Raw genomic sequence first — 69,000 nt, forward strand, 5'->3', positions numbered from 1 at the left:
TTCGGATAACCCATTTACATTATTTTTAAAATTTTAATATTCATCATATGCTTAAAAAATTTCAAAATCTATAAATCAAAATAATATATTACATATAAATTTGTATAATATATGTCAAAATACCTAAAATTAACATATAAATTGGTTTGATTTAAATATTTTGGATAGAAAATCAATAGATATTTCGAGCATTTTGGTGTTTTGAATATATTTTAGTCATTTTAGACATTTACTTTCGGCTATTTATGTATATTTTCAAGTATTTTAGACAACTTTAAAGTATCTTATATATTTTGGATGTTTTTAATATATATTAAATCTAAAAATAAGTAATATATTTAGGTATATAAATCTATTTCGGTTACATTCGGGTATCTGAGATATTTCGGTTTGGGTCGAGTTCGGTTTCGGTTCCTTAGATACCAAAATTTTGAACCCGTTCGGATATTTAATCAATTTCGGTTCGGGATTGGTATTACTTTTTCGGATCGGATTCTGTTCGGTTCTTCGGATCCGGGTTTTTTGCCCAGCCCTAAACTCAGGTATCATTGATTAAGCCCAATGGACATTGATACATTTGGTATCAGAATTTACAACACAGAGAAGAAACCCGCTAGATTTTCAATTAATCAGCCCAATTAAAGAAACATACAGGAAACTTTCAACGTAATAACAAGTGGATCTCCAGAAGCTTTGTCGCTTGGACACGCGTCACACATGCCTTGAGCGGCAATCTCGGCCGCGTATCTGAGTAGCACCACCGAAAGCTTCCGCAAAATGCCTCTCTATCTATGTGCCTCCATCGCAAAATTCAACTCCGATATCAAACTCGAAACCTTTCCACTTTAAAGCCGCGAATACTTAGAGCAAGTAACCTTGATTCACCGCAGTTATGCCCAAGGAAACTTAAACCAAGCAGAAGAAAGACTTTTGCCAGACCACTTCAAAGCGCCGGCTCATCTAAATCCTCTTCAAAACATGATTCAAGACATCCATAAAAACTCTTTATTCTACCTTTCAGTTCTACTAAATTATACTGAGTTAAACTAGTTATACTTGTAATAGTGCGTACTACTAGTGAGTTAGATATACCGAGTTATACTAGTTATATTAAGTTTTACTAGTTATACTGAGTCATATTTGTAATACTGCTACTACTAATGTGTTAGGTATACATCATATACTTTGTTATACTAGTTATACTAAGTACTACTAAAATCAGATCTGAAGATGAAATAAATAAAAACACGAAAATGCCTTAAAGAGAGAGAGAACAAGAATAAGAAGAACCCTAAATCACAAAAATTCTAGAATCTTCTTTAACAACCCTAAATTGGAAACATACATAACAAAAAGAAATAGAATCCAATCACTATACATCCAATCATTGTAGATAAAAATCATAGACCTATTGATGTCGCATCTTTCTCCTTTTCCGCCATTATCGAAGGCTCAACCGCTGTGATTTCTTCTTCGGTTTTGGTAGTCAGTGACCTTACGATGTATATCAGGGTTAGCCGCCACATGTTCTAGAGAAAAAGGAATCGTTGGATCTGTTTAAGATTTGGTGGTTAAAGTTTACAGAGGAAAAAAAAATCGCAGAGAAAAATAAAATGATACAGAACCGTCGGTGTCACATTACTAGAGATTAGGTTTAGGGATAAATCGGTAATTAGCTTAATTTTTTATTTAAAAATTAATCAAAATAATATTAAAAATAGACCGAGTCTTCGAGAGATTGTTCTTTCACGTTTGGGGGCACAACAGGAGATGTTTCTCATGCTTGACACTATTAGATTCAAACATTATACCCAATTTTTAGGATAAGTAGATAAATACTCATGTCTCTGCGCAGGTTTAACTTCAGTATGTTAATTCACTTGGCTAATATGATCTATGAAATATGTTTAAAATTCTTTAATTAGGCCATGTTCATTTTTGTATTTGGTTACATTATCTACATTTCAATACTATATTTGGACGTTACATTTAAATGTGTTCGTTTTTGTAGTTTATATTGTAAATACAACATCTAAATTCTAATTATTCGTTTTCCAAATTTATAACAGCATTTGTGAATCACGTTGTTCCTTTGGAGCCAAGTGTTGTGGAGAACTGACTGAAAGACCACCTTGCGTTAAACTATTATATTGTTTTTTTTATATTGTTTCTTAAACTATTTAAAATATATTTTTTGAGAAGAAATTTATAATAGCAGTTGTCTTGTTCCTTTGGAGCCAAGTGTTGTGGAGAACTGACTGAAAGACCACCTTGCGTTAAACTATTATATTGTTTTTTTTTAAACTGGTTTATATTGTTTCTTAAACTATTTAAAATATATTTTTTTAGAAGAATTTTACAGATATGATAGGTAAATTATTCAAACTCTTACACAGTGTTCATAGGTTTTTCTGTTTTAACTATTTATAATTTAAAGCTAAATTATATTTAAGACTATATAAAAAGTCACATTCCTATAAAAAAATCAAGCCCCTAAAAACCTACTTACACCACTGATCCTCATCTACTCCTAAATACTTGTAACTCAAGTCTCCAACACGAACCTCAGTTAGTTTTTAAAAAGCAGGCTTTTCTCCATTACATGTAAACCGAAAGAACGGTAGGTGTTTTTTCTTATCTAAATTAAAAACAGTAAATTTATAACACATTGTCCATGATAGATTTCATGAACAGACAACATCTGATTTTTATTTTATTTTTTAGCATTTAACTTTGTCATTTTATCATGGAAACTTCGAAAACTTTATTTTGATTTCTTATCCCAAAAGTAATAAAACAGAGTAAATCGCATGAGATATCCTACAAAATTTAGCAATCAAATATAAAACTTTCTTTTGCTTTCATCTCACACACATTATTTTGGTGATTGCGACGTTCTTCTCTATAAGTTAGTCTCTAACAGTAGATTGTTCAGCCATCTAATCACGCCAAGACCTTCTACAACGCAAGTAGATCACTTATTACAAACCATAAAAGTATAATTTAAATTGAAGGGCTAGATATTTTTTGTGTGTGCAATCTTTCCAAAAGGGAATAGAAAAAAAAAACGTGGAAGTAGAAAATTTTAAAAGCTTGTAAATATTCTTGAATAATTTTTTGTATTTTCTATAGATGGCAAAAATAGAAACAGCATTCTGTAGAAAAACCTAGAAACAAAAGATAAGGTCATGAGAGAAAGAAAACACATGAACTTGTCAGTGATATGTTCTTGAAACTTGTATTTTACGCAAATCCCAAATCTGCTAGTTCAGAACTAGAGGACAAACGTGGGATGGGTCGCTCGATAGGGCCAAACGGATTGAAAGGTCTTCCGATAGGATCAAAGGGCTTGCGGGGGATCATGTAAGCAGATCCTTCAATAGTATTAACAATTTGATCTTCTTGATTGTTGTTTCCTTGAGGACCATTCCATATCTCGCATTGCTTGAAGTTCTTACTCAATGCCTCGAATCCTCCATCAGTCTAATAAAAAAAAAACAAGTAAAATTGGTTTTGCGTGGTGCGTAAGGTATACAAAAACAAACAACTACGATGTTTTTTTTAACCTAAAGTGACATTATATGTTATTAAGAGAGAAAGATGATATATTAATTACCTGCTGAGGCGGAAAAGTGGAAGATAAACTTTGAATTTGTTCACCACAAGGGATAGATTGGTAAACATGGTTAGACTCTGTAGTAGCTTGTGCTTTGCTCAGCTCTTCGTTGGCTTCTCTTGCTATATTATCGGGTTCGTATAGGTTAAAGCAGCTGAGTAGTATTTTCTGCAAAAAACAATTGTACATAAGAAAAACAGAGCGGGAAGCATCAATTATGATGAAATTGATACGTACTGACAAACAGACATACCTTAAGTTTAGTTATGTTGAAAACAACGCAACTGTAAAAGTCATCAGAAAGCGAAATCTGAAATCCTTTATCATTCATTCCCTCTGTAATATTCAACCGAAAGAGAAAGATTAGGTTTATAGAAATTTGTAAATTCTATTCTACTTGAAAATTCAAGGAAACTTGTAAAGCAAGAAAATAACAAAAAAAAAGGAAAATTCATAAACGAGGTAAACTAGGGACCATGTAGGTTTTGAATAGAATCCATTCCGTTTTGAAGACCTTGTGTTGATGAATCGTTGGATTTCAGATGATCGACTGGATTTTGAGGTTTCGGAGGAGGTAAAGATGATGATGATGATGATGACGACGACGACGACGACTGTGTCAAGTGCGAACTCTCAGTCTCCGTTGTCATTCGGACGAGAGAAAATTTTGGAAAGAAATTAAGAGAGTTTCTTAGTTTGATTATTTAGGGTTTTTGCTCAATATCCTCTACTTCTCTTGTTTGCTATATTGTCAATATTGCTAAAGTTTTCGTTCTAAGCTGGTATTTATTTTTATAGTAAAAATAGACCAAACCTTGTTCTTGTTGGTTCAGGAAAAAAAAAAGCAGTCAACCCGACGTTGGGCCTTGGATAAGCATCATCGAAAGGATTTTATATGATTATGTTTGTCCATATATTCGTTTGTCGGGATTCTCGTCTAACCACACTTTTTTCCTTAACTGTATAGCCTAAGATGACAACATTGTTGTTGGTTAATACGATATGAATATACTCACATCAATCGTTGGAAAACTATAAAATAATAAAAGATGATAAATGTAAATACTCTATTATCTAAATAAAATGTAAATAATCTATTATCTAAATTGAAAATCCAAAATATACAAAAATTTAAACAATATGATAAATGTTAAGCCATTACATGGATGTTGTTCCTACAAATTAATTAGTATTGTAGGCATTTATTTAAATTTTTGGGCCTATTCTCACGCACATTATTTTAGTAACTGCAACTTTGTTCTCTAAGTTAATCTCTAACAGTAGATTGTTCAGCCTACTAATCACGCCCAGCCTTCTACAGCGCAAGTAGATCACTTATTACAAACCATAAAAGTATAATTTAAATTGAAGGGCTTGATTTTTTTTTGTGCGCAACCATTCCAAAAGGGAATAGAAAAAAAAAACGTGGAAGTAGAAATTTTTAAAAGCTTGTAAATATTCTTGAATAATTTTAGGTATTTAATTTTCTATAGATGGCAAAAATAGAAACAACATTCTGTAGAAAACCCTAGAAACAAAAGATAAGGTCATGAGAGAAAGAAAACACATGAACTTCAGTGATATGTTCTTGAAACTTGTATTTTACGCGAATCCCAAATATGCTAGTTCAGAACTAGAGGGCAAACGTGGGATGGGTCGCTCGATAGGGCCAAACGGATTGAAAGGTCTTCCGATAGGATCAAAGGGCTTGCGGGGGATCATGTAAGCAGATCCTTCGATAGTATTAACAATTTGATCTTCTTGATTGTTGTTTCCTTGAGGACCATTCCATATCTCGCACTGCTTGAAGTTCTTACTCAATGCCTCGAATCCTCCATCAGTCTAATAAAAAAAAGACAAGTAAAGTTGGTTTTGCGTGGTGCGTAAGGTAAACAGAAACAAACAACTACGATATTTTTTAAACGTAAAGTGACATTATGTTATTAAGAGAGAAAGATGATATATTACCTGTCGAGGTGGAAAAGCGGAAGATAAACTTTGAGTACCAAACACCAGCTCGGAGGCAACGTCTTTTTGAATGTGTTCACCACAAGGGATAGATTGGTAAACATGGCTAGACTCTGCAGTAGCTTGTGCTTTGCTGAGCTCTTCGTTGGCTTCTCTTGCTATATTGTCGGGCTCGTGTGGGTTAAAGCAGCTAAGTAGTATATTCTGCAAAAATCAATGGTCTATATAAAAATAGAGACCGAGAAAGTATCAATTATGATGAAACTGATACGTATTAACAAACAGGCATACCTTAAGTTGAGTTATGTTGAAAACAATGCAACTGTAAAAGTCATCAGAAGGCAGAATCTGCAATCCTTGATTATTCATTCCTTCTGTACGTAACATTCAACCAAAAAAAGATTAGGTTTATAGAAATTTGTATTTCTATTTTACTTGAAAATTTAAGGAAACTTGTAAAGCAAGAAAATAATAAAAAAAGGAAAAATCACAAGCAGGGTAAACTATGGATCATGGAGGTTTTGAATAGAATCCATACCGTGTTGAAGACCTTGTGTTGATGAATCGTTGCATCTCAGATGATCGACTGGATTTTGAGGTTGCGGAGGTAAAGATGATGATGACTGTGTCAAGTGCGAACTCTCTGTCTCCGTTGTCATTCCGATGAGAGAAAACTTTGGAAAGAAAGAGAGTTTCTTAGTTTGATTATTTAGGGTTCTTGCTCTATCTTCTTTTGTTTGCTATATATATATATTATTTGATAAGTAAATTTGTTTAATTGTCGTATTCTCCATGATTTTAGGATAAGTTATTAGTTTAATTAATTTTATTATTTAAGATTTTATTTTAATATAGATTGACTGATTTAATTATATAGTATTATTATTATTATTAATATTATTATTTATCAAATTACTTACCATGTGTTTTTTATCTTATAGACAAAATAAACAGAAAATATCCCATAGTTTTAAGTTATTTACTAGAAAAATAGATTTAAAAAGGGATGTTTGGAAAAAAAAAACTCTATTTATGTTTTCGGATTTGAAAAATACATTGATTTAATGTTTTTTGAAAATACACTTGTCCAATATGTAAAAAGACATTTTGATCAAGTCTAAGTTAAATATTTATACTATAATAATTTAACTTTTAAAACTGAAAAATTGATATTAACATATATTGATGATTTAATTTAAAATATATAATTGGTTACATCTCTTAATATATTTCAATGTTTGTCTTTTTATGAAAATTATAAACTTTAGATAAATAAAAATTACTTAACATAGTTATCACTTTCTCAAACATATAATATAAGATTTTGCATGTTGAAACTCATCATCTCACCAAACTTATAACTATGGAATTTTTCTCTTTCCATTGCATGATTATAAAGGATTAGAAACACTAATCTGAGTGGATGGATGTTACAGATAAATAGAGTCTAGTGTACGTGCAGTAGCAGATAGGATGAAAATAATGATTGGTAAAACAGCCACGTGTCTGTGCGATTGGAAGAAGAAGTTTGTTAGAGGATAAAAGACGATCGTCTTCTTCATTCATCAAAAGAAAAATATTGACAGTGTTAGATCATCTTCTTCCTCTAGATTCTGTGTACGTTTTTTCCATTGAAATTGCTTGGAGATTTGTTTTAGAATCTTTCTTCAGTAACAGATTCTTTATATTTGAGCTACGTTTCATTGTTTTCTGAACGGTGAAACAATTATCGTAGAGGTGAACTCGTTTATCTCTATCAGTGGTATCAGAGCCATTCGTGTCCTCGGATCAGTGGCAGGCTGTTTGAACCGAGTTTGGTCAGAAACAAGTGAGAGAGACGAAACTTGTCAGTGAGTTAATTTCGAAAGGTGTTTTATTAGATCGAAAACATGTTTGTCGGTTACAAGTAAGGAAACGAACGGTGAAACAACCGGTGCTCAAGGAGCTCGCCGGGAAAGTACAAGTCGGCAAGAATATAAAGCAAGTAAAATCCTAATTCTAGCCATCAGGTGTGTGTAGATGTTCGGATCCCCTTCTTGATGTCTCCTCGTCTCCTTATATAGCCGTTCGTCCCCTCTCCTTACCCATATGAATTTTGTTCCTACAAATATTGTCTTCATTTGTTTCATCTTGGACCTATATGGCATATTTTTCGTCTATTTAATTCATAAAAGTTCTATATGCTAGTAGAGTGAAATCGAATTCCATACAAAGGTATTACTCCCTAATCATGAGTATTATATTCACTTTAGAGGTAAAGGATGTCAACTTTCAAGTCATCTTTGTTAGATTTTAAAAAATTCCACCACTAACTTTTTGTTCTTTTTTAAGAAAGCTGACTATTTAGAAAATGTGAAAACAAAAAAAAAAAGTTTAACCGCCTTTGTCATTATTCTTTTGCAAAGCAAACTTTGTGCACTAAAATTTGTCTCGGTTAAGTGGAGCGGCCTCAATATGGCGTGCATGGCTATGTCACAGTGGTATTTAGCGACCGATGTGTTAAAATAAGCTAACCCAATAGCTACAACTATCTATAAATGAGCTTAAGTATTAATTAGAGATTGAGAACGTGAGACCTAAACTAAGTTATGACATTAAACATAATGAGGACAGAGAGCAAAATCTGTTTTCAAATTCTATGAAATTTTTTTTTTATCTATCTACAGATAAGACCTTGATTGTCTATATGTAAATACACTTATTAAGGAACTTAGGTATATAAGTTCCTATCACATATAAGGTTTTATCTACTTACTCTCATGAATTAGCTATTAATCCATGGAAATACTAATTTCCTATATTTTATTGAACAAAACTTGGGTTCACCCCCTGTGGTGAACTCTTAAATTCACCTCGACTCTCTACACCAATTAAAGTGTCATGTAAGATTAGTTAAAAAAGAAATAAAATTAAAGAAAAAAACAAGGAAAATATGTGAAAAAAATACAAAAGACGTTGTCAAAGAAGAAAACGTGATCTCTATTGCCTCTGCCTCTTTCTTCTTCATCGTCACAGAGAAGATATGAAGTTTTATTTGTCAAGTTTAAGTCTCCAATTCTGTGCTTTCAAATTTAGTTTCGACTTTATCTTCTCGAAATCCAATCAAATCATGTTCTCTTATGAGATAGATAAACAATAATCTGCATCGATTTCTAAACCCTAAATCCTAAACCCAAATCGTAAACTCTAAACTTTATTTAGATGTATTAGGTTTGGGTTTAGAGTTTACAATTGAGTTTAGGTTTAGGGTTTACGGTTTGGGTTTGGGTTTAGGGTTTACAGTTTGGGTTTAGGGTATAGAATTGTATTTGAAAGCACATAATAAGAGACTCAAAGCTTCACAAATGAAGCTCCATATCTTTTATGTGGGGATGAAAAAGAAGAAGCCGACGTCTTTTATTTTTCAACTATTTTTCTTTTTTTCTAATTTTTTTTTACTTAATCCTACATGACATTTTAATTGGTTTAGGAGGTTGAGGTGAATTAGAGAATTCACCACAGGGGGTGAACCCAAGTCTTGTCCTATTTTATTGGCACTAGAAGTTCCTAATGAACAATTAAATTAACACATAAACGGTGTTCATAAAGGAATTTACTATCATACTTAGATCTCTTGGTTGGCTTAATTAGACCCTCTACTCAATAACTAGACTCAAGCGCGCATTTTCATCTATATCCGATAATCCAACACTTGACAAATCATGCATGATCAGAAAGTTAGTCTTAATTGTAAACATTATGTACAAATCATTAAATCACACCAACATACATCACAAACATGAAAATTATTAAGAACCGTATTAAATCCAAAAAATGTAGTAGATGGCTAATCAATGACAAATCGAATGGGACATCAAGGTTTTATTTGATTAATTTTTTTTTTTTTGGGGGGGGGGGGGGGGGGGGGGGGGGATTAGTGGATTTTGTACTTCTTCTACAATGGGTTTAAAATTCTTGTGAGAAAGAGTAGTCCAGAAAATATAAACACTAACTAAGATTAAAAAATAGTCGAGCAAAAGTGGTAAAATAAAATTCTGAAACAAATAATTTGATTCAATTCATCATGATGGCAGATTTGATTTGAAAAGATAGACTAACTAAAATAAAAAGATAGTTAAAAAATAAGCAAAACGCCTCGATCGTGTTAGTTAAATCGATTTTATCCACATCACTTCTAAATTTCTCATTTACGATTCATTCTTATATTTAAAAAAAAAACCCCCAGTGATTTAGGCCCAATGAAAGACCTAGTTGAAAATCACAGTGTCTAATGTCTATAGTCAGAAGGTCTAAGATGTCAGTTATCACAACCTAACTGGTGAAACCATTTACCGATCATCGGGTTTGCGTTGTTGACATGCTTGGCCAGACAGGGAAGCTAAGAGAAGCTCATGAGTTCATCAAAGGGATCGGAGAATCACAAAAAGCAGGTTTATGGGGGTACTTTGCTAAGTGCTTGTAACTATCATGGAGACACAAAGTTGAAGAAAGAAGTTGCATAAGTTTTGTTTGAAATGAAACCGCCAATGCATCTTACTACATCTCATTGTCAACTACATATGTTGGTTTAAGAGGTTTGGAAGGAGCTCCCTGGTTGGTATTATTGACATTAGTGGGTTTAAAGTTCTTGTGAGAAAGAGTAGTCCAGAAAATATAAACACTAACTAAGATTAAAAAAAAATATAGTCGAGCAAAAGTGGTAAAATAAAATTCTGAAACAAATAATTTTATTCAATTCATCATGATGGCAGATTTGATTTGAAAAGATAAAGACTAACTAAAATAAAAAGATAGTTAAAAAATAAGCAAAAGATAGTTAAAAAATAAGCAAAACGCCTCGATCGTGTTAGTTAAATCGATTTTATCCACATCACTTCTAAATTTCTCATTTACGATTCATTCTTATATTTTAAAAAAAAAAGCCTAGTGAATTAGGCCAAATGAAAGACCCAGTTGAAAATCACAGTGTCTAATGTCTATAGTCGGAAGGTCTAAGATGTCAGTTATTACAACCTAACGGGTGAAACCATTTACCGATCATCGGGTTTGCGTTGTTGACATGCTTGGCCAGGCAGGGAAGCTAAGAGAAGCTCATGAGTTCATCAGAGGGATCGGAAAATCACAGAAAGCAGGTGTATGGGGGTACTTTGCTAAGTGCTTGTAACTATCATGGAGACAAAAGGTTGAAGAAAGAAGTTGCATAAGTTTTGTTTGAAACGAAACCGCCAATGCATCTTACTACATCTCATTGTCAACTACATATGTTGGTTTAAGAGGTTTGGAAGGAGCTCCCTGGTTGGTATTATTGACATTAGTGTTGGATAGTGTTTTTTGAAATTTTAACTATACGAGTGAATACTTTAGGCTGTGGTGACTGGTGAGAAGCAGTAATAACAATAGGCAGTACCTTCCTTGCAAAATCCAAAATATCATTACAACAGTAAATAAACAACTCAGAAAGTACAAAAGCCCATAAAGGTTAAGAAAATTTAGGAACTACTATTACTCAGTTAATGAAAAACCTGAGAAGCAAAACTGATGAACAAACAATCAAAAGCTTGAGAAGAGAAACAGGCAAGGAACACAGAGCATCCCGAACTCATAGATCAACTTCCTCAGAGCAAAAGACCTTCATGGAATTCAGACAATGTTTTTATCCAGACCATGCCTCTTATGTTCTGTGAATCGATCAACGAGACAAAAAACAAACATTTCAGAAATTGGCTCTCCATAAAATGCTGTGTGATAAGACAAAGATTGGATTTTAGAGATTAAGAACCTCATGATAGACGTCTTAATCATCCAAGTAATAGTACGAGCCAGCAGACTTTTGCTCCCTGTCTTTAGTCGACTCTAATTTGTTGATCCTTGGTCTGAAATTGGTGGGATCTCTTCTGAATGTGATGTTCAGATGCTGCAGACATAAATGTAAAATCATTAGCACCAAACATCCTTTTTTCTTGCCCCCACAGTGCAGCTAAGAGATGAATATGAGACTTACAGATAGAAACAGATTCATTCCACTGAGCAGTGATTGAGGACAGTTTGCAATACAGTCAATGGATGGCTGTCCTTCATAGACAATGACTCGGTCTGCGAGATATGTTGCCATTATAAAGTCATGCTCGACTATAAATGCAGTTTTCTTTGCGTGGAGAATGAACCGCTTAATGACTTTAGAAGCCACAATACGTTGCTCTGAATCCAGATACGCACTCGGCTCATCGATCAGGTAGATATCCGCAGGCTGTAGAAATTCAATTCCAAGTTTGTGTATGCATGAGATCACTGAGACCAAGACAAAACTGCTATGTTAACAAAATGCTGACCTTTCCGAGGCACAGAGCTAATGCAACCCTTTGCAATTCTCCTCCAGAGAGATTGACAACTTCTTGATCCATCAACTGCTCAATCTGAAGTGGTTTCATCACGTCCGACACGAATTGAGGATGCATGTATGAATCTCGAATCTTTTGGTGTAGCAAGTGTCTAACTGAATTCTGAAACTTGGGGCTGATCTTTTGTGGCTTGTAAGAAACATTGAATTCTGGTATCTCTATGTCTGACTCTTCTGTCTCGTCAGGTTTCAACAAACCCGCCTGCATAAATTACCAAGTTTAGGAGTCCAGCACTTACAGAAACTTAACCAAGACAGGATATAACGAAGCAAGAGAATACCAGCATTCGGATAAATGTTGTCTTCCCTGTACCATTCTCCCCAAGCATTACAATAATCTGAGAGTCGGTGAATTCACCTTCCGTCACTTTCAACCTGAAGTTTCCTTGAGTTTTGGTCATCGTAGGGTATTTGTACCTAGCGTACGACTGTATTTCTTCAGCACTTTCTTGTGGAGTCTCAGCAACCTTCGAACAAATGAAGAACTCATTAAGGAAACAATGTTCGTTACCACTAAGAACAATCAAAAAAGTTTACCTTGAAGGTCAGCGATTCATCTCTAAAACGTAAATTTTCAGTGGGGACAAACCCAGCCAAGAAAATGTTGATTCCTTCTCTGACAGAGAAAGGGAGAGTCACGACACCATAGGCTCCTGGTTTCCCATACAGACAGCAAATAAAATCCGACAAGTAGTCAAGAACACTGAGATCATGCTCCACCACAATGACGTAGCTGAGGAGAAAGGAAAACATTGTCAGCATCTTATTCTAAAACAATCAGGAGATGAAAATATCAAACCTGTTAGGCCTCAGGAGAGAACGAACAACTTGAGCAGCTTTAAGTCTTTGCTTAACATCAAGGTAACTAGACGGCTCATCAAACATGTAAATCTCAGCGTTTTGTATGGCAACAACAGCGATGGCAAACCTCTGCAGCTCACCACCAGACAAATTCTCAACAGCACGATCAATGACCTGGTTCAGCTCCAGATCAGCACAGAGCTCTGCCTTCTTGTCTCTCTCGTCCTTCTGGTCAAGGACCTCTCCAACATTGCCTCGAACAGCTTTTGGGATGTGGTCCACATACTGAGGCTTTATAATGGCCTATCATGAACACCCAGTGTGTCATTAAATGAACACTTTCTGGAAACAAATTATAAGGTCAATTTGCATTATACCTTTAGATTATCTTCTAGAATACGGGTGAAGTAGTTTTGAAGTTCTGACCCACGGAAGTGAGTCAAGATTTCTTGCCAGTCTGGAGGATTCTGCAAAATGAGGAAAATACATAATAAGAAAAATCAGCAAGTCAAGAGATATGCAATCTTCAGATAAAACTCAGGAAAGACTATTACAGTAAAACGGCCCAAATTTGGTTTGAGCTTCCCTGCCAAAATTTTCAGAGCGGTTGATTTTCCAATACCATTGGTGCCAACCAACCCAAGGACTTGCCCTGGCCTTGGAACTGGCAGCCTGGAAATAAAGACAGAGATTACATTGTCATAATACTAGCAGAGGAATCAATTTTCTAAAAGGAAACTGGAGTAGATAAGCAAACCTGTGCAACTTGAAAGTGTTGGCCCCATAGCGATGGGTCGTATCTTTCTCCAAGTCTCTGGGAAGATTGATAATCTGAATAGCTTCAAAAGGGCATTTCTGCAAAGACAACAGAAAGTGTTTAGTTTCCCAGCTTTGGTTATTTGTGCAGAGATAGCATGTATGCAGAGATACCTTGACACAAATACCGCAACCGATGCACAACTCCTCAGAGATAAAAGCAAGCTTGGAACCAACAGTCACCTCAATACAAAGTTTTCCTGTGATGTACATTAGTTAAATGTATAAGAGTGGCACTGACATATTAAGAGTCATATAACAAAAACAGCAAGTCAGTAAAAGGCTTCACTAAACGAGGCATATGCAGTGATTAATGACAACCAACCAATCAATCACAGAACAGTAACAATTCAGTATCGGAGTAAGAGAAAGAGGAACCTGTCTTGACGACGGGACAGCTCTTCTTGCACTCTTGGCGACATTTCTTAGGCTTGCAACGGTCCGAACTCACAATTGCAATTCGTGTCAATCGATCTGCCATCTCTCAAAAATATCTACATAACAGATAAACTCCATAGTTTAACTGCCTGACAAAGATTCAACATATTTCTACACAATCGGAATAATGGTTTTAATGGGACAATTTGCGGAAACTATTACTGTGGCATCAAAATGAAGACTAATCGCTTAAGAACAAGCACCAAATGAATCTACAACTATAGACAAGCACCAACAATGATTTGGTTACTCACTAAGACACTCCAAATTATTCATTACCCAAAGTGTCGAACTACATTCCAAATTCACCTAATCAGCTACAAAGGGACAAATCTGATTTACAGCTATCGAAAATCATTTGAACATGGAATGAAACTATCCCACGACGAGAAAACGGAGGATAATTCGAGATAAGAACCTGAGATGATTGAGAGATTTCGATTGAGCTTCGAGGAACCAGTGAAGAGCACACGCACCTGAGAGTTACGCTTTGCCCAATTGACGAAGAAAGGCCAAGTAAGGGTTTTCAGAATTAATCCCCACAGGTTTGACCCGATTCGCTTTACACTGGGCTTGGGTTGGTGCGACCAGCCTCGCAATAATACTCCCTGCCTGTTTCTAAATAAGTGTCGCACTTTGTGAATGAAATATAATTAAATTTTTTTTAATTACACGTATTTGATCGGTAGCATTTGAAATAAATAAAATTATTTATAAAATCAATACATTTTTCAATTAATTTTAACTTAAAAGTAAATAAATTTTGCATTAGAATTCTAAAGTGACACTTTTTATTTAACAAGTAAAAAATGCTAGAAAGATACTTAATATGAAACAGAGCGATTACTATTTATCTATCTAAATTTTATACTATTTAATATTTTGTGATTATTTGTATTTTTCTACTTATATATTGTAATTAATTAGTTTCTTCGGTTTGATCGATTTATATACTAAAACCATATGTACTGCAGTTTCTTAGAATTAATATACATTTGGTTTATTCGATATTTACCAAATCTAAACCATTTTCTCTATTTCAGTTTAGATCGGTTTTAATTGATTTGGTCTCACTGGATTGGACACTCCTGTGATAATTAGTAGATTATTTTAGAAAATCTTAAAAATAAAATCATTTTAAATTTTATTATTTCTAAATTCTATTTTAAATATTATACTATATATGTTTAATGTATGTTATAATTTATAAATGTTTAGGTCTCTTTAAAAAAAGGTTAAATCAAGAATACAAAATATGTGTGGTGCTGAAATGGAAGAATCTGTTCCAAGAACTAAGCAGCTCAAGTAGAAGTTTTTTTTTTTTTGTTATTCCACATAAATCAATATATATGTTGTGCAAGAAAAGCTTAGTCTTTTACAAAAAAAAAAAAAAAAAAAAAAAAAGCTTAGTAGAACCCTAACAACTAACAAGGAACAAGTTAGCATGTTGTCAAGTTTTCCCTGCATCCTATTTCATTGTGGTTATAGTTTGATCTCTTAAAACATACATATTGTTAGGTTGAGGTTGCCCTTGGTGACAGAAAAGAAAATGTCAAATTGGAAGGTGGAGATTCTAGTATGAAACAGCTGCCTCCATGGATGAGAATGAATCTGACTTGAGGAACAAAAGGGAGAGATGAGACAGGAGTGGAAGCAAAAGCTGATGCTGTCTCAAAAGGAGCAGTAAAACTTTCTGATGAAAAGCAAGACACAGCCGTCGGAAATGACTATAATAAAGATTTGAAGGTATAGCTTTTGCGTAAAACTTCTTTGTATTTATTTAGATTCACACAGTAGCATCTTGTGGATTGTGTTTCAGTGTTTGGAGAAATATATTGACATTCAGTTGGCTACTACATCCTTCAGATCGTCAGCTTGGTCCCGAAGTGCATACGTGATGTGGAAGATGAAGATGACGATGATGATGAATGCTAAGGGGATCCTGGTGCAGGTCCGGTTTGAGTTTACTATTACATCATTTTCAATTGGCTAACTAATCGATCTTATTACATTAATTTAGTTAGAAGGGACTTAAACCGAGCGTTTTAATCTTCTCAAAATACAGAAAAGGAGAGTTTTCTTTGAATATGCAGATCTTCTACAAGAAGACACTTGTTAAGACATGCTTATTTTTGAAGACTTTTGGACTTCATAGGAGCATAGGACGACCAAAACTTTAGAAAAAGGCCAAGTAAAAAGATCAACACAATATCAGTATCTACAGTAGGCATATAGTATAGTTTGAGAACTTCATCAACATATCAAGTCATCAAACATTAAAAGCCTTGGAATAAAAGAAAGAACCAAACAAAACACAAAATGTCAATTATAAAACCAAATTATAGATAAGTTTCAGGGCATCTGCTATTAAGAGATTGAAGAAACCTCTTCTGCAGATACCATAAGGTTTACATTATATTACCACTCTCCATTTATTTCCTCTGAACCAGTAATCTCTAAACCGATATAGTTAAAATATAATGTGTTTGGAGGGGATTATTAGAAAACATCGGTCAGGTAAATGAGACTACCGGAGGAGAGAATGAAAGGGTGGTTTCTTTAGATTACTTCCACTTCTTGAATTTGCCTCCTCCTCCTCCAAACATACCATGTTTCCCATGCTTTCCATGCTTTCCATGCTTGAACTTGCCTCCATGCTTGCCTCCATGCTTTCCGTGCTTGAATTTACCATGACCATGACCACCATACCCATGAGAGGCATGGCCAACGTGGCCAAATCCTCCGTGGCCAAATCCTCCGTGGCCTGCATGACCGTAAGGGTTGTGTGATGCATGACCAACGTGGTGAGTTCCATAGGCTGCTGCGGCTGCACCAGCTGCACCAGCGATCATACCTCCGAGTCCACCACTAGAGTGTCCTGATGAAACAAAACAAAAATAAAGGTTGTTACATGTTACAAACTTACAATGGAGAACATGCAAAGTAGCAAAATGCAAAGAGAAGAAGACCATAAACTTTGTTCATATGACAATCACAGTCAATATAAACTAAACCTGTTTAGAATTTGCATGAAAAAAACTAGCAACATATAAGAAACTACTATACTTTTACCATTATTGCAACATCTAGCAGGTTGAAACACACAACAAATTACAAGGTTTGCATAGAAAACAGCAACATATACTAGCTATAAGCTATGGTTCCTGATACCATCCAAACGTAACAGGTCGATGATCTAGCAAACTACAAGGACAACCCTTTGCTGTAGCCAATTCAAACATCAACATTTTATAAACTATCTCACCAATTATTAAACCTTCCAAACTTGACACAACATTTGGAAAGCGTGATACAAACAATAAAGGAGAGCACTTCAACAGGGATACTGTTTGTTTTTTTACCTGAGTGGTGAGGAGCAGGATAGCCTGCAGGAGGATAGCCACCGTGACCCGGAGCAGGAGGATAGCCACCAGGTCCAGGAGGGTAAGCACCGGGTGGGTAACCAGCAGGTGGATATCCCCCAGCTGGAGGATACCCTTGTTGTGGAGGGTATCCAGCGGGTGGGTAATGATGTCCACCTCCTGGAAACCCATGAAACCCTTTGTCTTGCTCGTCATGATGCTTGTCTTTACCTCCTCCCATTTTCTTTTTAACTCAGATTATAATAACCTACAAAGAGTTTGAAACCCATCAGGGTCAAAGATCATATAACTTTGGTTCTCTATGGATCACATGTTATCTTGTTATGAACGATATAGATCCAAATACAAAAAGCAGAGATCATTTCAGCGACGAAGAAACTCGATTCGATCATACATAAACGAACAAAAAATACAGTATGTCATCCGATTCGATTGAGCACTTTAAAATACGAACGATCATGTATAAAGAGTACGATTGATTGAGAAAATATTTACCGAGAGGAATTGAGAAGATTGTTTCGGAACGAATTGGAACAGAAGAAGGTGATCGCTTATGTCCGTATATATGGATGGGCGTGCCGCGTCTGCGTCAAGATATTAATTTAATGCGTTACCATTTTTGAATAAGTGTATTTCTTCTATATAGTATTTTTATTGTCTTCTTAGTCCCTAATCATAAAATTGAAACACTTTTAGTCTTCAGATTCAATCGTGTCTAAACTCAAAATCCATAAGTTAATCTTCAATACAATCATTTTATCAAAGTATGAGTGTTGTGATGCGTAGAAAGATCTTTCTTGTTTGGTTTATTTTGGGTTAATTGTGGCTGTAATTGGGTGTTAAATTAACTTTCAAAAGTAAACGGGCTAAAATGAGAATATGTAAAACTAAAAGGAGAAGTGTGATAAATTAATATGTCTACGTCGTGGCAACGCGCAATTGACACGGAGTCCTACGAACATGCTTAAGGAAAGGAAAATATCTTTTCCTGTGATATAGTTTTATTAAAGTGGCGAAAAAGTCTTTATCCTCTAATTCGACAAACTTCCAAAACTATTGGTGGAGAATAAATAAAATGAAGAAAATACCAAACAGTCCTCCACTAATCAGAATTATCTTCTAATTTAGAGCATCCGCAACCGTGTACCCCATTAAAATCCTTAAAAAAATGATTTTTTTATTTTTTTTAACTATTTTTGTTTTCTAGGATTTAAAAAAAAAAATATGTATATATATAACCAATCGCGGACCGTCACATGTCAGTGGGACCCGCGAATAGTTAACAGATTCCACCGAATTGAATCTTTAGCGAAAGAATTTAAGAGCATCAACTTGCACAAAAACCTAAAAATTGTGGACCCCATATAATTTTATAATAATTTTTTTTCAAAGACTCCAACTAAGGATCATTGTTGGATTTGCTCTTATAACTTGTTTATTTTTTTTGGAATCACCGTAGCCTACTGGTTAAGGTTTAAAGTTTTCTACACCCAGGTCTGGATTTCGAACCCCAGACTATGCAATTTTTTGCAGATTACAGGAAATCCAGGTTTCAATCCTGGAGAGAGCGATTTATTAATGCAGAGTACAGAAGAAAAGTTTAGAAGGAATCTTCAACATGGTGCAAGTAAATCTGGTCAGGAATGGATCTTCATATGACGGCTCAGATGATGCAGTTAGAGGTAAATCTTCATAAGACAGGTAGTATTGTCGTTTGTCGAATCGTCTATGTAATTTTTCTCATAAAAGTAATGTAATAAAAATTAGCGTTATAAAAAAAACTTGTTTATTTAACAGATTTGGTTATTCTCCATTTAAAATTGATGATGTAGCATTAAATTTGTATTCTTTTAATAATTTGTAACGACCAGAAATATTGGTCAAGTGGTAAGGGGAAGGGCTTGGGATGTCACCACATTTCAAGTTCGATCCACCTGCCATGCGAAACTAAGTCACATTTTCCTGGTCACCTACACGGATATGGGCTATTGCATTTCGGTCCATTTGAATACCCGGGAGAGGGTCTATCCGTGGACTGCACCTCCCACCCGGGGGTTAGGTCTGTGTCTTTAATAGACCCGGGTTTAACCCTTTTTCGTCAAAAAAAAAAAAAACATTGGTGGTGAATAAAAACGAAGTCATTGCCACGAGAATCGTTGACAAAAAATGCCAAGAGAATCTGGTCCTCCACTATCAGAATTATCTTTTACTTCAAATCTTGTTTATTAACAAATATTGATAATCAGATTATTATTAATGTCTCCTGGATACTAAATTCACGTATAATCTCTATTGTCAGCTTATGTATAGTAGGCCACTAATAGAATCTCATGTCCACTCACTTATAACTCAGCTAGTCAGAGGTAAGTTCAAAGAATCAAACTTCCAATGCATTTCATTTGTCTCCATGTAATGTGTTTGTGGTTATACATGTTACTAATGGTGTAACGTACGTTTCTTTATGCAATGTATGCTTCTCTCTCGCAAACAGGCACAAACCATCCAAAACATGGTATATGGTTTCATGCTCTGCATGGTCACGTTCTCCCACAGTGAATGTATGACTCTTCCCGTCCACCTGAATCACACTTTCACCTGGATACTTCTTTACATTCCTGACTTTCATCATCGATCTAATCCTAGCAAAGCCATCCCACATACCAGCAGCTGCATATATATTCGCCATTTCTACATACGGCGCAGCCGTTTCCGGTTCCAAGTTAAAAAGACAATCAGCCGCTTGCTCAGCCACCTTCACGTTACGGTGGATCTTGCAAGCACTAAGCAGTGCACCCCATATGCCTGCATCGGGTTTACACGACATGCTACGGATGAGTTCTAATGCTTCTTCAAGCTTTCCCTTTCTTCCGAGAAGATCTACCATACAAGAGTAATGCTCTAGTCGAGGGTTGATGTTGTATACTTCTTTCATGGTGAGGAAACACGCCCACCCTTTCTCCAGGGAACCTGAATGAGCACAAGCTTGGAGAACGGCAATGAACGTTATGTGGTTTGGTTTATAATCCAAATCTATCATAGTTTTGAAAAGTTCTAAAGCTTTGAGGAAGACTCCGTTCAATGCATATCCAGCTATCATTGTAGTCCATGTGACGACAGTTTTTTCAGACATGTTATCGAAGATGTCACGAGCTTCGGTTACACTTCCACATTTTGAGTACATATCAATAAGAGCATTGCAAACCATGACGTTGTCTCTCTTGAACCCGTAAGTATCTGCTCTAGCATCTACCCATCTTCCAATCTCTAGCGAACCGAATTTTCCACAACCTGAAATGAGGGAGAGTAAAGTAACTAGATCTGGACTCACTTCTGTTTTTTTCATGGCACGAAACAAGGCCAAAGCTTTATCCATGTCGCCTTTCTCGGTATACCCACTTATCATCACAGTCCAAGAAACACATGTTCTGAAAGGCATGACGTCAAACAAAAGCCTCGCTGAGCTGATATCTCCCGATTTCGAATACATTGAAATTAAGGTATTGATCACTTCTGTATCGTGATCTGTACCAATGCGGATTGCCTGAGAATGAATCAATCTTCCTTGTATTAGTGTCTCCGGGCTCTGACACGATGCTGCTAAATTAATAAATGTGCTCAAATCCGGTTTAAATTCTTCACGCAGCATCAACCGGTAAAGACCAAACGCATGAAACGCTTCACCAAAAACAGCACACGCCTTGAACATTGAGTTCCAAGACACGACAGTTCTGTCACTTCTGTCAATACCTTGGAACACTAACTTTGCTGACTCCAAATCATTACATTTGGCGTAACTAGAAACCCAAGTATTAGCAACTGTAACTTGTACATCTACGCCTAAACGTATCCCAAACCCATGCACAGCCTTCAAAAGCTTCAAGCTTTTCTCAAACGAAGCGGATTGAATCAAGGTCATGACGGTCACTGAATCAGGTGAGATCTCGCCGAGTCTCATCTCACGAAACAGAGAAAACGCCTTATCTGTATAACCTGGTTGACAAAAACCAGAGAGCATCGCGTTCCAAGTGGTGGCGTCTCTCTCAGGCATTTCGTCGAACACCTTGCATGCATAATCCAAACGATTACATTTGACGAACATATCGACCGTCGCGGTCCCAACGAACACGTCAGACCAAAACGTAGACTTTATAACATGGGTATGAACCATCTTAGAGTAGGCGATGTCAGCGAGCTTAGCGCACGCTTTGGCCACAAATGGGAAGGTCAAGTTGTTGGGTTCGAACCCTTGGCGCTTCATTTCTCGGAATAGAAGAAGTGATTCCGCCGGATCATTTCGATTGACTGCTTCTCGTATCTGAACATTCCAAGCGCTAACAGAGGATAATCCAAAACGATTCAACCGGCGGTGAATCAAGGACATGGACTGGACTCTCTCTCTACTCTCCGGTCTCACTCAAACGCCGTCGTATTTGTTAATGCCACATTGCCACTGAGTTGAACCCCAACAATATCCACGTTCCGTCGGATTACTCGGTCTATGATACTATCTATTTATGAATTGAACCAAAATCGGTTCGTATATTGGTTTCTATGGTTAATTTGGTTAGTCTATTTTGGAGGTATTTGGTTCATTTGATTGTAAACTGATCCGAGTTTAAAAAGAATTGTCAATCGGTTCTTAGCTTCAACTGGAAATCAAACCAATAACCAGAAATTTCGGTTTGGTCGGTTAGGTTGCAGCCTTGGCTGTTTTTTTTTAATAATAGACCCACGCGCTTGACACGTGACAGCTTTAATACTTGGATAGTCAACGGAGATTTATTTATTTTAGTCTTGGCTTCATCTGTAAAAAGACAAAGAGAGAGTGGCCGAGTTAATCGGAGAGATGACGGCGGGGATGAAACTGGACGGAGGCGGATCGGTGGCGGAGAGAGACGCCCGGATGGCTCATTGTGCGATGGCGTTCGTACAGCTGTTTAATGGAGGATACCATGTGATTACAAAAGTAGCACTAAACGTTGGAGTAAACCAGCTAGTCTTCTGCGTATGCCGTGATCTTATTGCTCTCTCTATCCTCGCCCCTCTCGCTTACCTCCGCGAAAGGTTTCATCCTTTGTTTTGTCTGATCCGTTGGTATGGATCTGTGTTGACTTAAGCTGATTCTGGGCCGGGGAGGGTTTTTTGTAATGTAAATATTTTTTTGCTATCATCAGACAAGTGAGAGTTTTGTTCTGTTTACCGTCCGTTGTTAGTTGATAAGCTTTGGATACTTTGCGAGTTTTAGATCACTGATCGTTGCGGTTCTATGTTGATCATGTTCTAATACTGTTTAGTATATTTTGTTGGACTCCTTTTGATAACTACATTTGAAATTAGGATCTGGTTTGTCAATCTAAACGCTAGTCTAATTCTGTACATTTCCCCTGATAATCTATCAGGAAATGAATTAATAGAGTGGGAGGGTTTAACTCGTCATCGTTATGCTAGCTCACTCTCTTTAATCAATGATCATTGTTTCTTCTTTTGTGTCTGTAGAAAGATCAGAACTCCAATGAATAGAAGCCTTCTTTTGTCATTCTTCTTTCTGGGCTTAGCGGGGTAAGAGATCATCTCTCACCGGTCCTAATATCTTGTGATCATGTTTACGTCAGACCAAAACATATTACTAATTCCACCTTTGTGATACTCTCACTTTATTAGGATATTTGGAAACCAATTGCTGTTTCTTATCGGTCTTACATACACAAACCCTACTTATGCTGCTGCCATTCAACCATCAATCCCCGTCTTCACCTTTCTCTTGGCTGTAATGATGGGGTCAGTATGATTTTGTTTTCAAAAAGTTGTCTTCTTACATGTGCTTTCACATTTGATTTTTTTTATGTCTCCTACTTTCTGCGCAGTACAGAAAGAGTGAATTTGTTGAGAATAGAAGGTCAAGCTAAGGTCGGAGGAACACTTGTGTGTGTTATGGGTGCCATATCTATGGTTTTATTTCGAGGTCCAGCTTTGCTAGGAGATAAAGATGCAGACTCTGCAATGAACCATGAAATCAACGCTAAAGGTCAACCTGAGACTACTGGGTGGATAGTCTCTATCTTTATCGGTCTTGGGTTTGAGCTATGGCACATTGGTGTTTTGTGCTTGATTGGTAACTGCATGTGTATGGCTGCTTTTCTTGCCATTCAGGTGATTGTTTCAGTTTCTTTGGTTAAGTTTTGACAAACCCGTATGTCGCCCACTAAACTCTGTGCATGTAATGGAAACTCTCCAGGCGCCAGTTTTGAAGAAGTATCCGGCAAATCTTTCAGTTACTGCATTATCATACTTCTTCGGTACAGTACTAATGGTCACAACAGCTTTCTTTATGGTGAATGAACCATTAGATTGGAGACTAACACAATCTGAAGTCCTTGCAGTTATATATGCCGTAAGCTGCATCCAATAATTTTTTTCTTTTTCTTTTGATCTTCTCCTCTTGTGATCAATGACACAACTCATTTGGTTTATCTTCTCTTTAGGGAGTTATCGCGTCAGCACTGAACTATGGACTCTTGACTTGGTCCAACAAGATCATTGGTCCCGCCTTGGTTGCTCTCTACAATCCTCTCCAGCCTGCTGCATCAGCTTTCCTGTCAAGAATCTTTCTCGGTAGCCCTATTTATCTCGGAAGGTGAGACACGTCTCTGGAATCTTCACTTCCAAGATTGATGTTTTAGCTTTTCAACATCTTCTTGATTCACATTGTTTTCACTTTCCAAGATTTTCTAACTCGGTTGCTTTTACTCTGCGCAGCATTGTGGGTGGATTCTTCATCATCTTAGGACTCTATATGGTCACTTGGGCATCATTCAGAGAGCGAAAAACAGCAGTTTCGGAGATTGGGATGGTGTCTCATGGTGCAAGAACCTCAGAGCCTCTGATATATAATGGAACAGTTAGCAGAATAGGACAGTTGTTATCTGGGTTACCCAGTTCCTCTGTGAAATCTACAGACTAAAAAGAATCCATATAAAGTTAAGAATCAGAGAGCAGAACCCATTTCACATAAAGCTTTTAACTTTCTGTTACTTTCATATGTTACTAATATTTTTTTTTCTTATTAATCACAGATTCACTGTTTACTCCAATGCCAAAATCTTTTGTTCTCTGATTGTGAACTAAGTCACACCTAGACCAAGAAAGTAATTAACTCTTATTGAGTTTAGGTCTAACCATATAAATTTAGGTATGAAAATGATATTTTATCTTAACTTTTGAATGATTTTAGCAATGAATAATAATATTCAGTGTGAGATAAACAGACTAGACTATATAATATCGGCTTAAAGTTATAACTTATAATTAGCTTCTGTGTCAAGTAACTTATAAAGTTGACACAGAAACTATCACCTAAACGTGACTTCTTTTTTTAATGTCTAGAGATCGTACATCTTCTAGGGTTAAATTGAAACTATTTTAAATTTATTTTCTTTACGAGAGAAGATCCCTCCCAACGAAAGTTGAACTCATGATTATGGGAAAAAGGTCATTTTACTCCCCAACTTACAAAATGAAGCCAAATAAATCTCAAAATCTTAAGTGATCCATTTAAATCATGAACTTTAAAAAATAAGCCCTTAAATTTTAGTTGACCAGGCTAATTTAAATCCATAGAAAGTCAACAGTTAAATTGCTTAACTTCCGTTAAGTCTTATTACGTATTGTTTAGTAGACACTTTATAACTTAAAAGCCCCCGCAATCTATCACAAGAACCCTAAATCCCTAAACACTTGAAACTTCAAATCGATAATAGTTTTTACCGTCTTAATCCCTAAACAGTTTGAACTTCATGTTTATGTATTCAAGTTGTGCTTTATGTTTGGGAATTTCGGCTTTGCTTATATGTCAGAGACCATCTTCAACTGTGACCGTTTGAACTCATGTTTAAGAATTAAGATACTCGACCATGGTTTTTAACACCTTCATGTTTCTGTGACTGTTATGATTACACATTCATGTTTTTGTCTCTCTAGTGTCTCATCCTTTATGATTCACTTTTTGCAACTCATTTACAATACCAACTCAAGTAGACTTCTTAAAAACGATTACAAACCCATTCCAAATAAAAACATCGAACGAACACAAATATGGTATTTGATTCAAAGTCATTACAAACTTAGTAGATAAGAGAGAACAAAGTACAACATTCCAATACAGAAAAAAAAACTACAACATACCAACAATGTAAGAGAGTGCCACACGGCCCACACCCATGAGCAAATTATACACCAAAAGCCATTGATAATGGCTTTGGAACTTTGAAATTCGACTTTTGCTGACTTTATATTTCCCTCTACTCTTTGACAACACATTTTAACACTTTGATCTCTTTGTTGATATTGCAAATTTCCAATTCATGGAAGAAACCACACATTCACGACATACACCAATAATTCTTACAACATCAAGACAAAGCCAAGATGGCAACATAATTCTCTGAAATTCTAGCTTTCTCCCTCTGGAGAGTTAATGGAGTCACAAGCCTCTGGATTATATTTCGTAATCACGACGAGGAGAAGTTTCAAGTTTTTAGGAATTTAGGGTTCTTATGATAAAACCTGGGGGTTTAATTTCTAAATGTCTACTAAACGATGGGTAATAAAACTTGACAGAAGTTAAATGCATTTAACTGTTGACTTTCTATGGGTTCAAATTAGTCCGGTCAACGAGAATTCAAGTTTTAAATGGCTAATTTTGAAATATTGGAGATTTAAATGGCTCATTTAACAGTTCGGGATTTATTTGGCTTCGTTTTGTAAGTTCGGGATTAAAATGACCTTTTTCCCCATGATTATCCCTTTCTTATCAAAGGAGGAACATTCATATAAATAAATCTTGGCCTGTTTATTACATGAGTGTCATTTCCTATGTGTCATCACCTCATGCACTCTCACTAACTTTTTAAAAAAACCCTTTATGAACTAGAATAATTACAACTAAATGTTATTGGTCATATACATTATACTATATGACTACAATCCGATTTGAAAAAAAAACGGGAATTTATGACAGGTAGAATATTAACTCTTTTGTAAAAGGCAACAAAATAAGTTCGACATCTATCAAATCGTTTTATGAACATTTTTGTTTACGTTAATTATAATGCAATATTTTATGAACATTTTTAAACTAATATCAAATCGTATTATAATGCAACGTTTTATGAACCTTTTTGAAACCGAGTCAACATTTTATGAATATTTTTATGCAACATTTTATGAACATTTTTAAACTAATATCAAATTTCTTTATAATGCAACTAAAGAAACGAGAATAATTTTATGAACAATTTTATGCTTATTTTAGGAACACGTATTATAATCGAACGTTTTATGAACATTTTTGTCAACGTTAATTATAATGCAATATCAACTCTTTTGTAAAAGGCAACATTTTTGTCAACGTTGAAAAAAAAATTATATGTTGCAGATATCAGATATATTTTGATTATTTGGTCAAAATAAAAAGGAAACACAATTGACTTTCAATATACTCGATGCAAACTCGATATTCCAAATTATAACCTACGCTTAATTGGTCAAAATATTAAGGAAACACAATAATATTGTTAACGTATAAAAGGAAACAAAATTCAAAGAATCGAAATACTTACCTTAATCGATAGGGGAATATTTCTGATATATTTTTGGCGTGACCATCACGGATCTTATAATACCTATTTCACGAAAACGCATCACGCAATAACAAAATTAGGTAAGTGGTATATACGGTATTAAAGGAGGAGCATTAATATTGGTTTCTTCGATTGAATTTGGCGTGGAGAGTAAAAACCTATGCTCTGTGTTGATATAAATAGTAGATCTTAACATAATGTTTTAATCATACTAATTGGTAATTAGCGATCTAAACGAAGATGATGTTTAAAACCGGTTCGAACAAGAACGTTTTATGAGAATACGTAAAGAACATTTATTTTAATGTTACTTTCGTGAATACTTTTTATTACACTATATCAAAACCGGTTACTATATATTATATCATATAATCACATAAGATATACTCACGCATGATACATGTATATCAAAACGAGATCCAACGGATGAATATATTAATAAATATATATTAAAAAAAGATGCGAGTAATTGACATAAATATTGATTGACAATAACTCATTAATATAAATATTGTCCGAACATGAAACTGCAAAACATCCGCCAGCCATAGGCATATATTTACTTTGACAATCACTCATCACAATAATTACTATCATAACAGCATAATCATGCCATTAATATTAGCCACAATATACGTCTTTGTATATAATTCATTCTGGTTATAGAACTCCAATCTAGGAATCAAATTCGCAGAATTGCCATATAGGCTTAATACCGTCCTATTTCATATTTTTAAAGTGGTAGCAATATATATACAAGCTTTCCTAAAATAAAAGATATAAAAATACGTATTTTTGATCAAAATTGATTGATTTAAAATTTAATTTAGTTGACCATATTAACTTTTTGTTTCCTTTAATATTCCATGTGATTCGACGAGCAGGGAATAAGGTAAGTTCTCAAAATTTAATATTAATTTGAATTTCGAAAATTATGAGGACGATTAGTTATGTAAACATACCCTAGACCAGCGCATTGCATATATAAATACTAGGCCGTCTCTTTCTCAAAACAAAGTCCTCATCACCGTCTCCTTCTCAAAATTATGAATTTAATTTCTTTTTTATAATTTGTTTCTTTAGTATTTTATTGTTTTATTGTCTATGTTTTTCTTATTTTATATTCATAATTTATATTATGAAGACAATAATTCTATTGCTTATGTTTTGTTTTATCTTAAACTCATAATAAATTTATATAAGTCTTTGCTTACTTTCACAGTTTTTTTAATTCAAATATATTTAAATTACACCGATAAATTAAGAAGTGTAGTTTTAAAGTTATAATCTCTTTAATCCATAATTCCGCGCAGGGCGCGGATTATCATCTAGTTGATTAGATAATCTAAAAGTTTTGCTATGGATCACATTTTAAAATATAGTAGATTTTGACACGCGCTTTGAAAGCGCGGGATTTATTTCTTTTTAAATAAAGATCTTATATAATAAATATGGTCAGTTATAAATATAGTGCAGGATTGATTATACATATTTTGGTTACAAATATTATTAGTTATAAATATGGCAAGCGAATTAATTATGGATCAATAACTTTTTAAAAATGATAGGTTATAAATATAGCAAATGAATTAATTTAAAAAAATCCAAATTAGATAATGGCACTCTCTTGTAAATAGCTACAAAAGGTAAGGGCAGAATCCTATTAGGGATTTTGCTTTAATAGTATAGACTAGATTTTGACCCGCGATTTCAAATCGCGGGATTATTTTCTAAAAAAACTTTAATTTTTGATATTTTAATTTTTGTTGTGTTAATATTTTTATTTTTGGCACATATATACTATAAATTATATTAAATTTTAACTCATTCTAAAGATATACTATGTAAAAAATATATTAATTATTCTCATATTTTTTTTAATTTTGGTATATATATGTTTTCGATGCCATGAATATTATAATAATTTATTTTATATAATATTATGTAATTTATATAATGAAAATAAATTTTTCTAACCCAATAAATTTTCATGTTTATCAATTATTCCAATTACTTCATTTTTATCGAACTGTATTTCAAAATACTAAACAACTGATTTTTTTTTGAAATATCAATACTATGAAAATAGTAATCATTTTATTTAAATAAAATTTATATGGTTTAATTTCCAACTAATTTTATATTATAACCTGAAAAGAAAAATTCATGCTGTAAAATGAGATATGTTAGTGTAAATAAATCCATAAATGATTTAATGTTAAAAACACCTACCTAATAGCAATAATTAATTGCTTATTTATAAACGAACTAAACACTTATTATTTACAAATAATCTAAACAAACTTGTATATTATGTAAACAAAATTATTTTCAAAAGATTTGTTTCCTTATTAAATGAGTGAAATTAATTGAAAAGATCTTTAAAATAAGCAATGGCATGACAATGTAAATAAATTGAAAACTAATGGCAGAATCCTATTAGGGATTTTGCTTTAATAGTATAGATGACTTATATTTTTTGCATATACTAGTTTGAATTCCATTCAATGCATCCTTAACCAACCCTATTGGTTAACTTGCGCGGTTTCGGTTTTGAAAATCTGATTAACTAAATAAGAAAATTGTTATCGTAATGATCTCTGTTTACAGAGTGATTATTGTGGGGTGTATCATTCTCCACTTCTAGCTTGACTCTATTGTAAAACGGATTAAGTTTATACTATTGATTCAATTATATGACGAAACAAGCCTGTCTCGATAATTTTTCATAGCCATAAATGTCTAAGATTCTTTTTGCCGAAATTGTTCACTCACCACGTGAACTTGATTCTCATTTTTAGGACAGACAGAAACTTTATTTAAATCAGTATCAACCGCTGGTTGTAATTTGTAAATAATTGAAACCGTTGGTCTCAAACGAAATGTACATATCAGTGTCACTCTCCTTCGTTTAATGCTTTTGGCCCCTTGATTGCTTTGATTCGACGACTCCCAACTAAATCAATCACACTAATTCAAAAACAAAAGGGGGGGAGGTTTCAAGTTTTTCATAATTCGAAATTATGTTATTTTAAATAAAATAAATAAATATGAAAAACAATTAAAATCGATCAAAAAAATAATTAACATATTTTTAAGATTGTTTTACGATGTTGATTTGAATTGACGTTGGGCCTTATCCGTATCCAGACCTACCACTCAAAACAAAACCTTTTTTGCACTTTTATCTAACAGAATCTGATCTATATGGGAAAAAATATTTATGATCTTAGCCTTCTTCGCTAATGTGTTCGTCCTGCCTTTCCTGCACCAGGAAATGTGAAGTAGGCATACCCTCTCAAAATCATCATGTAGACTCTAAAATGCATCAATTTCCAAAGCAAATAGTGGCTAGTCCATCAGATTCATAATCATATTCATTTTAGACTTGAGTAGTGTCTCAAAAAGAACCGAAAAAATCATGCAAAAAGTTGCCAAAATGATTTTTCCATCTCAATGTGTAAGACTGAAAGATTTACGTCGAACGCATGTAGTCTGAATGAATAATTAGTACCATTTGATCTTTCAGACTCCACCTTAGGTCACTAACATTGCCATTATCGATCCATGAAACACTAATTTAACACGTTGGGAATGTTGTCTCAATAATTGTAGTGGAAATCCTGCGTCCACCTTTTTAATTAGATCTATTACTAACATTCTGCCTCAAAAAAATGTTGAAGAATATCAACTCGAAATATGATTTTCCTATTAAAGAATTTGTCATTGCCTTCCAAATGTACTAACAAATTCATGGAAAAATATCGAATTGTGATTCAAATAGAATTACATTTTTTTCTCTTCCAACTTATTCTATATTGGAAGAGAATAGAGTTTTATGTTTTTACTTATCACGAGTAAACAAATTTATTTTCTCATATATATTTTTGTAATGCTGAATTTCTTCTGTTTTTATTATTTGACATTTTTTTTTATTTTTAGGTAAAATCATTTTAATATAAATTTTCTTAAAATTTTGTGTTTTATGATCATTTATATCATATAGTTTTTTTATCATTAACTGAAATGTATAAAATAATTTTTTTGTTGAGGATTTTTCTAAAAAGTTTATGTTCAAGTTTTAAAACATCAAATAACAAAAAAAGTCACTTAATATCTTCTAATATTATCGTCTTAATATAACATTTGAAACATTTTTGTTGGATTCAGTTTCAAAAAAGAAAAAAAAAACATTTGTGTTAGATTTTACATGAAAAAAGAACTGTTTTGCGAAATTCATCTTTGATGCCTAGAGAACATAAAAGTTTGATAATTCTATATACAAACTACCACCGCCAAATTATGTATACTATAATGTTTCAAATATAACAACACTATATGTGCTTTGTCTCCATTAAACGGAGCGTGATTAAACACTTAATCCTTTGTTTTAGTTAAAGCTTATTAATGTCGCTCTCCTTTACAAATAGTCCGTGGAATCCGTACGGAACCCTTCGCGGCAACCTCACGGCCGCGACGATTTCAAGCTCCGGCGACTTCGCGTCCATCACCAAAAACTTCGACTCTCCAGCCACCTCATCGTGAACGTATGTGACCACGTAACCGTCATCCTCCTCTGCCTCCTGATCACCAGGATCCCTCGCTACGAAAAACGGTTCGCCGCCGTAACAGCCTGGATCGTACATTCAACGCGCCACAGTGCAATCATCCCGATCTCCTTTACTCACGTCGAGATTCACCACTCCGGAGATCTTCGGCATCGGATCTCCGATTGCCGCGTACACGTAACGGCTCCGTCTCCCGAGAAACGCCGGATTGATCACCGCGAAATCGAGGTTCCTCGCGGAGATCGGATGAAGTGTCACGATACCGGTGACGAGATCGATCTTCACCTTCTCCACCAAGGCGTGAACGAGATCCATCCTCTCTAACGTATGCTCGATGGACATAACGTTCGGAGCGATCAAAACGACGGTGTTTCCATCGTTTTCATCCCAAGCATTGATAGCGTGAATGATGTTGAATCCAGGAACTTCAAACCATTTCATCTCCGAATCATCGCCGGCGTAACGAGGAATCACTCCGAGACGCGGCGTTTTCCGGTTGTCAGCACCAACCGGAGATCCCCCCTCGAGCACCAGATCCATTATATTCATCCTCATCACGATCTGAATCTCCGCGAATATTGCGGGCCTCTTCGTGATCGCGAAGTCGTGAACAAACGATGGAGACGTCAAGGAGTAAACCGGAACGTCTCTTTGTTTCTTTCCGGTTGAATCAAACCGGAAAAACGTTAAAAACGGTGGAACCGGACTGTACCGGAAAGCGAACGTGTCTCCGGTTTGAGGATCGGTTTTCGGGTGAGCTGTCATGCTCATCTCTAACTTCCCGTCGAAATCGAACCGCCCGATCGTTTCAATATCTCCAGTGTCCGTTAATCGTACGGCGTACGGTAAATCAGATTCTCCTAAAGCGAAGAGACGGTTACAGAAGAAAGCTAGACTCGTATTAGCCAAACCAATGCCGTTAACCGGATTATACTGTCCCGCTAAAACCCTAAACGCCGTTAAAGCTCCACGTGCAACCGAAGCCGTCACGCCGTTAAATCCGGAAAACACGTTAGGGATCACCTGAGCTCCGGCTTGTTTCTCGACGTTGTACTTATAAGTCTTGACGTATCTACTACAGAGCGTGGCTTTACCATTACTGTTACGAATCGCGTGAAGCATGCCGTCACCGTCGAATAGGTGGTAAGGGCCACGAGGGAGAAACTGTGGGTTCGGGCCGTTACGGATGTAAGCGCCGTCAAGAGACGGAGGAAGAGAGCCGTGGATGATCTCACATTCCGTTGGAGGAAGCTCGTCGAGAACAGGAGCGAAGTTACCTGAGAGAACGTGTTTTGGATCTACGGAAGGGACGTGACGGTGGATCGATGAATGTGTTGATTACGTCTTCGACGGTGGTGAAGAGAGCTGTTACGAGAGTCGTTTCTGGTCGGAGTTTCGCCGGAGATACAACTGAGTTGCGGTTAGTCTGAGAGTAGAGTTTCTTATGTTTGCTCGGTGGAGGAACATAGTTTTCGCTTGGTTTACTGATCGGAGATCGTTCTTCTACGAAGGTGGAGTTGATACGGGGAAGAAGACGAGAGGAAGATGAGTGGCGAAGATGAAGAGAAGGTTTAGGAGAGAATGTAGAGATGAAGGAAGAGGAAGAAACAGAGTACATTGCACTGCTTTGTTTTTTTTTTTGTTTTTGCTTTCTTCACCTACACGTTGAAGCCTGTGAGGACTGAGGAAGATGAGTGCCAGTGTGGGGCTATATAATAATAATTATGAAATGGAAAAGTCAATACATATTTTTGTGAAATTTTTATTTGATGTGAAGCTAGGATTATTCTTTGATTCGCTGGTAGTTATGTACTTATGTGAATGTAATCGTTTCTATTTTTCTGAGGAAGTGTGAACTTGTAAATTGTAATCTACACTCTGGTTTCTAGGCCTACTAGTTTTATATGTACGATGATATTATTATTTGATGGTTCTCTCGAAGTGTTTGAATTTGTTGTGTATTTGTAAGCTTTATAAATTAGGTAAATGACTAAAAGTAGTGATAGTAATACCATTTCAGATTAAAATAAAGAAATTCCTTGCGGTGGTATTTTTTAAGTTTTTGTCACAAAAATAATTTTCAACGAAGAAAATGACCAAAATAAGTTTTATTAAAGGGTAAAAATGTATTTTTACCTTGGGGTTAACTAATCTAGACTTAGGGTTTAGAGTTAAGGGGTGGAGTTTTAGGGATATAATTTCAAATTTTTAAAAATACAAAATAAATATTAAAATTTTCAAAATAAAAATGGACTATTTTTGTTATTTTCTTTTTTTTAGGGCTATTTTCGTAACAAAAACTTAAAAAATGTTATTCGAGAGAATTGCCAATTAAAATAAGTATATACTATTTGGCTAATTTGGATTTTGAGCTTCGGTATGAACAATTTACATAGTAATTCAGAGACAAAAGTTTTTTGGTAATCCTCATATAAAAATAAAAGGTTAATATTGCAAAAGTGCAGCTATGCAGCACATACACCACAATTATCTTCTGTAGTGCAGAACTCGACCAATCCTCACCTAAAAGTTCCGAGTTGGACAAGACCCGCCAAACTAGCAATGAAGTTCTCAGTTTACATCAGTTATGTATTAGAGATCATCAATAGAAATAATCATTCAATTGCATGTATGTATCTAGTGAAGCAAACTAGTTGATGTTACAATATAAACTACTAGTCCAACCCCCTCTTCGAAAACGCAGACGCCTAGACCCCTACCCGCCTAGGCGTCGACTATTCGCTATCTAGACATCATCCGCGGTGATTTTAGCCCACAAAATCGGAAACTAATTACTCGGGCCATTTAACCGATTAATCGGTCCATTGACAAACTAACCAGTCCAGTTAAGGATGGAATAGGCCTAAATGTTAAACTAGGAAAGTATTTATTGGGCTTTCTATAAAGTCTGAAACCCAAATACATTACCATTTTCTTTACATGTATACTTTATATATGGAGGGGGTGATTGGTAGTTGTTGTAGGTGCTGTCCACAGCCATATTTATTTCTAAAGCACCAAATTCAGAGCAATCAAGCTTTAAATTTTTTTTTGAAACCACAGCTCTAGAAATAACCTACAGCTGTACAAGTGCTCTGCTGAGCCAAATATCCAAAGCAATTTTTTAGTGCTTTCATAAAATTCTACAGCAATAAAATTTAAAGCCACAGCAAAAAATCTACAGATTTTTTTCTACAACAAAAATTTTAAAGCTACAGCCATTACCAAGCCATTACCAATCGGACCCAGAGTAAGATCAGAGTCGGACCCATTTGAGAGGATGTGGGGTCAATTGACACCACAAAAATCCTATACATTTCCGTTTGTAGATCATCGTTATTAAGTAACTGTGGTCCAGTGGTAGAATAGTTCAACATTGATCCCACAGATACCGGGTTCAATTCCTCCCATCGTCCCTTTCTATTACTTTTTAAAAAAATTCACAACTTATGACCCCATATAATTTCCCTGTTGGGTCCGCCACTGAGTAAGATTTGACCTTTCTTTTCGTGTGTAAGTGATGTGGGACTTTTGTCTATCTTACTATTTATAATGCGAAATAAATAAAATCTAGATAGGAGGCGTGTCAAACACGGGTTATTCAGCGCAAGAGCGAATGCCTTGGCCACTAGAAAACAATTAATTCTTTGTACTATTACACATATGTTAATATATTAATATATATATATATATATATATATATATATATATTATATGCATATAATAAAAATTCAAAAACTAGTCTAGATTAATTTGTGTTTCAATTGTATTGCTAACAATTCACTTTTCTAAAACCAATAAATGAATTTCAATAATAACATACAAAAACTATTAAATTCTAATATCTTTATATTTTATATTTAATTTGAATATTATAATAAAATAAAATAATAATTAAACTAGTCATCGCGTATACTCCGCTTAATACCTATTTTTTTCGTAATTCGCTAGGCCCAGGATTACAGCTCGACTAGTGCCTAGCGTAGTTCCGATCGAACAAGGATCCAAACTTAAAAGATATTTACTCCATTTCACAAATAGTGTCGATTTGACATTTTCCACACATATTTAAAAATGATTGAAATTCATTTAATTATTAGTTACATTTATTTAACCAATATTATTTTAGATAAATAAAATTATTTATAAAATCATTGAAATTTGCAATTAACATCAAAATAAAAATAACTATAAGTTATATTGAAATTCTATAACATTCATTTTGTTATAAGAAAAAAATATTAAAATGACCTTTTTTATGGAATTGAGAAAGTATTATATTTTGCTCATGTAATATTTGCGTAAGTTAATATGACATAATACGACAAAATAGTTAGTAATCTAGTCACAATAGTATCTTGTTAGATTTGGTTTTCTATTTTTGGGTAACCAACGCATTTGATAGTTTGTTGATGTGACAATTAGAGCCAAATCTTGACATTTTTCTCATTCCACTCTCGTGCGCGTGAGTATATGCACATCACATTATGTTACAAACATGGCTGAAATATACTATACTATAAACCATATAATATATTCGAACCACTAATACAAATATACACAGTGAAAAAAGAAACATGTTACAAACGTTAACAAAAACACCACACCAGCAATAATATTCTAGACTATATAATGTACATGTTAGTCGAAGCAGAAAAACACCAGAGCTTCTACCAAATTTCTTATGCTACCAAGCATAATAGAATGAAACAAAAAAAAATACAATTTAGTTTATCTTCTTAGATCATTTTGTAACTGATAGCAGTAAAAGTGAAGGTATAAATAAGAGCGGCAGATGAAGAGATGTTGTTGTTGCTACGTAACGTAAAAAAGAAGAATATGTGGTGGGAGGAGGAAAAGAATCTACACTCGAGGTAGAAGAGATGACAAGTAGTGACAATGGTCGAAGAGAAAATGGCGGCGGCGACAAAACAATCAGTAATAGTATTGGTGACAATAATAGGATCGAGGTGAATGAAGAAGAAAAACAAAAAAAAAACAAGAAAAAATGAGCGAGTTAGATATGATGTTGCACAATTTGGGATATAAAATAACCCAAGACGGGACAGAAGGTTAGCCGATAATATACTATAAATGTATGTATCATAGCATCTACTAACGTAAACAAAACATCCTACCTACTTAGTTCACTAGGGTACGTAAATGACGCCGCCATTGTGTCATATAGGGTGGTCGAATGTGTATAGAAATGACACAGCTGGTATATAATACATAGGAAACCTGAAATTAGGTATGGTGTTCGAATAAGCATTAGAAAAAGAGACAAAAACATTTATCTAGAAGTCTAGTTTGGCTGCTAAAAAGCATAAGTTAGACGCACAATAGGAAAAATACTGTTATAAATGAATGGCAATTGATAAACAAGTCGTTAGTGTTGTACTTAACCATACATAACTTCCGAAAATAATACACAAATTGAGATGCACGCCACAATAAATATGGGGATATTAGTAGCAAAGCTTAGTAAAACCGAAAACTTATGAGTAGCATATGAGTAGAGAAAGCACAAAGGGGTTCCATCCAACATATCATTACGGGAGTTGGTCAAGGGTGAAGGTCGAGAAGGCTGCAACTGTATGTCTTCGCTGCAAGTGACACATAGTAAGTTTTCACACCATCCAAGACAATCATGGAAGCGCATATGTATATAAATCACACTATACTATCATGTCAGGTGGTATAGTACATTGCTGATTCACTGGTTCTGTTCTATTAAGATGGCTAACAATTTTCATATGTTTTCGGCAAAGAATTAACACAATCCATCACAAAGATACACACTGATTAGTTTATATCTCTATCTATATTTGCAAAGTGAGCTATTTAAGCTAAACCTGGTAACTGCCCTGAGCCATGACCCCGTGGAAAAGATTCGGCTCGTCGGCTCGAAAGTCGTCGATTCGGCTCAAGACTACTTTAAGTCGATCGAGCGAGCGACTGGAAGAGGACGGCTCGATGACTCGAACCAGCGGCCCGACATCTTGGCCTAATCGACTGAAAGCCCAACAAGCAAAGACAAATTAGGTCATCGACCGATCGCCTATATAAGGGGAATGAAAGAAGCAACGAGAAAGGGATTCGCAAATCACTACACATACTTTCGGCTAGAAATTAGGGTTTTATATCTTACTCTCGCCAACTTGTACCTTCCGGCGAACTAGCTTTCGCCGGTTTACTTTTCACCATTTCTTTCCCCTTTTATAATACAACCGAACGAATCCTTGATCTAATAAACGTCTTTGTCTCGACCTACCGACGAGTTCTCGTCCCCTCTCTTTACTAGTTTATCGACAGATCTCGGTTCAAACAAAGTGTTGCATACTTCAAACTTGGTGTCTCGAGGTCAATATTGCCATTTTTTTGTTTTCTATGCATGCATGACCAGATGGATGACTAGATGCATGCACAGATTTTGTGTTTTTCCTATTCTAGATATGTGTTCATTTCAAAAACTAAGTACAGTAGAACCTCTATAAATTAATACTCGATAAATTAATAATCTCTATAAATTAATAAATTTCGCCGGTCCCAACTTGGACCGGTTCAAAATTTGACACAAATCGATAAAATAATAAGATAATAACTTTTTAGAAAATTCAATGTAAATATATGGTCCCATTAAAATTATAAATTAATAATTTATATGTATACATATTTTATATAAGTAAGAATCTATTATTATATTGGCTTTTATATTCACAATAGAATTATTTTTATATTTTCTTAATAATTAATACATATTTTGATGAGATTTAGTAATATTATATCTAAAACCACATTTAAGCTCTATGTAATATAAATTATATACACCATATAATATAATAAAATTAATATAAATGTCAAATTTCAAAAAATAACAATTAATGTTTATACACTAAAATTAAATATTTTTCTTATCGTAGAATAAATATATCTTAAAATAAGAAATCTAAATAAGGAAACTTTTATAAATTAATATCTTTATAAATTAATAAAATTTCAAAGTCCCAACATTATTAATTTATAGAAGTTTTATTAATTTATAGAAGTTTTACTTAGTAAAACCTCTATAAATTAATAGTCGATAAATTAATAATCTCTATAAATTAATAAATTTTGCTGGTCTCAACTTAGACCTCGTGTTTCCGGTCTCTCTTTCATACTTTTTGACTTTTTTAATTATTTATTGTGTAGAAACAAGACTAGAAACCCCCACTGTTAATGCCCTAAGTTCAGTTATCTTTATATGCTAATCATTCATAATTCACTAATTCACTAGCTTCTACTCTGTGCAGTAAACCAGAACGTTTTCTCATGATTGTACATGGAGAAAACGACCACAAAACATTTCCATTACAATTCACATATTTTTTTTTTTTTTTGATTGGATACACAGTAGAAGTACAATCCTGATAATTGGTTTAAATCTAATTTAGGAAAAACTTTTAGTTTAAATTTAATTTAGGAAACAAAATTGGTTTGGAAATGATTATAGTTATATAGATACTGGTCTAGGTTCAAAGGCCGAGTGTCAAAACATGATAAACCATTTTCCAAAAATAAAGGATTTCAATGCAGTTAGTTTAGGACTGCTTACTCTGGGGAATCAACTGTTTATTATTCATGATCGGAAGAAAGTGGAAGAGTTTCACACAACCAAAAGTTCCATGTCTCCCATCCACAAAAGGGTCTTTCTAACAACACAACAGAGACTAATAGAAAGAGAGTATTTACAAGTGGAGTAGAGAGAGAGAGATAGAGCGTTTTCAACGAACGGCCAAGCGATCAGAGTCCAAGGGAGAAGACATCAATGAAAAGAGTCGATGAAGTTTCTCAACAAAAAGCTTCAACTCTTTTGCTTCTTCTTCCTCAATCTCAAAGGAGGCTATACATATGCTCAGCTCTATAATCGCCTCTCTACATTGCCTGCTCCAACAATTCACCATTCCATCAAAACTAAACCAACAAGCAACTATAATCTATATTGTCTTAGAAGGTGTTTACCTGACGTAGTAGTGCATCATCCCAAGGTCTCTTCGAACTCGCCAGTTATTAGGATCCAACATCAACAGCCTTTCTGCAGCCGCAATAGCCAACCTTCCCTCATCACCACAAACCGAATATGTTAAGATGAATAAATCAAAGGCTAATCATCCCCTTCATATAGAGAGAGAGAGAAGTCTTTTAGTACCTAAGATCTTGAGGCCGCAACAATGGAATATTAGAAATCCTGAAGTTGTTAAGTTCACTAAGAGGAGCAGTCAGCATTTGTCCAGGTGTTGGCTTCGAAGCACGTTTCCAATGAACCCTCTAAAATAGAATCTGTATCAATCTTTTGAATTTAAAGAGTGTCTAGTTTAGTTTATAGGTGATAGGGACTTACAAACAAATTGGCAAGAGCAATCCCTATAATGTCTCTGTTTGTTGCAACATCAAGACCCAGAAGCGACTTTCCGGTTAGATCTGATGCCATTGATTTAGGATCATCAACGCACTTTCCATTGACAATAGCAAACAAGCTCTTTCCTGAAGTTGCAACTTCAAAAAGTTCTTCAGGATTCTCAGTCTTAGGCCAAACCAAAAACTCTTCCCCAACCTTAGCTCCCAAGATAGGCACACCGAGGCGCTGGCAAACTTCAATGTATATTACACTGAACAAGAAGGCTGCACATTGAAAAGATAAGATTAGAGACAGTGACAAAGCTAAAGAGGGGGGGGGGGGGGGGGGGGGGGGGGGGAGTGTTTTTTACCAGTGCCGCATCTAGAGTTAAGTACAGAGTGAAGGTAGGAATCCTTGGGGTCTTCATCAAAGCATGCTGATGTCCTCTTGAAGCCTCTCGTGTCGAAGAGGACTGTGTTTACAGCTTCGAGGACTTGAACAGAGTTGCAGCTGTTGATGCCTCGTGAGACTAACTCTGCCTCTACTTGTTTGGAAATTGCGTCTAGTGCGCTTAGCCATTCGGTTATACTCTTTCCATCTAACTGCAACAGCTGCTCCTCCTCGGAATCTGTCTCGCTAGGATCAGTTTCCAGCTCCTCCTCAGAATCTGTCTTGTCTTGGATAGTTTCCCTCTCTCTCATGAAAAACGAGCATCCATGTCTCGGTTAAAAGCCAAGAAGGCTTCGTCTTCAGCAGCAATGTACAAGAGAACCTGTTGAGTCCATTTCCAATAAAAAAGATGAGTAAAAATAAAGCTTCTCAAGGGTGTGACAAAAATAGAACTCATGACACATCACCAAGAGTTTTTTAAGTTCTTATATATACATATACCTTAGCAATAGAAATATCAGAGTCATTGGATTGAGAAGAGATCTCTCGAGCAAACATTTGGCGGAAGGGCTTGATGACCTGTAAACCAAGAAAAGAGCAAACACATGAGTAAAACCTTATGCTGCTAAATGCCAAAACATCAATAACTCTTTATTCTCAATTCATATGGTTGATTCAAGAATCATTGTGTGGTTCTCGCAAAGTAAAACCTCTTTGTAAGATTTGGTTCTTGGTCCGTCGTTATTAAGCTGATTGAGAAAGAGAGGGTATGGAGAAGGGTTCCTCGTCTTCATTTGAATCCCAGAAGAACAAGGAAGATCATACCTGATGATCGTAAACAACATAAACCAATGTATCCTAATGGCGGATCTTGCTACCACAAAAGATCCCATCTTTCAATACATATATATATATATATATATATATATAAGTGAAAGAGATGGATCACCTGAGAGTAGTACGATGAGCGGCAAATCTGGAGACGAGTGGTGAAGAAGCCATGGTCATAGCAGCAGCTGATGCAGGAGCAAAGGAAGATGATGCACTCAACATTGTGATTGAAAGTTTCAAGATTTTCAAAAGTTTATAAACAAGAAAACAGAGGAAGAGAAAGGTTTGGGTATGGCGTCTGGATAATCACTTCCAGCTATAGAATAAGAGTAGAATCGAGATTTACCAAGTTCCATAGCAAGCAATGAGGAGAAAGCAAACAAGAATGGATGTTCTCTTAGACGAAGAAGAAAGTGGCGAGGATTCTCGAGAAAACAGAGGAAGAGGAAGGTGGGAGCATTGTTGGAGAGTTCGAGGTGTGGGTTTTTTTTAGAGAAGGAATCTAAGGGTTTTTATACTATAAGTAGAAGCTCGATCTCTGACTACGTTTCTCTCTCCTTCTTTGTTAATGGCGGATTTGGTAAGAGAGAGATTCTGTGTGATGGATGACTCCGATGACAAGCAAAGTTAAAAAAAAAAACATTTAGGGGAATTGGATTTTGCATATACATAAGGAAAACCAAAATTAACCATATTAAAAAGTGACAACAATATATATCTTTATCTCTGCGCATGAAAAAGGTTTGATCTCTACTTTTCTTCTTCAATCAAAAGATTTCTTTCACTTTGACACAAATCTTTGAAGATCGATGAAGCACAAGTTACCACGCAACGGTAAGTCCGGTTTGGATTGACTAGAATTCTAGGTTGAGAGCCATTTTCGGCAACACTGACATTGTAATTCACTCAACAACGACTTTGATTTTGCAGATCGATGAAAGAAGTGTATGACGGCTATAATAAGAAGATAACCTAACATCTATTTCAAATTTTACCTTTTGCTGTTATTTTTATGTATCCCCAGAAAAAAATGAAAGATTTGCATGTCTGTGTCAGTAGTTTATGCAGAGATTGTATATCTAAGTTTCGGGGTAGTTTATGCAGAGATTGTATATCCAAGTTTCGGGGTTGGAGATAGTGATGTATATTGTAAGCGAACAAAACTATACTATAGTAACATGTGAGATAGTATAGTAGCGACTGAATTGTGTTGCATGCTTTTAAAGATATGATTGGACTCAAACACTAACAATTTGGTTTATTCATCTGTATTGCTATAGAATTTCTACTATTATGAGTCTATTACATTCCTCGCGTAGGTACATGTACCCATTGGTACTATATTACATAGCATGTCTTAGTACTATGGAATCTTTTATTGTATTCATTTACATATGTTCTGTTCTATACTAGCTGTGTATATGAATTGTGTAACCCCATCTCACATTGTAACTAGGTCAGGACTCGTCTATGTTGATGTTGATGTGTGCAGTGACTACATACTTTATATATCTTTCAGGCTGCGACTACTCGGACACGCGATGAGGCTGCAACCAGCATTCAAAAAAATGACCAGGTGGTACTTTTTCGCCAGTTAATGCCCCTGATAGGGCGCCTGTGGTATCAGTCCTGCTAGCGCCTGACCAGCCTACACACCCAATCGTAGACATGTCAGCATCCAACGCCCCTCGAGTTTTCCCTAGTCATGGTGTGACTGAGTCCATAACTGTAAGTAGCCATTTAAACGTTGAATGTTGCAAATGTGGGTGTAAGACAAGACTACACTATGGACCAGTATCTAATAGTATGGAAATTTTAATTTCAGACAAGTAACATTTGTTTGCTTAGATGGGGACAATACTATACTGTTGGTATAGTTTGAAAATGCTAATTTATTCTTATATTTTGTAGGTTGCATTACTGGGGTCAGAGTTGCTGTTGCCTCTTGTATCGCACAAGGCTAGACCGTGTATCGCAGAAGGCTAGACACAGTCTGCTATGTTACCGCATAAGGCCACTCACGTGGATCCGTCTCCAACAGGCCAGCCAAAGTCACCCATGTTGATCTTGATTGTGTCAACTGCGGTTCAATCCCTTTGTATTAATTGTGCACCTTTTGTAAGAAGATACACACAACATTCTATTTTAGTGGTAGACTCCATTTTTTCATATGTTAATTCCCACACAATACCAAATACGCAGATTTACTATGTAGAATATGCAACAAATAATTAAGTATAGAGTATGTACTTTTGTGTTAATTTCATTACTCTACTATATAATTTATAATATAGTATAGTTTATCAAACATGCATACACGACATTTTAGTTTGTCTACTAAAGTCATCTATAGTAGATTCCAACAATTTGGAGCTCCTTAAGCTCAAAAGTTTTATGGCTATACCTGCCATTTTGTAAAATGGCCATACCTGCCATTTTGTTTGTATACTAACGTCATTTATAGTATATTCAACCAATTGGGAGCTCTTTAAGTTCACAAGTTTTATTCTATGTTTCATCTATCTACAAATAACACATTTCATACCCGATATACCCCATGCGTGATTACTTTTTCTCCATATGGACTGGAATTTCGTAGGTGAGCTGTGATGTTATGTTGGTAACTATACTATGCACTGTATACATATCATAGTTTGTTTGCCGTTAGAATACACCGTTGGTTACTATTGTACAAACATATCCACTATAGTCGCCTTCGCTTGAACCACTTGTTATGCCTTCTCCAACAAAATGTTTTCACATAGCAACATCGGCAGACTATACTATATCACATATAGTATACTAAAATTTACACCCTTATTGTCCTTATATGTCATGTTAGCATATATATGTCTCGTATATAGTACAGTCCAACACTTTCAAGCCTTTTATGGTCACCACTACTATAAGGTTTATCTTATTGAATTGGAGCCCACCTTCGCGCCCCAGAAACACCTAGGCTAATGGTCTCTTTAGCTTTTGCGGTGTCTATACTACATCATATATATTATAGTATAGTGTTGCCTATCGTGTAATACACTTACAAAAAACGTTGTGTTTCCAGTTACATGAATATAGTAAGCTAATGGTTACAATAGAAATATGCCACTCTCCTTATCTTCACGCACACGCGAATGCAAGGCGAAAAATGTCAAGATTTGGCTCTAATTGTCACATCGCATGACTTCAACTTTACTATGGCTATATTCTTTATTTTGGGGTCTCTTATAAATATTGATCAAATTCACCCAAACATTTACGCATATCTATCTTCAAAAATTATTAAAGATTACTTTACCTCATTTGTGTGTTTGTTTTATTTATAAAATACTATAATTTCTGGTTTTTACTTTCTTTTACTACAGTTATCTAACGTATTCCCCCGTTCGAGAACTCGGCGCTAGTCGGGCGATCGGGTTGGGTCTAGCGCCTAACAAGAAAACCATGGATTAATCGAAATTATACGGGGCAAAATTTTTGAACTTTTATTTATTTTATAAGTATATATACTAGATAACTTAAGAAAATTACAAAAAACCTAAAGTGGTCTAATGACTATATTATTGCCCAAAGTAGGGCCGGGTTCTAATCTCTATTGCCTATTTTTGGTCATTTCTTAAAACTCAGTTTTAATGAAGGATAAAAATATATTTTCTTTTCATCTTCTTCCTTTCTTGTGACACAACTTTGAACCCTAAACATGGGGCTGCCTTTTGTCGTTTTTACGGTGATTTCTTCATTCTTTTGCTAAATATGTACTAAGTATTGATGAATCTAAGAAATATTATTCGATTTGAAGAATTTAAATGAAGAAAACCGAAGTTTTTCCACAATATCCAATTTTTTGGCCGATTACAGCCTAATCCAGGCGGCTCTGGCCAGCCCCACAACTTTTCGGCGATTACGCGGCTCTCGGCACCGCGTTTTAGAACAAGACTTGTTCCTATCGTTTGTTTGTTTTTCTTGGAAATTGCCCAATAACTAAAAAAAAATATAAACTAAATAACTAACCAAAACTCCATTATCTCTCTTCATTTTCCTTTCTATCTCTTTCTACCTTCTCTCTAAAAATCTAAATTTAAGTTTTTTTTTTTGGTTATTTTACAAATTCTCACTTGTTTTTATTCCTTGAAAAATGATTATGAAAGTTCCAAAAATTGATATGGAAATTAATTAAAAGAAAGACGAAAATATTGATAGAAAGGAAAAATTAATACAAGAAACATTGTTTTCGTGCTTACATATTATTACTAAAATATAGCAAAAATAAAAGCGAGAATCACGAGAACGCATATATGGCATGAAACAACCCTCTCTGTATAGAAAACATCCGAACTTCGCTAAAGTTCAAAAAAGAAAAACATCCAAACTTCAGTAGTTAATTGTAAATATATATTTCGTTTCTTTTTTGGTAAACTATGATCTTCGAACATAGCTAGACTCCTAATTAGGCCTGGTACTTATTATCCGAGATCCGGATTCGATCCGAGATCCGCTCCGGATCCGCTCCGAAAATAGGATATTCGGGGTGCTCGGATCCGAATCCGGATAGTAAAATCTTGGATCCGTGCAAACCGAATCCGGATCCGAATATCTTAATTTTTAGGTCCGGATATCCGGATCCGGATCCGTATTTTTAACATACATTAAATTTTTAAATTTTATTAATATTTATATTTGATATATTGATATTTATGCATGAATTAATCTTATAATATTATATTTTAGTTTTTACAATATTATAAACATATATAAATATATTTATAAATATTTAATTTATGTATTATATTAAAAAATTAGTATTTTTGTTAAAAAAATTATTTTTAATTATTTTGACGGATCCGGATCCGGATATTCGCGGATAATAGAATATCGTGATGGATATCCAAAACCCGGATATCCGGAAACCACGAATCCGGATCCGGATATTAAATCCACGGATCCGGATACCCTAAATTTCTCGGATATCCGGATCCGTCCCAGGGCTACTCCTAATGACCTCAGGCCCGGGCAATGTTTGAAAAGATACCTCGAAGGACCGTCTAATAGCACGAGCAAATAGAATGGTTGAACAAGTGTGAATCTATAAATTTAAAAAATTAAAAAATTAAAAACTTTTTAAAACTAAATATATAAATTATGGTCTAAAACTTTAAAATTTTAGATATATTACTAAATTTAGAGTTTATAACTTTAAAAGAGATGTAAAATATATAAATAGAGTTATAAACTTTAAAACTATTTTATTACATCATTAAATATATAGTTAAATAATTTATTTAACATGACCCGTGAAAAATTCGAGACGGCACTGGATATCTCAAAATTCATGTTTCTGTTTGTTTGGAGGATATGATCAAATAGGATGTCTTCTAAAGTCCTGATATTTTAACATATACTGCCTTTTTGTAAGCTAACGTATACCTTTTACCAAAAAATAAAAGAAAAACATACAAGAAAACATGCCCATAACAACGAACATTTACGACGAAAATATTTCGTCGTAAATTTACATGGTCTTTACAACGAAATTACGAGGAATCTAACTTTCGTCGTAAACGCCATGTAAATTTACGACGAACTGATTTCGTCGTAAACTCCATGTAAGTTTACGACGAATGTACGTGGAATGAGAAATACGTCGTAATCATTACATCGACATTACAACGAAGCATGTTACCGTTATATTTAGGTGAAAACGTGTATTCAATGTGCTTTAACTTACCTAATTTCGTCGTAAAGTCGTTGTAAATAATATGTTAAAACCATGTAAAATCCATGTAAAATATTCCTTGTAAAATCGTTGTTATATTTCAACTACCCAACTCGAAAATTTCTCTATATATATGTCATTTCCCACAACTCTCTTCCTCACAACACACAAACGGAAAAAAAAAAAATCCGAAAAAAAAAGATTTCAAAAAAAAATCTAAGAAAAAAATGGCCGGTGGCGGTAGTATTTACGAGTTACGGAGTTGGATGTATTTGCACAAAGATTCCGACGGGAGGGTGACGAACGCATTTCTGAGCGGGCTAGAGACATTCATGCACCAGGCGGGCTGTACACCGATCACACAGGAAAGCGGTAAGATGTTCTGCCCCTGTCGGAAATGCAAGAATTCAAAATTTGCACGTAGTGAAACTGTATGGAAGCATTTAGTAAACAGAGGATTTACACCACAGTACTACATTTGGTATCAACATGGAGAGGGTTATGGGGGAAATGAAGCTAGTAGTAGTAATAATAATTTTGAGGATGGTCATCATAGTGAAGAACCGAATCATTTGCATAATGAATATAATTATCATCAAGATCATGAGCAGATGGTAGATCATGATAGGGTTCAAGATATGATTAGTGATGCATTTTTAGAAACAACTACAACAATAGCTGATGGAACTGGAAATGTAGAAGAACCTAATTTGGATGCAAAAAGGTTTTATGAAATGCTAGATGCTGCAAATCAACCAATCTACACTGGTTGTAGAGAAGGTCTCTCTAAATTGTCTCTAGCAGCTAGGATGATGAATATTAAAACGGATCATAATTTACCTGAGAATTGCATGGATGCATGGGCGGAGTTGTTTAAAGAGTATTTGCCAGAAGACAACGTGTCTGCTGAATCTTATTATGAGATTCAGAAATTGGTTTATAGTCTTGGGTTGCCTTCGGAGATGATTGATGTTTGCATCGACAACTGCATGATCTACTGGAAAGAAGATGACAAGTTAGAAGAGTGTCGATTCTGCAAAAAACCACGATTCAAACCGCAAGGCCGTGGGAGGAATAGGGTACCGTACCAAAGGATGTGGTACCTACCAATTACAGACAGATTGAAAAGATTATATCAATCTGAGAGGACTGCTGCATCGATGAGGTGGCATGCGGAACATGTCCAGAGAGATTGTGAGGTTGCACATCCATCAGACGCAAGAGCGTGGAAACATTTCAACAAGGTACACGCATATTTTGCTACAAATATTCGGAATGTCTATCTTGGGTTATGCACCGATGGATTTAGTCCATTTGGAATGTCTGGTAGACAATATTCTTTGTAGTCATTCTTACGCCGTACAATTTACCGCCGGATATGTGCATGGAACAAGAATTTCTATTTTTGACCATATTAATCCATGGGCCGAAGCATCCAAAACGGTCTCTTGATGTTTTTCTTCAACCGTTGATAGAAGAGCTAAAGCAATTGTGGTCAGAAGGGGTGAGGACGTACGATTGTTCCTTGAAAAACAATTTTACGATGCGAGCAGTTCTGCTGTGGACGATAAGTGATTTCCCTGCTTATGGGATGTTGTCTGGCTGGACAACACATGGAAGATTATCTTGTCCATATTGTCTTGGATCGACGGATGCTTTTCAACTGAAGAATGGTAGGAAGAGTTGTTGGTTTGACTGTCATCGTCGCTTTCTTCCACTTGCCCATCCGTACAGAAGAAATAAGACATTGTTTCGGCACAAAAAAATTGTCAGAGACGGTCCTCCTCCATATCTCACCGGCCAGCAGATCGAAGCAGACATTGATTATTACGGAGCTCAGGAAACAGTTAAAGTTGGAGGAAATTGGCATGTTCCTGGAAATATGCCTGATGGATATGGTGTGTCTCACAATTGGCATAAGAAGAGTATATTTTGGGAGCTACCCTATTGGAAGGATCTTCTCTTACGCCACAATCTGGATGTCATGCATATTGAGAAGAACTTTTTTGAGAACATCATGAATACATTACTTAACGTCCCTGGGAAGACAAAAGATAACAAAAAGTCAAGGATGGACTTACCTGATATTTGCTCAAGAAGTGAGTTACATATCAAGAGCAATGGAAACGTTCCTGTTCCCATCTTCCGGTTGTCATCAGAAGCCAAAACAACCTTGTTTGACTGGGTTGCATCAGAAGTTAAGTTTCCTGATGGTTATGTTTCAAATCTGTCAAGATGTGTTGAACGAGGTCAAAAGTTCTCCGGAATGAAGAGTCATGATTGTCATGTGTTTATGCAACGACTACTTCCATTTGCTTTTGCCGAGCTCCTTCCAGCAAATGTCCATGAAGCACTTGCAGGTAATTATAAAACGTTAATATATATACATATGTTATGAAATGTTATTAATTTGATTACTTTTGCAATATACAGCCATCGGCGCTTTTTTCAGAGATCTCAGCACACGTACGTTCAAGGAAGAAGTCATCGAACAACTTCATCATAACATTCCGATCATATTGTGCAACCTGGAGAAGATATTTCCTCCTTCATTTTTTTGACGTCATGGAGCATCTAGTTGTCCACCTACCGTATGAAGCACCTGTTCACAACGGATGGATGTATCCGTATGAGCGACAGATAAAACATTTGAAGGGGAAAGCAAGAAATCTTGCAAAGGTGGAAGGTTCAATAGTTGCGGGAAGTTTGACAGCCGAAACATCTAACTTCACATCATACTACTTTGCTCCAACTGTTCGTACGAGGAAAAGAGTTCCTAGAAGATATGATGATGGTGGAGTACCGACATCATATCCAATTGATGGTGTTCCTGACATTTTCTGCGAAATTGCACGGTTTGGTGGTAAAACGAAAGAAGTATGGTGGTCATGTGAAGAGGATAAACATAGTGCCCACACTTATATTCTTCTCAACTGCGAGGATGCAGTGACCCGTTACTTTGAAAGGTAAATATTTTTGTGAATGTTAATTATATGAATTGCAGTTAATTATGTATGACTTGATTATTTGTTTAATTTGCAGCATGTTTGTATCTCAAGTTGAAGAAGCAATACCAGGAATATCTGCAACTGATGTGGACACACGTAAAGATAAGCACTTTGTCAAGTGGTTAAAATCACAGGTACGTAATATATCTCATACATTGATTAATTAAGTAAGTGTTTTGATACTTCAATATTAATTAAGAATAACTGCTTTTGCAGGTTGATTATGACGATCCTTATTATCCCGTATGGTTTCACGAATTGGTTCAAGGTCCAGTTGCAAAGGTCACCACATCACCTATGTATTTCACACGAGGATTTACCTTTCACACATACGAGTATGGGAGACATCGGGCAACGAGTAACTACGGAATATGTGTGAAAGGTGAAACGGACTTTTACGGGATCTTGCAGGAGATTATTGAAGTGGAATTTCCGGGGTTATTGAAGCTAAAATGCGTCCTCTTCAAATGTGAATGGTTCGATCCTGTTGTGAACCGAGGGATTCGGTATAACAAATTTGGTGTTGTGGATGTCAATTTTGGGAGAAGATACAACAAATTTGAGCCTTTCATTTTAGCTTCACAAGCCGAGCAAGTAAGCTTCCTTCCTTATCCTCGGCTTCGAACTTCCGGGATAAACTGGTTAGCTGCTATCAAAATTACACCTCGTGGACGCATTGTCGCTGGAGAAGAACCGCCCTTGCAAGAAGAAGACGCTATCAATGAAGTTGAGGTACCAGAACAACCAACTGATGAAATCCTTTTGATCGACCCGCAAAACTTTCAATATGAAGATATTCCCGAAGATGCGACAGATGAAGCACGTGAAGACGAGTTCGAGAGAAGCGACGATGATGATTGTAATGATAGTGATGAGAACGAAAATGATTTAGAGTGATGTAATATTGATGAGAACGAAAACGATTTAGAGTGATGTAATATATTTCTCTATTGTAACGTATGTTTAAAGAAATATTGTTTTTTTTACCATCCTAATGTATGTGTAACAAATGTTGTTTTATATAATATGTATTTGTGTTAATTTTAAAAAAATTATTTGGAGTTTTAGGGTTTTAGAGTTTAAGTTGGAGAAATAGCACAAAGTAGTAGAGAAGAAGAGATATGATGTTAGATGATATGTGACTTTGGGGTTTAGGGATTTTATTCTCGGTGTTTAGGGTTAAGGGTCGTAAAATCGTCGTAAATGTTTATCTATTCCACGTAATTTCGTCGTAAATGGAAAAACGCGGGCCTGGTAACTTCGTCGTAAACGTGGGCCTTGTAAATTCGTCGTAAACCGATGTTTCGACGTAATTTCGTCGTAAATCGAAAAACGCGGGCCTGGTAACTTCGTCGTAAATGAAAAAACGCGGGCCTGGTAACTTCGTCGTAATGTTACGTCGCGTTTACGACGAAACATTTTCTATATATTGGGACGCCGAGACGAGGCTGCCTCGTCCATTCCTCCCAAACTCCTCTCCTCTCCCTAAGGTACATTCTCTTCCCTCCTTTTTTTTTTTTTTAAGTTAGTTTAGGTTATTAATTAGTTAGGTAATTAGTTTAGGTGATTATTTAGATAATTAGTTTAGGTGATTAGTTAGATGACGGAATCCTATAGTTTAGGTGATTAGTTAGGTAACGGAATAATTTTTTAATTATGTCGTCATAATTGATTAAATTTATTTAAATTTTTTTAGATGGCTCCTAGAAGGAAACCAGCAGCACCTACTTATGCCCAGTTGTTTGGCGATGGTTCCGGTACATCTTCTTCCGGTCCATCGTCTTCCGATGCAGTTCCAGACTCTCAGACTTCTCAGAGAGTTTTTTCGAGTCCTCCTCTTCCACCGCAGATGCCTCCACCTCCTCCTCCAGCGGCTGCACCTGAGCCTGTCCCAGAAGGTGCAGTTCATCCGGATTTGCGTGTGCCTTCATATGCTCCCTTCGCGAGATATACGGTGGAGGATTTGCTTGCCCAGCCTGGACGGGAGGGTTTGGATGTTCTAGACCCCGATAGACCCCGAGGAACTTATTGGTAAGTTATTAATTTTTATTACTTTAAAATTTAATTAATTTTTATTTTGTAACGGTTAAATTGTTTTTTTTTCAGGTTTGGGGCTAACAACCGTGTTAGCCGGAGCGTTTCGGCGACGATTAAGGGTTACTACGACGGGGCATACCCGAACTGGAGCAAGACACCAAATCACGTTAAGATCACGTGGTTTAAATGTTTTGCGGTAAGATTTTTAAATTTAATTAAATTTTCACTTTTAAATATATATATATATATATATATATATATATTTTAATATTTATTATTAATTGTAATTTTTTCAAAATTTTTATGTTTCAGCAAAAGTGGCATTGGTCTTTGGGAATCACCGAGAGGGTGAAGGCGGAATTCGTTGCAAAGGCAAAGATACGCCTCTGCAACACAGTCTCTGATTGGAAGGACAAGTGGGAGATCTACGGGTATGAGGGAAAGCCCACTGAGCTCACGACGGATGTGTGGGATGGCCTCATCGCCTATTGGGAGCACCCCTCTTCGATCAGAAAGGCCAATTCGTGCTCGGCTTCTCGAAGGACGAAGGATAAAGATGGTCATTTGCCCATGCTTCACAGAACCGGACAAAAACCTCATGCAGGAGTCCGTCTAGAAGCTGTAAGTTTTGTTTTAAATATATATTTTAAAATATTCAATTAATATAATTTATAATATTTAATTTAATTTTTTTTTGTAGTTCGAGAAGACGGGAGTCTTACCTTCTCTGTCTGACCTATTCAAGATGACTCACGCCACATCCGACGGAGTTTTTGTGGATCCTGCATCTGAGAAACTCTTCCGAACAGTGGCTGGTCGGATTGAAGAACGGGAGACGCAACTAACCCAGGAGTCTCCCGATGGATTACCAGTCACATTGTCCACCCAAGAGGTCGACAGAATCTTCGAAGAGGTAACTTAAAATTTTAGTTTACATTATTTTAAATATTTTAACATAATTAACTATATTAATATATGTTTTGATTTTATAGGTGGCTCCTAAAAAGAAGGGACGGATAGTCGGTATAGGCTCTGTTAACGAAGTTGCAAGGGCAACTTCGTCATACACTTCGAGACGGGATGAAGAGACTGCTCAGATGAAGGCTCAAATGGATAGCCAGAAGGCTCAAATGGATAGCCAGCAGGTTCGTTTAGACTCTCTTGAGGATTTGCTAGACGTGATGGCCGTGGGAAACCCGGTTATGCAGAGAATGTTGAGTGAGAGACGAGCCGCTCTTGGAATGCCACCACGAGATCCCCAAGAGTCCGATCCAACCCGTCAACAGCCGAGCAACCCCACCAACTACTTCGACAATATGTAGTTTTTTTTTCTGTTTGTATTATGAATTTAAATATTATTGTATGACTTTTTAAAATATGTTTTCCAATTTCATATTTTGTTTAAAATTTAAATTATTTTAAATTCTGAATATTAAATATAAATTAAAATCTATTAAAATCTATTAATAATAATATAATAAGAAACGATGTAAACTCCTCGTAAACATTACATGGAGTTTACATCGAATGTTTACGAGTGATTAACATCGAAATATTTACGAGGATTTTACATCGAAATGTTTACGAGTGATTTACAACGAAAGTATTTACGTGTGCTTTACATCGAAATAATTACGTGGGCTTTACGACGAAGTCTTACGTGGCGTTTACGACGAATCCTTTCCCTGCGCTTTACGAGGAATATATTTCGTCGTAAACGTAACGAGTCGTTTACGACGAAACCTCCTTTACGACGGACGTTTAACAACGAAATGTCTTTCGACGTTAATTCGTCGTAACACCCCGTTTACGACGAATTTACAACGAATACTGCCCTAGTAAAAAATATGTTTTCTTGTAGTGATATACCTTTTAATTATTTCCCTTCTTTCATTCTCAAGAATATATTTCCTTTATTAAATTTGGAATGTGCATTTTACAAAACAAAAAAAATTTGGAGTATGGCACTGCATTTTGAGTGTTATTACATTGTTTCATTATTGTTCATTAAGCGAGTTTCTATTTATAAGTTAATAATTGATGGTTTGGATCCACCAACGTTTGTGCCATGGGAGTTTGATTGCACTTCTGCAGAAAAAAAAAAGACTGACAAAATGGTAAAATGAACCATTGATAACAAAAATATTTTTTTTTTTGAACAAATGATAACATAAATATTTTTTTCATGTAATACTCTTAAAACACGAATTTACAGTACATTGCTGATTGATCGTACAATAATAGATTGTGAGGTGGTTTAATTTATTTACTAGGTGACTTATCCGCGCTTATGCGCAGACATGAATATTTTTTTTATTTTTTATGTATTTTTATGTTATCACAATTAAGTTTTATTTATGAGTTTTTTAGTTATTGTGTTTTTATTTTACAAAATATTCAGTTTGGCCATGATATTTACTTTTATTATAATTAATTGATATTTACTTTTGGTTTTAAATCAATTTTTAATTTATATGTATAATTTATATTAATAATATTATATTATTTTAGTTATACATATGATTTTGGATATGTTATTTCTAGTCGGTTTGGTTGTTTTTTGGGTAATTTTTTTTATCATTTGGATATATTAGATTGCATCTATTTCATCGAATTCAACTATAATATTTTATTCTAATATAGTTAATTTTGATTAAATTCTTCTTTGCATTTAGATTGGTTATTTTCTTAGATATGTAAATATATTTTTGTAAGATTATATATAACTTAATATATATTATGCTTAGAACTAAATAAAAAATAAACTGAAGTATTTGATTCGAAATTAAATAAATGAATATAACGATAATATTCTGAAGTCTCATGCATCTATATAAAACTATATTGTAACAATTAGTTAATATTTTATTTTATTTATTAATATGTTTTGATTTTATACTTTTTATTTTAGTTAGATTTTTGATTTTGGATATAAGTTTGATTAATCGGGTTACTCATGTTGTGAGTAATTTTTATTCTAATTAAGTCAAATTAAATTAATTTTATTTCTCGCTTAAATGTACATGTATTTTCATAATATTTATCAAAATTATATGTTGATTTTTAAAAGATATTAGAAATAGATTTGTGTAGATAGTTTGATAGTTTAGATTTGTGAGAATCAGTTGTTTATTTATATAGATTCTGGGGCTTTCATATAGTATTAGGATTAGAAAATTATATATAAAAAGTTATATATTAGGAGAAATTTTTAAGAATATGAAATTGTATACTTATCAAAAAGTATAATATTCCTAAGTATCGTAGAAAATTGTATAGTTATCACCTTAGGTTTATAAAAATATCAAAATTGAATTTAAGAAAATATCAAAAATCAAAATTGTAAATAAGGAAAAAAAGATAATTCGTATAATTCTTACTAACTATACGTAGCTTCCTTATAAATCTTACTAACTAAACGTCGTTTCCTTTTTTTTAAGAAAATAAGTAAAATAAGGAATTTTTTTAATGTATGAGGAAATATGTAAAGTGTTTAAGGTCACCCACATTATAATATAATTATGTTAATATGTAACTTACGTGAGGAAAATCTATTAAATCACATGTTTTAATAATATTGCCTTAATTCTTTTTGATAACAATGTGGTTAAAAGAATTCATTAAGGGTATCACAGTAAGTCAGTAATTAACTACCGTGAAAATTAACGTGAGAGTGTCACATAAAAAAGTGACTTCTCAAATAATATTATAGAGATATTAAGATGATGCCACAAACATGGTCAGCTCAAAGTATTAATGGGCTTTTGAACAAAAACAAATTTTAATTTTCTTTCACATGCGTTGATGGATAATTTATTTTTTTTGGATATTTATCTCAAATTATTTTAATTGGACCCTCTTTTAACATTATTTTTGTCAAAAAATGTTTACACCCGAGTGTCCATGTCTCCTTGCCTCATGCTCCACGTCCTTAGCCGGCCCCGGCCACTGTGTATATTACACTATATAAATGATAAATTTGGTTAAAGGTGACAATATTTATGAAATCAAACCTAGCATATATTATATTTTAATGGTTTGCCTAAAGAGTTTATAACACAAGTAGACATTTTATGTGTTTTATTACATTGGAAAGCACATTCTGCTACTAGGACACATTTTGGTGGTTGAAGACTTCTTTGACCTCTCAAAAGTAAAATCAGACATGAACATTTAATTAAAATACCATATTTTTCTAGTTAGTGGGTTTGAATTTTGAAAATACCAGATTATGATTGGTGGACTCTTGAAGAAGTTGAGTATGTTTAATAAAAGGATTTCAGGCCCGTAAAAAAAAGAATATTTTGTTGATAGTGTCTATCTCTCTCCTAAACCTAATCTCATCTTCTGATAGCGAAAACAATGGAGAAAATAACTGACGTTGGAGGATTAAACGGTGGATTCAGGCGAATTCGATAATGACGGCGAAGAAAAGCCAACATGAAAAGAGATAGTCGACCGTGAGTTTTTGCTTTTCCAATTTTGGTCAGTTTTAGTGTTTGTACGAAAGCGTGGCTTGAACTTGATAAATGTGTGGGCGTGTTGCAGAGGTGGCACCAACGAAGGAGGAATCAGTGAATGAAAGGTTACCGACGCGTCTGTTTCCGACCGACTGATTCCCGAGTAAGAGGAATAACTGTTATTTGTCGCTGGAGTACCTATTGCTGGTGAGGGATGTGCTAGAAGGAACCAACGAGATGGTGAGGAGGTGTACATTCTCAGCGGAGGTGCTAGATGATGAGCATGATCCTCAGGTAACTAGCTATACACATATACACACGCTTAAGGTTGTACACATAACATGTGATGTACATGTGTACATTAGGAACATAGGTGTACATATGTACAATAATGACCTAGTCATATGTTTGTATGGTTTTTACTTTTTAGTGGAGGTGTGTATTGGTTTCATTTTGGTTTACCGTGTTTCAATGGTTGGAGACTTGCAGTCAGCTTTGTTGGTCTGATGTATGATGGAGTATGGGGAGGACAAGGAGGATGGCTAGGTTCATGGTCTTATCTTGAGGATATAGATGGTTGTTTGTTCATGGACAAGAGTCATAAATCTTCATTTCTTTGAATCACAAAATTATATGCATGTTGATTTTACTTTATTAATCCTTTTGTTTTCATTTTCACAACACTAGTTTATATAACCTTGTGTATTTTAGTAATGGATATTTATAAATGAATGATGTACACCTGGAAATCGTATAAAGTTGATGTACACATGGATATCATATAAAATTGATGTACACAACACACATGTATAACATAGACATCATAAAAAAGTGGTGTACACATGGACATCATATAAAGCTGATGTACACATAAACATCATATTAAGTTACATGTTCTGGAAATCTTACTAAATATCAGATGAACCCATAAACTGATTATGAAACAAGATGATTATGAAACAAAAAGACAGTTGACTGGATCTGAAAATGAATAAATCGATTCTGGAAGACTCATCTACCCTTTATAGCTCTCAAGTGGTCAAAATAATCACAATGTACATACTTTGATGTTACTTTGCGAGCAATGAAGTCCAAACATGACAAACAAACAAAACTACGGAATATTGATCAATAACTGACAAGTGTATGCACTTTGAAAATACGTACACATGTCAGTACACCAAATTTCGGTATCTACATGTACACGAAATGCATCATCGGTGCATTCCTTAACTTAAACTCTTTCTCAGTCTCATCTACATATATACGTGTTGTGTACAACAATAAGTTAAAAAAACCTTGAAATCTATGAAGTCATTCATCTCAGAACATATAAAGAAAAAAAAAAACAGAAAACCACAATATATGTATGTGCACCAGAATTTCGTATCCACATGTACACAAAAATTATATATCCACATGTACACAACCCTAAATGAACACGATAATCATCATATGCATTATTTGACTTCCAACTCTTCCTCAGTCATCCTCAATATAATCGGTTGTGTGGTAAGTCTAGTTGCAAGCTCTCTGGTATTAGAAGGCTAATAACTCAAAAGCAAAAAAGGTACCGCATCCGTACGAGAAAGTACTCGTTGACAACATTGTTTTGTAATTCAAGCAAGGGCATGTCAGGGCAAACAGGAACAATTCTTGACATTATTTCCTTGTCGATCGCAAAATTCCAACGAAATCACCGGAAGTCCATTCGCTGGAGATTACCATACAGTGATCAGCCATGGAGAACCTATATGGGATGACATGAAAGATTAAGTTATGAACAAAGCTAATTGACAGATGGTAACAATTAATCTGATTTACGCGGAATTGATCGAGAGATAATGATTGATGGTTTGGATTTTTGGATTTATCAGAACAAAAAAAAATCTGATGAAGATGATGATGTGTTTAAAAGATATGAAAAATTTGGGCCATCCATATTAAAACTACAACCATAGATCTAATGGTCACAAAATGAGACATATGTGTCTTGTCAAAATGTAGTAGAATTAATTTTGTCCATCAGATAGGAGGGAAGATGTGTGACTGAAGTCAATTCCCGCTTATTCTCTAGTTAGGTCAATAAGCTTTAAAGTTACGGTTAGTATATTTTAGTTAGGATTCAATAGATTATTGAAAGAAAGTATGTGTGTAGTAATAAGTGATTATTATGATATAAAAAGACGAAAAGTGACCTTGACTGTAAATATTTCTTGCCTAGATGACTTCACCGAAGTAATAATTTAATTTTTTTTTTGGGGGGGGGGGGGGGGGGGGGGTTGTTAAAAAAACTTGTAGGGTTCACAATAAAATATCATGAACCTTTGATAGTGATTCCCTTCATTTTTCCTCGTTTGGGCAATAGTGAGACTGATTCTGTGGCTACCTTGGGTTTTAATTAAAAGTTAGTGTTTGCTAATTGTCCCCAAAAATGCATATGGAAATTCACATACATACATGTTTGCGCACTATCATTGATCATGATGCTTATCGAAACTGTATTAGCCATACAATTGGCTATATTATTCTGGTATTACACGTCGCTTAATCTTGTCCTTTTGGAATCAATTATTCAAAATACTTCTTAGATTCCTCAAAAGCTGAACCCTACATAATAAACTTCTTGTCCTTTCCTGCCAAACCTACAAGAAAATTAGTACTTCTTTTCATTTTCTTCTTTTTTTTTTCTCGAAAATACTTCTATACTTTTATTCATTTTCTAAACTAATTTAAAGATAATTTTAATTATATTGATAATTTTACGTAGGTCTGAATCGATAAATTGGTTTTGGAGATGGTTTTAGCTTCTTTTTCAATTTCCACTGAAAATTATATATTATGAAAGATAATACATCGGTCGAAACTCTTAAAAACAAAACCCAACGAACAACATCAACTCTTCAGAGACAATAGCCGATAAATATCATATTTCCGGAATCTTAAAAAGTGTCTATTTCTCAAATCCAAATACTTCAAAACCAAACTAGATAAAAAAATCCCAACATCCAAAAGAAAAACAAGCAAAGCTGTTTTTAGCTCTATAAAATCTAATCCCAATACATTAACATATATTTCCGCATATCACATTTTTAAAAAACTCAATAAATGTTGTCGTTAGTCTTTATTTTTTTCCGTTTCAAAATGTATGTTTTAGAGTTTAAACACTTATTAAGAAAATATATTAAATTTTAATGATAAATGCATTCATTTTAAAGAGTAATTATTTCTACAACTTTTAACCAATCAAAATTTAATTAACACTAATCAATTAGTGTATTCAAAGTTTAAAATTACGCACCATTATTGTTTTATAAAAATGCATTAAAATATAAAAATAATATGTAGAAATAATTCTTTTCTAAAGCATGGTTCATTTTAAAACAGATAGAATATATTTTAAGAGCTATATATAGCCCGTATATATATATTTGTATTTTCTTGAAAGAAATATATATTTTTAATATATATATATATTTTTTTGTATATTTTAACTAGTTGCTTTAATGGAGTATGATGATTCCGATCAACGAATCTCATGAAAATTACACGAAGTTGGAGCTTTGTGATAGAAAGATGATAGGTTTGCTTCTTTACCTTCACAACAAAGTTTTCCTTCTTCTTTATATTTATATATACTATATTTATCATAGAGTTTGATCCGCACATCCGTTCGGATATTCATTTTTACTTTTTGTAAATAAATATTTATTTCGTACAAATAGCAGTTTATACATTAAAAATTTATCATGTGAAATAATTGTTTAATATGACATTGTTGAAACACAAACAACTATATCTTATATTAAATAATTTTATTTGGGTTTTTTGCAAATATGCTCAAAACTCAAAGTCAAACACAAAACTAACCCATAACTTTTTGAAACTTTCATTTGTCCTATTCACCCCAAAAGTTTGGATTATTTACGAAAATGCTATTAATTATTTTATTTTATTTTTTCGAAAATAAGTTTTTTACTCTCTCATCCTCATCTTCTTCAAATATTTACAATATTGTCATTGCCATCAATACACCAACCACCATAAACAATCAATTTGAAGCTTTTAATGCACCTAAAAATCGATTTTGACTCCTTCTATCTCATTTCTTATGAAGTAAAAACATCTCTTTCACTTTCTCTCTATATTCATCCAAAAAACTAAAAATTTTGATTTTAAAATTTTTAAGGTTCATAGAACCATTCAAACTCATGATTCGTGGTCATTAACAAGTAGGTTGCTTTGGTGGTGAAGTATTGTGTGGTTGCAGAAGCTAAACAAGTTAGCTCACTGGTCAAAGCTATGAAATCAATTTTTTTTTTCATATATGTCTGTCAGAAGACTTCCGTGTAAGTCTTCTGGTCAATGCATATGTTAGTTTCACAATTAACTTTATGTGTGTCTTTTAGAGACGACTTCTCTGGAAGTCTTCCGGTTTTCTTTGTTTTCAAAAAAATTAGAGAAGACTTCCCGGTAAGTCGTCTAGGATAAACATGTTAGTTTAGTATTTAACCGGATTGTGTTAGAAATTTGCCATTTCCTAGACGACTTACACGGAAGTCATCCAAAAGAAAATTAAATATTTAATTTTTACTAGACGACTTCCAAGTAAGCCTTTTCAGGCTACTTTTTCAATTGAAAAATAAAAATTAAATATTTAATTTTATCCGGACAACTTCCATGTAAGTTTTCCGGTAGACGACTTACACGGAAAGTCTTCCAGGATTTTATTCCGAGATTACGGTCAAACCTTGGTTATTACAGAAGACTTATGTGTTAGTCGTGTGCCGGAAGACTTACATGGAAGTCGTCTGGATAAAATAAATATTTAACCAGAAGACTTCCGTGTAAGTCTTCCGGACGACTTTCGTGGAAGTCGTCTACATCAACGTTTAAGAAAATTTCATTTTCTCTAAAACTATAAAGATTTTTTAACATTTTCTGGTTAATTCATGTATATTAGTCAATATTGGGGCTCCTTGATGAAATTCATAACTTAATTGGTGATAATTATGAGGTTAACAACATTCATGCTTATTAATGTTCCTAGCTAATGAGAGAAGACTTTTCCAGAAGTCTTATACGTTAGTTTTTGTAAAACTTGTATTTTCAACCTTAAGATATATATTTTTAACTTTCAAAAGTGTTAAGTAACTTCAAGAATATCAAACCATATGGTTTAATGTGTCTTCTTAGATCATAAGATATGCTTTTTAACTTTCATGAAATTTAAAATTTTAATTTTCACTTAAAATTTGACTTTTCCGCTTAAATTTTAATTTTCCGCTTAAATTTCTGGCTGTTACACCGTGGATGGGTTTATACAAGTTCTTCAGGTCTGGGCGTACACAGCTATGCCGGAATTGGGTGCTAGTATTGGTGGTCCCAGAGCAGACAGTCCGTCTCCACCGATACTGGCTTACGAGGACAGCAGAGGCCGCAGATCAATGAAAGCTGCTATCTTGAGTCAGGTAATAAGTCGTCTGGAAGGTCGTCCAGCTGGACGACTTATCGGACGACTTAATTAAGTCGTCTGGAAAGTCTTCCAGCTGGACGACTTATTAGACGACTTATTATAAGTCGTCTGGAAGGTCTTCCAGCTGGACGACTTAGTAGACGACTTATAATTAAGTCGTCTATTTAGTATTTTTTTTCAAATATCTAACTCGATTCTTCTATTTACTGCAGACCCGCGTGATCAACTTTGTTGAGAAGGACATTAGTGAAATGTGGCCAAAATGGGACTCTGATGTTGAGGACCTGCCCGCGGAGAACATCATTAAAGTCATGTATGAGCGGAGACCGTGGAAGTGGACCATGGATTGCTTATATATAAATTTCCCGCTTGAAATTTAAGTCTTCCGAAAAGTCATCTGAGAAGAAGTCTTCCGGAAGACTTCTCAGAAGACTTCTAGTGAAATTGTTATAGGTTTGAACAAATGTAATGTTTGATCTTTTGTGAATTTGACTAAGTTTTCTTGAGAAATTTTATTCATTAGTTGTAGTAAATTTGACTAATTTTTTTGTATTATTGAGTTTTGCTATTGAAGTTATATCAATAACTTCAATAATGTCAAGTACTTTTGACAAGATAATATTGTAGACATGAACATATTTACCAATTTTTTTTTTATTAATATCTTTTCAAATTTACAAAAGAATTCACAATTAAAAGAGTACACATACAAATTACAAAACATATCATAAACAAAACTATTATAGTTCATTCCTGCACAAAGACAAGCTTAGACTCCACTTGACAAGGGGGAAGACTTTTTTATAAGACTTTCAGGAAGTCGTCTAGTGCATTAAATGTTAGAAAACTTCTTAGAAGACTTCCACTCCAAATCTGTCTCAGATCTGAAAAACATGCATATCCAAAATTATTCAAATGGCTTCAAAACATAGAAAAACTTCAAAAATAAGGTAAGAGTTTAAAACAACTAAAAGAATTTTCAAAAATTAAGAGCTTTATGCAACAAGAAGTTGCCAAATAAGAAATATGATTTATAGATCTCCCTTAAAGGAGTGGGAGATGAGAACCATGTAATGAAAAACCTATAAAACAAGATGAATTAGTGAGAATGACATGAGACAAAAAAAAATGATAAATTGATATAAAGTTTGGTGTTTACAAAAAAATGATAAATTGTAAAAAAGATAAGAGCCTTAAGCAACCAGAGGTTACCAAATGAAAAAAAAACAAGACATATAAACTTACCAAAACACTCAGATCTGAAATGAAAGAATAGACATGGGAGAAGACTCCACGAGAAGACATCCTGGAAGTCGTCTAAATCCTAAATATAAATCCTAAACTCAAATAACTAATTAAATAGAAACAATCACTTCATTAAAATTAAAAAAAAATGTTTAATATACACAAAACTAAACATATATATGTCAAAATTTATTTTTTTTCAAAAAAAATGTTAATCTTCCAAAATCTAACCCTAAGAATAAATACAATACTATAACATATGTTGTCAAACCCTAAACCAAAAAATATCATGACTTATTATATTTTAATTTATATCACTTACAATTGTTTATAATTACAAGACTTCATTTTTTTCCCCTCTCAAAATACTTTTTACAAAATTTATAAATTATTTTTAAGATCTATTATATGAGAAGACTTCCTGGAAGTCTTTCAGAAGACTTATAGAACTTCAGATGACTTACAAAATCCCAGAAGATTTTACGGGGTTATATTCGTAAAAATGAATTATGTTTTTTTGTTTGGTCATAAATGGCTGGTTGAAATTTCACTAGCCTTTTGGGTTACTTTATGGGGTATCATCCACATTTTTTGAATATGAATCACACGTCCGCATAGGTGTATTTTTATTTTTCTATGGGTAAAAATTTTAATGTATAATAAAATGGTTATATATATTATTTAAATGTGGTGCTGTATATTTTATACTCTTTAATATTTATCATATTTAATTTGCATTGAACAATTATTTATATGAAATATACATAAAATTGTGTATTTTCGTCTATGCGGGTTTGCTTATGTAAATCAATTATTTATTTCTTTTAGTTATGTTATGTATCAAAGGTATCCGAATGTGGAAATAAATATACTTGGGTTATATATATTACCATATTGTCAAAAAAAAAAATATTACCATATTATTAATGTAAAACTTAAAAGTAACAAATAACTTTTATTTTTTAAAAGATATACATTCATTAATACTTCTGTAATTATAAGGTTACTTGGTATCACAGTGACATTGATTTGTAAATAATTATTATTTTAATGGTAACCTTAAATTAGTATTTATGTATCTGATCACCGTCCCATTTTGACGAGTGTTGTTGGCATGGAAGCAAAGAAGATCAGGCGTTTTGTATATGACAAAAGATGGAGCAATAAGCCAGAATTCTTGGAACTTGTACGTAAGGGGTGGAACTTGTCGCAGAGTAACCCGCTGGGCACGGTCTCAGAGCGCATCGCATCGTGCAGAAAATTACTCTCCAAATGGAAGCGTAATGAGGGTAGTAACTCAAGGAAGATGATTACAAATCTCAGAGTTGAATTGGAGGAAGAAGAGGAAAAGATGGCCCCTAGCATGCACAGGATTGTCTACCTGAAGTTGGAACTTGCTAAATTGTTTCAAGAAGAGGAGGAGTATTGGAAGACTAAAAGCAAGAACAACTGGTTGCAACCGGGAGATAAGAACACTAAAGTCTTCCATGGGTGGGGCAAGACTAGAAAGATGAAGAACAACATTTCAAGTCTCACAGACACTAATGGAGTAGAACATACTTCTGAAGAAGCCAAAGGTGACATAGCGATAAAGTACTTCTCGGAGTTATTTGCTTCATCACGACCTTCTGATGCATCTGAGCTTCTTCGAGACTTCGCCCCACGGGTTACAGATAGGATGAATGAGAACCTGACAAAACCAGTCTCTGATGCAGAAATAAAGAGAGCTGTGAAAGCGATAAAGAGTGATAGCTCGCCAGGGGCAGATGGGATGACATGCCACTTTTTTTCAGAAATTCTGGTCCATTACTAGTGATCAGATTGTGGCAGAGGTGAAAGGTTTTTTTCAGGATGGGGCTATACCACAAGATTGGAACTACACGCAGCTCTACTTACTGCCGAAGAAGCCCAACCCTTCTCTCATGACTGATCTACGGCCTATCAGCCTCTGCGCGGTTTCTTACAAGATCATATCAAACATCGTATGCGCGCGCTTAAAAAGCATTCTTCCTCTCCTGGTTTCACCAACTCAAGGAGCCTTTGTTGCAGGTCGTCTGATATCTGATAACCTATTAATAGCTCATGAGATGGTACATGGGCTCAAAAAAAATCCTAACTGCAAGGGTGACTTCATTGCGATCAAAACTGATATGTCAAAAGCATACGATCGGGTTGAATGAGATTTTTTGGAAGTCTTGTTTCTTAGGATGGGTTTTGATAACAAGTGGATACGTTGGATCATGATGTGTATTCGCTCAGTTACTTATACGGTGCTCCTTAATGGTGAGACATATGGGAAGATCACACCATAACGTGGAATACGACAAGGCGACCCATTGTCTCCCTTCTTGTTCATTTTATGCGCAGAAGCACTAGTACATGTGATGAACCGTGCAGAGTTGGAAGGTAACATCACTGGAATGAGATTAACGACGAATTGCCCGCCTATACAACACTTGCTATTCGCCGATGACAGTCTCCTTCTCTGCCAAGCGACGCTGAAAGAGTGCGCGAACTTCCTACGATGTTTGGAGCTGTATGGTAAAGCTTCGGGGCAAGAGATCAACTTTCACAAATCTTCGATCACATATGGTGCTGATATTGATGAAGTAACGAAACGCCTGCTCGCTGAGCTCCTGGAAATCGAGAATGAGGGTGGAGCTGGGACTCACTTGGGACTCCCAGAGTGCTTCAGTGGGCCGAAACAGCAGTTACTAGCCTTTATAGGTGAGAAACTTGGTAAAAGACTTAGCGGGTGGTATGCTAAAACGCTTTCTCTTAGGGGAAAGGAGGTACTACTTAAGTCAATTGCTATAGCTCTTCCTGTCTACGCTATGTCTTGCTTCAGACTGACGAAACATCATTGCCATAAGATCATGAGTGCTATGGCGGCTTTCTGGTGGAATGAGTGTAGTGACAAGAAAAAGATACACTGGGTGTCTTGGCCAAAGCTATGCATGCCTAAAGAGTTTGGTGGTCTAGGCTTTCGGAACATTGAAGATTTTAACCAGGCATTACTGGTTAAACAAGCGTGGAAGCTCCTTAACGAGCCGCAAAGTCTGCTGGCACAGGTCTACAGAGGAAGATACTATGCCAACAAGGATTTTTTGGAGTGTGGTAAGGGCTATACACCTTCTTATGTTTGGAGAAGTATCCTGTTTGGACGAGAGATGTTGGTAAAGGGTCTCATTAGGTCGATTGGCAATGGGAGATTGACATTAGTTTGGGGTGAGAAGTGGATCATGGATGATGTCCCGCGACGTCCTGTTAATCGACAGATTCTTATTGACAGCAACCTCAAGGTATCATCACTGATTGAAAGTTCGGGGGAGTGGAACAATACAAAGCTAACAGAACTCTTCCCTTCTAATGAGGTTCTGAGAATCAAGCAATTGGTACCAGGAGAAGTTAATGATTGCTATGTCTGGCCCTACACAAAACATGGAGCCTACACGGTCAAAACTGGGTATGAAAAGTTGGCTAAAGCTAAGACATTGCTGGCCGGACCTATTACTCCTGAAGAACAGACGAGGAATTTGTTGAAAAGGAAAATTTGGAAGACCCCTACACTGCCAAAGATTCGAATGTTTCTATGGCGTGCAGTGTCAGGAGCTTTAGCTCTGGCGGAGCGCTTAAATTCCAGAGGTCTTGGTGTGGATAATCTCTGCAAATTTTGCCAAGGAGGGCCTGAAAACATAAATCACGTCCTGTTCCAGTGCGCAGTAGCCTCCAGGTTATGGTCTGATGCAGGAATTCCTCTCCCAGCTGCGTCCATACAGAGATCTTTTGAAGAAAATCTAAGCTTTGCTTTCAATGTTATGGAGGACATGACTAGATCGAGGACGATAACACGCTCTGTACCTTGGTTACTGTGGTTAGTATGGAAGAACAGGAACTCCATTATGTATGCTGAAACTCAGGAATATACAGAGAGACTACTTAGAGACATGGTAGATGAAGCTGACCAATGGTTTAAGCTGAACAACGTTCTGACTCCGGACACAGATGGGAGAGCTTGCTTGCAAAGTGGTGATAGCTGGTCTCCACCAGAGGAGGGGAGGATCAAATGCAATATCCATGCGAATTGGAGGAATGCATCGCTCCATAGTGGGATAGCTTGGATTGCAAGAGATCACTCTGGGAACGTGATACATCATACACGAGATGCGATTGTTAATGCTCCAAACAGATTGATAGCGGAGATCCGATGTGTGATTTGGACTTTGACGAGCTTGAGCGATCTATGAGTCAGAAACGTTATCATTGCGTCGGACTACAATGAGGTAATGGAAGCTATTAAGTTACCGCTACAATGGCCTCGTTACAGGGCGTTGTTGCATCAGATAACGAAGCTCAAAGAAAATTTTGTTACAATTACTTTCGAGGGAGAGACAATACAGACAAACGGGATTGCTCGAGACATAGCGAGAAGTGTTCTGAGGGATGGACGGTTTCAATCTTACCTAGCTCTAAGGGGTCCTTCTTGGCTTCAGGACCGGATTGCAAGAGAAGAGACGAGAAGCAGAGACTAGAAGCAATATATGATTCTTATTTAGAATGTTGTTGTTTTCTTCAAATTTACCTACCTTGCGGTAGAAGGCATGGCCTTTTTGTATCAGAGTTCCAACTCTTTTGATTAATATCAATCTAGACGTTAAAAAAAAAATTAGTATTAATGTTTTAATAAAATAAATTATTGAACTTTTAAGGGATGAGACCCTCATCCACAACAATTGGCAGATATTAATACCAAAAAATTAACTGGCAGGTACACGTTACGGCACAGTCACCATGATATGAATAGTTGAATTACATGTATACATATGTTTGTAATTGTGAAGTATACATAAGAAATGAATTTCACGTTAAACAAACGTCTGATTAGGCCTGGGATTTTTATCCATAACCGAATACCCGAACCGGAACCGACCCGAAATGGACCGGTTCGGTTCGGTTTCGGTTCTAGGCAATTTATCCGATGGGTATTAGTGTTAAATTATCCATGGGTATCGGTTCGGTTCCGGTTTTTACCCGAAACCGAACGGGTGCCCGTTTAACCCGAATTCTATGCTTAAAAAACATAGATTTGTATCTTTCGAGGGTTGAACCCGGGTTGGATAGGCAAAGCAACAACTGCAATACCACTAGACTAGTTCAACTTCGTTGTATTTAATACATATTACTAATATATATACGATTTCTATTAACTTTTTTTTAAAAAAATAAAATAAATAAATAAAAAACTGGTATATAATTATTTTATTTTGTAAATATTTATATAATTCACATAAGAAACGGGTACCCGGAACCGACCCGAAACCGGTAGTACCCGATCCGAAACCCGAACCGAAATTTACTAAGTACCCATTGGGTATAGAATTCATTTATCCGAAAAACCCGGACCCGATCGGATCTTATCCGAACCCGAACCGAATATCCGAAGTCCCAGCCCTACGTCTGATTGACAAAAAAAAAACGTCTGCTTAAATAATTCACATATATAATTAATTATAATTATAACTATAATTGTATCGCTTCGATCGTCCATGGCTAATGGACTATCCATGCCCGCTTTCTCGGTCCGTGAGCTCCACTTTATCTGACAGACGGTGCGTTAATTTTTCTAAAGTCCGAAATCATTATTTACTAACCATGCAATCACCAAATGACATTTTCACGTACTTTTACCTCACTTACACGGTATCGCGGATCACTTCCTGATAAGTCACTCATCGTTCCACTACTCAAACTCAAGCACACTTAACTCTGGAGTTCTAAACGGACATGTGACGGAAAAAGTAAGTCAACTTTGGTGACATAGGTAGTCAAATCCTC

The 69,000-nt window shown here is 35.0% G+C and overlaps 6 protein-coding genes and 2 pseudogenes across 6 annotated transcripts; 1 reads left to right on the top strand and 7 right to left on the bottom strand.

The window, feature by feature from the left end:
• Positions 1 to 3,243: 3,243 nt before the first annotated feature.
• LOC111204108 lies at positions 3,244 to 4,266 on the bottom strand. The gene is made up of 4 exons (XM_048773742.1): positions 4,092 to 4,266; positions 3,870 to 3,952; positions 3,617 to 3,784; positions 3,244 to 3,483 (listed from the first exon to the last, which is right to left on the bottom strand). Exons 1-4 carry the CDS (start codon positions 4,264 to 4,266, stop codon positions 3,244 to 3,246), a joined length of 666 nt encoding a protein of 221 aa, XP_048629699.1.
• Positions 4,267 to 5,197: 931 nt separating this feature from the next.
• On the bottom strand, positions 5,198 to 6,243 carry BNAC03G63140D. Its single transcript, XM_013863018.3, has 4 exons — positions 6,123 to 6,243; positions 5,876 to 5,958; positions 5,585 to 5,788; positions 5,198 to 5,458 (listed from the first exon to the last, which is right to left on the bottom strand). The coding sequence occupies exons 1-4, from the start codon at positions 6,241 to 6,243 to the stop codon at positions 5,219 to 5,221; spliced, it is 648 nt and encodes a 215-aa protein (XP_013718472.2). The 3' UTR covers positions 5,198 to 5,218.
• A 4,729-nt stretch (positions 6,244 to 10,972) lies between these two features.
• On the bottom strand, positions 10,973 to 14,504 carry LOC125601696 (ABC transporter E family member 2-like). The gene is made up of 13 exons (XM_048773739.1): positions 14,455 to 14,504; positions 13,977 to 14,092; positions 13,713 to 13,798; positions 13,540 to 13,637; positions 13,337 to 13,454; positions 13,160 to 13,249; positions 12,781 to 13,085; positions 12,519 to 12,714; positions 12,263 to 12,448; positions 11,914 to 12,183; positions 11,586 to 11,831; positions 11,364 to 11,498; positions 10,973 to 11,262 (listed from the first exon to the last, which is right to left on the bottom strand). Exons 2-12 carry the CDS (start codon positions 14,077 to 14,079, stop codon positions 11,379 to 11,381), a joined length of 1,818 nt encoding a protein of 605 aa, XP_048629696.1. The 5' UTR covers positions 14,080 to 14,092; positions 14,455 to 14,504; the 3' UTR covers positions 10,973 to 11,262; positions 11,364 to 11,378.
• A 1,832-nt stretch (positions 14,505 to 16,336) lies between these two features.
• On the bottom strand, positions 16,337 to 18,089 carry LOC125575235 (glycine-rich protein A3-like). Its single transcript, XM_048773740.1, has 3 exons — positions 17,915 to 18,089; positions 17,399 to 17,666; positions 16,337 to 16,914 (listed from the first exon to the last, which is right to left on the bottom strand). Exons 2-3 carry the CDS (start codon positions 17,637 to 17,639, stop codon positions 16,601 to 16,603), a joined length of 555 nt encoding a protein of 184 aa, XP_048629697.1. The 5' UTR covers positions 17,640 to 17,666; positions 17,915 to 18,089; the 3' UTR covers positions 16,337 to 16,600.
• Positions 18,090 to 19,814: 1,725 nt separating this feature from the next.
• Positions 19,815 to 21,845, bottom strand: LOC106422157 (pentatricopeptide repeat-containing protein At4g19191, mitochondrial-like). Its single transcript, XM_013862982.3, has one exon. It carries the CDS (start codon positions 21,798 to 21,800, stop codon positions 19,815 to 19,817), a length of 1,986 nt encoding a protein of 661 aa, XP_013718436.2. The 5' UTR covers positions 21,801 to 21,845.
• A 382-nt stretch (positions 21,846 to 22,227) lies between these two features.
• Positions 22,228 to 24,507, top strand: LOC106422158 (WAT1-related protein At4g19185). Its single transcript, XM_048773744.1, has 7 exons — positions 22,228 to 22,483; positions 22,916 to 22,978; positions 23,081 to 23,197; positions 23,284 to 23,569; positions 23,655 to 23,810; positions 23,902 to 24,053; positions 24,176 to 24,507. The coding sequence occupies exons 1-7, from the start codon at positions 22,266 to 22,268 to the stop codon at positions 24,378 to 24,380; spliced, it is 1,197 nt and encodes a 398-aa protein (XP_048629701.1). The 5' UTR covers positions 22,228 to 22,265; the 3' UTR covers positions 24,381 to 24,507.
• A 6,831-nt stretch (positions 24,508 to 31,338) lies between these two features.
• Positions 31,339 to 33,243, bottom strand: LOC106432936 (annotated as a pseudogene).
• A 5,990-nt stretch (positions 33,244 to 39,233) lies between these two features.
• LOC125601704 lies at positions 39,234 to 42,129 on the bottom strand (annotated as a pseudogene).
• Positions 42,130 to 69,000: the final 26,871 nt, after the last annotated feature.

Source organism: Brassica napus, unplaced genomic scaffold, assembly GCF_020379485.1.
Source record: "Brassica napus cultivar Da-Ae unplaced genomic scaffold, Da-Ae ScsIHWf_2632;HRSCAF=3384, whole genome shotgun sequence".
In the NCBI taxonomy this organism is placed as follows: domain Eukaryota; kingdom Viridiplantae; phylum Streptophyta; class Magnoliopsida; order Brassicales; family Brassicaceae; genus Brassica; species Brassica napus.

Coding starts and splice junctions, on each gene's coding strand:
- LOC111204108 (XM_048773742.1), bottom strand. CDS start 4,266: ATGACAACGGAGACTGAGAGTTCGCACTTGACACAGTCGTCGTCGTCG. Junction 3,953..4,091: donor TTCTATTCAAAACCTACATG/GTCCCTAGTTTA, acceptor TGAATATTACAG/AGGGAATGAATGATAAAGGA. Junction 3,785..3,869: donor TCAACATAACTAAACTTAAG/GTATGTCTGTTT, acceptor TGTTTTTTGCAG/AAAATACTACTCAGCTGCTT.
- BNAC03G63140D (XM_013863018.3), bottom strand. CDS start 6,243: ATGACAACGGAGACAGAGAGTTCGCACTTGACACAGTCATCATCATCT. Junction 5,789..5,875: donor TCAACATAACTCAACTTAAG/GTATGCCTGTTT, acceptor TGATTTTTGCAG/AATATACTACTTAGCTGCTT. Junction 5,459..5,584: donor CCGCTTTTCCACCTCGACAG/GTAATATATCAT, acceptor TTTTTTTATTAG/ACTGATGGAGGATTCGAGGC.
- LOC125601696 (XM_048773739.1), bottom strand. CDS start 14,079: ATGGCAGATCGATTGACACGAATTGCAATTGTGAGTTCGGACCGTTGC. Junction 12,449..12,518: donor ATGAATCGCTGACCTTCAAG/GTAAACTTTTTT, acceptor ATTTGTTCGAAG/GTTGCTGAGACTCCACAAGA. Junction 12,184..12,262: donor CAACATTTATCCGAATGCTG/GTATTCTCTTGC, acceptor TAATTTATGCAG/GCGGGTTTGTTGAAACCTGA.
- LOC125575235 (XM_048773740.1), bottom strand. CDS start 17,639: ATGGGAGGAGGTAAAGACAAGCATCATGACGAGCAAGACAAAGGGTTT. Junction 16,915..17,398: donor TCCTGCTCCTCACCACTCAG/GTAAAAAAACAA, acceptor TTGTTTCATCAG/GACACTCTAGTGGTGGACTC.
- LOC106422157 (XM_013862982.3), bottom strand. CDS start 21,800: ATGTCCTTGATTCACCGCCGGTTGAATCGTTTTGGATTATCCTCTGTT.
- LOC106422158 (XM_048773744.1), top strand. CDS start 22,266: ATGACGGCGGGGATGAAACTGGACGGAGGCGGATCGGTGGCGGAGAGA. Junction 22,979..23,080: donor TTCTTTCTGGGCTTAGCGGG/GTAAGAGATCAT, acceptor TCACTTTATTAG/GATATTTGGAAACCAATTGC. Junction 24,054..24,175: donor AGCCCTATTTATCTCGGAAG/GTGAGACACGTC, acceptor TACTCTGCGCAG/CATTGTGGGTGGATTCTTCA.